Source organism: Perognathus longimembris, chromosome 26 (assembly GCF_023159225.1).
Source record: "Perognathus longimembris pacificus isolate PPM17 chromosome 26, ASM2315922v1, whole genome shotgun sequence".
Classification (NCBI taxonomy): Eukaryota; Metazoa; Chordata; class Mammalia; order Rodentia; family Heteromyidae; genus Perognathus; species Perognathus longimembris.
In genome coordinates, this window is record NC_063186.1 from 11,927,854 (window position 1) to 11,999,942 (window position 72,089).

Sequence of the window (72,089 nt, forward strand, 5' to 3'; positions counted from 1 at the left end):
TTGTATGTATTTAGCATCTACATTTAGACTTATTAAAATAGCTGTGGCAGCAATCATGCTTCTTTATACATTGAGGAGAGCTTCAATCAAAGGGCTGAGTTTCAGAGAAAAAGAATTCAGAGTGCACTGTTTTTCACTTTGACTACTGTGAACATGATTTAGCTTTGACTACTATAACTATACTTTTGTATGTTTGGCAAATACAAGCTATGACTCAGAATCTTACATTTGTATATCATATGTTTTCACTCTCTCTCTCTCTCTCTCTCTCTGTGTGTGTGTGTGTGTGTGTGTGTGTGTGTGTGTGTGTATGCTGGAATGGTGCTTGAACTCAGAGCCTCAAGATTTTGCTCAGTTTTTGTTCTCATAGCTTTTACTTTACCACTTGATCCATGCATCCGATTCTGCCTTTTTGCTGGTTAATTGGAGATAAGACTCTGTCTGGTTTGTCTGACCTGACTGTCTTTCAACCGTGGTCCTCAGATCTCAGCCTCCTGCGTAGCTAGGATAACAGGCGTGAGCTACCAGCAGCTGGCTTCATCTCAATGTTTCAATGCTTTCATATATTTTGCAATACTGTCTTTTCATAGTTGTTACCAACCTGTCTAGTTTTACACATGGATCCTCTAGATCTCAGAAACTAGAGGTACAGATAGGAGACAGCAGCGCCCAATTATGTTAAATGCACTCTTATTTACAAATAAATACTCAAGCAAAAACCATGCCTCATTTCAACAGCTGGATGTTAGAAGAGGTCTAAATGGTGGTCAGTAAATTTGGAGATTTGTTAATTAATTTGGACCAAAGCTACCTTTTCATACTATTAACGTGTATCTTGTTTCTGCAGCTGAAGTAAACATTACACTTGTACCTTAAGGAGTGATCCACAGTGGATTGGGCCACCTGAGGCTCTCCCATCCACCCTTGCCTCCCCAGGCCTCCCCAGGCCCACACAACTGGCCAAGCCTGCTCTCCTCTACCCCCCACAATCCCAGCCCCAGGACAGTGCTCGACCACTATGCCTCACTCTTTGAAGGTGGCCCTGCTCTTTGCCTCCTTCACCACTCTCAGGAAGGCCCACCTCATCAGCCTTTCTACATTACCACTTTCTAGCCTGCATGGGGAAAGTCTCTCCCACTTCACAGAACACCTTCCCATTGTCAAATCAGAGCAAACCTAAAGCTCCCACGGAAAAGCCAATTCACACCATTTCATTCTTCTTCATCATAAGTTCCTCTTGTTTTTATTTTTGGACTGCAAGGAAAGTTTTCTTTCTTGCTCATTCCTTGCTTCTTTCCTTACCTTCCTTACCTTCCTTCCTCTCCTTCCTTCCTTCCAAACTCTAGGCTCTTTAATCACTCAATTTCAGTTTTTACACATAGTCCTAGGACACACAATTCAGGTGACAAAGGTTTTGTTGGGGGCACTGCATGCTACTGGAATTGCTCACTGATGACTTGTAGCTCCTGGATAGCTTCAGGGTAGGGACCAAACATGGGGGAGACTAAGGCCATGAAAGGAGGGGAGAAGGATTGAAGATGAAGCTAACCAATCTATGTAATGGAGGCTTCTGTACAAACCCCAAAGGACTGGCTTTGGAGCACAGACAGCTGGCCATGGATGTGGAAGGCCCTGGAGGGAGGCATGCCAGGAGGAGGTAGACCAGTTCTCCTTCCACACCACTCCCCAAGCACCTCAGCAGAACTATTTGCAAGCATGCTATTTTCCTGGGATCTAGTTGCTCCTCTAGGTCATATACTGCATCATGAGAAACATAGTCTGCTGCAGACCTGGCTGCCATGCAGAAAACCAAACATCTGGCAAAAGAGCCATATATACGTGTGTGTGTGTGTGTGTGTGTGTGTGTGTGTGTGTGTGTGTGTGTGCATGTGCGTACATGCATGTGTTATTATGTATTTGTAGCCAGGAAGTTAAGAGAAAATGTATGCACCATCACTGATCACCAAGAAGGTATGAATGAAAGCCATAGAAATATCACACTCCAGTTACAACAGGTATTATAAAACATGGCACAAATACCCAGGCACTAATGGCACCCACCTGTAATCCAAGCTACTCAGGTGGCTGAGTCCTGAGAATGAGGACTTGAAATCAGCCAGGGAAGGAAAGTCCTTGAGACCCTCATCTCCAGTTACGTATTCAAACAGCCAGATGTGGACCTGTGGCTCAATTGGTAGAGCACTACCTTGAGTAAGAAAGCTCAAGACCAGTGCCCAGGCCCTGAGCTCAAGGTGAATATCGACACATACTGCTTTACATATATGGGAATTCTGCTTCATTGTTGGTGCACACACCACTGGAGACAAAATTGGAGATTCCCTAACACATAAAATCAGAGCAACTACAGGAATCCAGAAAGTGCTCTTGGAGAAAGCTTAGTGTCATAAATTGATTAACCTTTTTTGCAGCCTAGATAATAACAGTTGCACCATGATACCATATTTTTCACATGACTTTGGCCAAAGTGGAAAGATAATATTCCTCTATAACTTCTGCAACTGTAAGTGCTTGCCATTTAACTGTTATATTTTAAATTTCTTTTGGAAGCAAAACCACAGAATTGTTTCAGCAGTGATAAATGCTCCATCTAGTGGCATAATTGAGCCCAGGCACAATTTCCCATACTTGAAACTCAGTAAAATTCTTCACCTTTCCTACTCAGAAGTCTTGTGTACTGATAGAGATGTTCAAAATCAGAATACCAGCATGCCTGCAACTCAGGAGGCTGAGGTCTGGGGATAGGGGTTCAAAGCCAGCCTGAACAGGAAACGTCTTTGAGACTCTTATCTCCTATGAACCAATAAGAAAGCCCTAAGTGGAGCTATTGGTCAAGTGGTAGAGCACCCGCCTTGAGTTCGAAAGTAACTCACAGTGCCTGGGTCCAGAGTTTAAGCCCCTGTACTATCACACACACACACACAAATGAGCACTGTCTTAAAATATATGAAATTTGTGTGTCCTTACTAATATGTGGTTGTTTTTCTAACAGTTTGCACTCAAAACTTATTCTAAAAATGTGTGTACTTCTTTCGCATACTGTCATCAGATATTTCTATCATAAACTTGAAATAATTCACGCAAAGAACTGGCTATTTATGTAGATGACATTTTATGTAATTAAAGCCAAAGGAGGAATTAAACCAAATATTTTAAGGATGACAGATAGTTCTAAGAGATTATTTGCCGGGCATCACTAGTCTTTTCTTAATCTGAACATATTGGTAAAATATAGCAACAATTTCAAATTAATTATCCACTGGCTTAAGCTTGTTTATAATTCTTACATGAAATTATTTAACACTGAGATCAGCAAAACTTTTCTGTGAAGTAGTAAAAAGTAAATATTTTTGACTCTGCACATTGCATTTATATAACATATATCCTTCTTTAATTGTCTTTTCTCTGTGAATTATTCTGTGTAGCTTAAAAATTTTAAACTTAAAGTTTCCAATATACAAAAACAATTTGGCATATAAAAGTTACACAAACCATAGCTTGCCACTTGCCACACTATGTCACTATATTTGTTTTTTGGTGTTTTTTTTTTTGCCAGTCCTGGGGCTTGAACTCAGAGCCCGAGCACTGTCCCTGGCTTCTTTTTGCTCAAGGCTAGCACTGTGCCACTTGAGCCACAGTGCCACTTCTGGCTGTTTTCTATATATGTGGTGCTGGGGAATCGATCCCAGGGCCTCATCTATATGAGACAAACACTCTTGCCACTAGGCCATATTCCCAACCTACGTCACTATATTTGGAGAACAGTTTATTCTAAAAGTCTTCTTCAAAAGGAATATTAATAAGTTAATACCCTCTTAGCTTTAGTTTCTGTTTAGAAAGATCATTATCCAAATATTTAATTGCATTTAAAAATTACATTCAATGGAACAGCTAAACTTTCACACGTGAATAACCATAAAGGAATGCTTAAAATAATGTCATGTCATTAGAAGATAAAACCCACAATCCAAAAGCAAGTCAAAAGTTGGGGGTAGAATTTTATTGCATATTTATGGAAGTCAGAATAAGAGGTGATTTCATGTCTTAAATGAAGAACTGGTTCATATATTTTGATGGGAATTACAGAAAGACATAATCATGAGGCTTTAGGATAGCAGAGCCACGTGAATTGCTTAGCCCAGAGAAATAGAAGTGGAGTGAAAAGATGGTCATTTTTAAGAGCATCTGTCAAGGAAAAAAATAGTTCAAAATTATTATGGCAAGGAGTACAAGTAGATAGGACTGTTTCAACACAGGCAGAGGAATCATTGTAACACAAATAATATGTGTATCATTCCAGTGAAAGAAAAGATGGCAAGGCAAGTGTGAAAGTGCTTTTCTTTTTTTCCTTTTCCTTTTCTTCCACCCTTCTCTTTCCTTCCTTCCTTCCTTCCTTCCTTCCTTCCTTCCTTCCTTCCTTCCTTCCTTCCTTCCTGCCTTCCTTCCATCCCATCCTCTGTAGCCACATTTATTTCAGGAGCTTGTCCAACTGGGCACGGTGGCCCAAGTCTGACTGTAAGCACTTGGGCGGATGATGGATTGAGGGCAGCTCTGAGGAAACATCATGGTTCTATCTGAAGAATAAACAAAAAGGGAATCAGGTACATGGTTCATTTGGAAGAGCAACTCCCTAATAATTTCAACCTCCAATACCAACAAATGAAAAACAAAAGAAACAAAATCTGTGATCATGACCCCTCAACAGTTATAAACTCAGTATTACTGAAGTAATGAAGAAGATAAAGATGAAAGGGCTGGGGATATGGCCTAGTGGCAAGAGTGCCTGCCTCGTATACATGAGGCCCTGGGTTCGATTCCCCAGCACCACATATACAGAAAATGGCCAGAAGTGGTGCTGCGGCTCAAGTGGCAGAGTGCTAGCCTTGAGCAAAAAGAAGCCAGGGACAGTATTCAGGCCCTGAGTCCAAGCCCCAGGACTGGCCAAAAAAAAAAAAAAAAAAAAGATAAAGATGAAAGAAAAAATATTACCTCTAAACTCTTATCTAAATTAATATGGAATACCTCATTCACACACACACACACAATGAGGGTTGGATGAAGATATATGGTTATCTCTAGAAATAGAGTTTGTGACATTGTCTGATGTAATAGAAGTGGGTTAAATACAAGGTAGCCTTAATTATATTAAAAATAGTGATATAAATGTTGTTTTACATCTCTCACTACCAAAGGAAAATGAACCAGATGAAAGATCCTGCCGGGCCAGCTGGCAGGGGAACAGAAATCCTGACTGAGGGGCGGCAGGGATACGGAAAAGGAAAAATAAGGCAAGAGAAAAAAGACAAGAGACAAAGATGGGGTACGGGAGGTCTGCAGCCGTGAGGTTGAACCTCAAGACTGCAGCAACAGTTTATTCTTAACTTCCAGCTTATATGCAGTTTTGGAACCAGGGAATAGCATAGGGTTGTTAAAATTCCAGAACATAAGGAGTCTTTGAAGTTTGCAACATTTGATTACAGTAAACACAGGACAAGGTTGATTAACATAGGAATCTACTCCAGCGGACATAGCAAGGTGGGGACATAGCAAAGCAATTCCGGATAGTGGCTGTGAACAAATGTCCTTGCCTTTAGCATATCCTGGCGGTAACAGCACAGCCAGAGGTGATAGTGAACCTAGCTGCAGGTTTGGCTCCCGACATCTTGGCGACATCGGCACAGCCAGAGGTCAGGATGAGCTTAGCTGCTAGCTTGGCTCCCGACAATTCCCCCGTCTTTTTATTAAAAGAAGCGAACCCGCCTGTCTTAGGTGGGGTGAGTACCTCAGCCTGCCTTACCCGTCTTAGGGAACAACTTCAGAGCAGTGCTGAAGGCCCTGTCTTAGGTCGGTCTAGGCTGGCACTGCCTCATACCCGTCTCTGGCTGCGGTTCCTCTCGGGGGAAATTCATTTACTTGGAGCTTGACCTTATGCAGCTGGCTGGCTAAACTCATGAAAGAGTTTTGCAATATGCGTACAATGCAAGGAAGGCATAGGCAAGCCATCAGCAAAAGTATCCCTGGGCTGAGCAATGTCATTAGCAGCCCCTTAACGTTAGTTAAGGAAGGGACATACTGTTGAAGTTGTTCAAACAGTTCTTTTGCTGTTTCTGCCACTTTAAAGTCCAAAGGCGGAGCCTGTTCTAGTCCGGCTATTTGTCTATGGAGTTGAAAGAGATCTAAGGACAAGTTATTATGGTGCCAAATACCATTTAGATGTGCTACAACTTGTTCCCAAGGATAGCTTGACCCATTATACTTATGGGGGGTCACACAAATAAAGTCAAACCCAGCATGACAGCGTACCCGTTGCAAAGTTTGTAAGGCACGAATTTGTTCTCCCAGAGACAATACAGATTCATATAATGCTTCTAACTTTTGTTCTACCTTATCATCAATCCTGCCTTGAAAGTGCAGGGCTTGCGTGGTATTATGAGCAAGCTGATTAACATGGTGAGCTGTCTGCACATTTTGTGTTAAAGCCACAGTAGCCGCTGCAGCAGAGGCAGCTAAAGCAATAAAGGCTAAAATTCCTGCTATTAATAGCCCTACAAATCGTCTAGGGCGCATAAGTTCTTTTAAATGTTTTAACACTTGAATACCTGTTTCTTTATACCAAGCTTCAGATAAGTTTACAGGAAGCATAACAAATGGTGGTTGCTTAATAATAATTACAGAATCAGTAAGACCACTATACAAGCAATTTGTAAAAGAACAGTTAGTGCAGGTAACTGAGGTGCCAGACTTTGAAGTCAGGCCCCACCACGTGAACCCCATTTTAGAATCGAACCCTGAGCCAATCAGATTTGTACCTGTGTTCTAATCTCGCTTGCACAGCTGATTGTTGTAACCTTGTTCTTTGCCTTTATAAGCCCTGTGTAATCACAGCTCAGGGCTTCCTCCTAACCTCCGCTGTGTCGGTGGGTAGGACAAGGCCCGAGTTGGCAGCTCGTTAAATAAAGCCTTGCCTTGCTTTTGCATTTCGGAGTGTCTGAATCTCGGTGGTCTTCTTGGGGGTGGTCTTGCAACTTGGCACAACATTTGGGGTTTCGTCCGGGATAGCCCCAGAGACCCCGAGATCCCAGACTCCGAAGGTAAGAAAACAGCACTGTTCATTTGTCTTGTCCTGTAATTTGTCTGTTTTGCTTTTGCTTGTAGGGCGCGAGTCAGTTTGGTTTTTGGCCGGAACTGACCAGGAGGACCTCCTAAACGAGACTCAACCCGCCCACCTTGTACTTGGGTCTGCTCCTTCTGCTTATCTGGCAGGAGGTTGTGGGCCAACTTGGGTCCACTCCTCCCGTACCCTGGCAGGAGGTTGTGGGCCAACTTGGGAGATCTCCAACTCGTAACTCAGGTCCACTCCTTCTGCACCCTTGCAGGAGGTTGTGGGCCAACTCGGGTCCACTCCTTCTTACAGGAGGTTGTGGGCCAACTCGGGTCCATTCCTTCTGCACCCTTGTAGGAGGTTGTGGGCCAGCTTGGGAGATCTCCAACTCGTAACTTTTCTTAGGCCTGTGTGTTTTCCTCCTTTTGTATTATTGTTTTGTTTTTGTAGCCTTTTGGAAGAAATTTGGAAGTAAAATTGTCCTAAATAATTATTGCAAAGTGAGAAAAGGAGAATTATGGCTACCAAAATGTTTAATTGCCATTCCAGCTTCTTTGTAGGTTTTTTTGTAACAGTTTCCAGCAGGCCCACAGAGAAGCACAGGTGATTCCTACAAGTTTGTCAAGATCTAATACTGACCCTTAATAAGTTCCAGGTAAGAGAGCATGCTTAAAAACTACTTCTGTGTGGACCACCTTGTTGCTTATAATTGGAGTAAAGTGGCCCCTTATAAGACTCATTGATCTGAATCTGCGGTTCGAAGCCAGCCCGGGCAAAGAAAGGTCCCTGTGAGAGACTTGTCTGTAATCAGCCAGCAGAGTGCTGGGAACGGAGTGGTGTGGAGCTCAAAAGTGGTAGGGTGCTAGTCTTGAGCTGGAGAGCTGAGGGACAGCACTCAGGCCCTGAGTCCAAGTCGAAAGTCACTCCTCCTGGGACAAAAGTGATGGAGCATCCAGAGGCAGTAAGCCACTGCTTGGATGGCAGAGATGGTGTCAGATCCTAGAGTCACTACTGTTGGCCTTTCAAAAGTTAAAGCCGGGAAGTCCTAGAAGCATAGTTCATAAGCATGCCTTTCCAATGCCCATGTCTGTCTACTGGGCAGGAATTTGCCAGTCATCTGTGATAATGGTTAGTAAGGGTAAGTTTGTCAAATGAGAGGATAGCACTGGGGACAGATTGGAAATTGCATTGTGCTTATAGACCCCAGAGTTCAGGACATGTAAAGAATGAATCGGACTCTAAAAGAGACCTTAACTAAACTGGCCTTAGAGACTGGCGCAGACTGGGTGTCACTCCTTCCTTTTGCTCTGCTTAGAGTAAGAAATTCTCCCTATCAGCTTGGCTTTACTCCTTTTGAAATAATGTATATAATTCTGCTTCTGTCCCTACCCCCCCCATTTATTCAGACCAGGGGACTGAAATCCTAAGAACCACGGTGGAAGGGACCCTAGACGGCATCGCCACTTGGGTTCATTGCTTCCACGCCAGGCCAGCTGACCCCTTTGCCCTGGATGACAACTACCGTGATGGAACATGGGAGGTCTCCAAGCACCCAACTCAGCCGCTTTGCCTTCGTCTCAAGACTGAGACTAAGGTTATAGGTTCCTGGCTAGGTAAGGTCTACGCCCCTGAGTCAGCCTGAAGAAGTTACAGAAGATGGATGATCTTCACCCATCAGCCCCCCTTTAAAATCAAGGGACCAGAGTTGTTTTGGGGAAGATGAGGCAGGATAAACTAGAGGCATGCAAAACAGAAGTACAGAGACTATTCTTGTAAGAAATGGTGACAGGCCCTTTGGTTACTACATTGGGCCCTACTGGCCCATGCCTTACCTCTATATCATCCCCTAGACATGCAAGCCATTGAAATGGACAGAATGGAGCCATGATTGGCTCCCAAGGTACCAAAAAGAAAAAGGGGGAAATGATGTGCCAGACTTTGAAGTCAGGCCCCACCACGTGAACCCCATTTTAGAATCGAACCCTGAGCCAATCAGATTTGTACCTGTGTTCTAATCTCGCTTGCACAGCTGATTGTTGTAACCTTGTTCTTTGCCTTTATAAGCCCTGTGTAATCACAGCTCAGGGCTTCCTCCTAACCTCCGCTGTGTCGGTGGGTAGGACGAGGCCCGAGTTGGCAGCTCGTTAAATAAAGCCTTGCCTTGCTTTTGCATTTCGGAGTGTCTGAATCTCGGTGGTCTTCTTGGGGGTGGTCTTCCAACTTGCCACAACAGTAACATCGAAGTACATGGCTCCTATAGAAATATTAAAAGGTCCATACATAATAGCATAAGGGGGTGTTACACAACTCATAATATTTTTTAAAGAAGTAGAAGTGGGCCAGGAGATATTATTCAGAGCAGCCACTAACATCCAGACATGGCGTTGAGGGCGTCCATTCATCCACCACAGACCTGGGTTGAACTTGTTGGTGAGATTAGCTCCAGACCAGTCCATCAGCTGAGAATTAGTTCCTGAAATATTGGTTATAAAAGGGTGATCATGTCTACACTTTACAGGGTGCAGTTTTTCCGTGGATTCTACAATTTGAGAGGAGTTGATGCAGCGAGGTATCATGAAGGATGAGGTAGAATTGGCATGTACAGGAAACCCAGTAGGCAATGAAGTCATTTGTATATTATATACTTGACTATTATCAGGAATCCAAATTCTATAGTTTATGGATTGCATTACAGTACAGCCTGGAATATAACTGTTGGAGTCAGTTGTAAAGCATAAAGGGGTTCCAATGCCAGAAGCTGCAAAATCTCCCATCTTAACGTGCTGGACAAAAGGGTCTGGAGCTGTACCGTACGCTGATCTGTTGACATGGACAAACACCTCCGCTCCCTCCCAGGTCGCGGGGTGCACAATCGGTGGATCTGGCACGTAAGCCCAGTGGGTCAGCGCTTGTACCATTCTGATGAGTTTCCACAATGCGAACACAACGCTCAGGTAGCCAGCGGGCATCATTTTCATTCTGTGAAAAAACACAGACATGTCCTCGACCCCATGTCAATACCGGATCGGGCCCGTGCCAAGCACTTGTTAAAGGATCTTTCCACTTAACTTGAGCAAAAGCTCTTTGCTCTCTCTTTTCCCAGAACCGCTGTGCTGCGGAGTGGCCATTGCAATCCAAATTTAAAAAATTTAGTATGAATAAAGTATAAGAAAGTATATTAACAGGAGAGAAGGGGTATAGTTTCCCCCCCTTTTAATTTAGAAATTTGGTGTTTTAACAAACCGTTGGCCCGTTCGACAATTCCTTGACCATGAGGGTTATAGGGAATTCTTGTAGAGTGAACAATTTGGTAAGATTTGCAAAAAGTTTGAAAAGCTCGTCCAACATATCCCGGACCATTATCAGTTTTAATTTGTTTAGGAAGTCCCATAGTAGCAAAGCAGCGTAAGGCATGGGAGATACAATGTTTGCCAGCTTCCCCGCTAAGAGGAGTAGCCATAATAAAATTAGAGTAAGTATCTATTGTAACATGGACAAAGCGGAGCTGTCTAAAAGAGAGGATGTGGGTAACATCCATTTGCCACACATGGTTAGCCACTAAGCCTCGGGGATTAATCCCATTGGAGGGCACAGGCAGGAAGGTAGCACAGTTGGGACAAGTTTTTACAATTTGACGAGCTGCCTCACGAGTAATATGAAATTGCTGACGTAAGGCACGACTGTTTTGATGGTGGGCAGCATGTGATTGCTTTGCCAAGTCAATTTGAGAAAGAAAAATTTGGGTAGCCTCATCCGTAATAGCATTGCCCTCGCTTAATGGTCCAGGAAGCTTAGTATGAGCACGTATAAATCCAAAAAAACATGGACAGGTGCGAGAGCGAAGAAGAAGTTGTATCTGGCGAAAAAGAGTTTGGATAGTGGAATTAGCTGTACCAAGAAAAGGGACAGTTTCAATGACCTGAAGGGCTCGAATAACATAATGACTATCTGAATACAAATTAAAGGCTTTAGTAGGTAAAAGAGTAAGGGCCTCTAAAACTGCTTGAAGTTCAACTTCCTGGGCAGAAGAAAGCCCAGTGTCCCAAGATCTAGTTTCACCATCAATAGTAAGAGCTGCTTTTCCATTAGAGGATCCGTCTGTAAACACCAAGGCAGCCATAGAAAGAGGAGATAGAGATACAATCTGAGGAAATATAAAGGTGTAAGAAGAGGCAAAGTGAAGTAACTTGTTGGAGGGATAATGATGTGAAATTGTGCCCACAAAATTGGCCCAAGCAATGGCCCAGGAATCACAATGAATATAAAGCCATTCTTGCTGCTGCAAAGTATAGGGTATATAAATGACCTGTGGATCTTGCCCAAGATACTTACAAGATTCCACACGGCACATATGGACTAAGGTGGCTACCAATTCATAATAAGGAGTTAACACTTTTGAAGGAGTAGCACGCAAGGAAAGCCACAAAAGGGGTCCCTTCTGCCAGAGGACCGCTGTTGGAGAATGAGGTGTAGTTAAAATATAAGCTTCCCAAGGGGCTGAGTAATCTATATAATTTATATGTTGGGAAGAAATGGCAGAAATTACTATGCTCAAGGCTTCTGCTGCTTCAGTTGTCATTTCTCTGGGAGACGTAGGGTCAGGGTCCCCCTTTAGCATATCAAACAAACGTTTTAATTCAGCTGTGGACAATTTAAGATAAGGGCGAAGCCAATTAATATCTCCCAGGAATTTTTGAAAATCATACAAAGTACGTAAATAAGAAGTCTTAACCTGTAATTTCTGACTAGTAAAATAATAAGGACCCAAAATATGACCAAGAGGGATTTTTATTTTTCTCTGCCTGGGCTGGCTTTGAACTATCCAAAGAGTCTTAGTCATAAAAGCCCTTTTTATTTCCAATTAAACCAATAGGAGAACAAAAGGAGTAGAGTTTACCTGTAAGTTGCTAAGAATTGACCACCAAGTAGTTGCCAGAGTTTTGCTGTAACACTTAAAGAACGGCTGACTGAATGGGATCCAAGTGTCATTAAATCTAGTCATATTATTTAACCTTACCTTGCTGGCACGTGAAAGAGAAATCAAATGAATAACAGTAAAAGTCTCAGCTTCAGTGGATCTGAAGTGGCTGTGTCTTCCATCCCAAATTAGCAGGCCAGCAGGAGAGATGGTTTGCATCTGGATAATTCTGTAGTAGAGTTCCCTGGATAGGCTGTCACATTTCCTGCTTGTTGCCTATAAATTTCTACACAGACTGGTTAAGGGCATTTTTAAACAGATTTTAGAAGGCTTGGGCCTTTAACTATCTTTCTAGTCACAAAATCCACACAGATTGAAGGCCAACCAAGTCTGCTCTCTGTAGCAGTTTCTGAATCACAAACAACTCCCAGTTTGGAAGCCGACTGTGGAGGCAGCTTTCTGTAGCCATAGACTGCCACGGTCCACTCAGCTAGCACACATGTCAACCTGTATCCTATAAAGCAAAATGTTAATTTGGGGTCCGGAAAATTTAGGTTAATAGTCACATCTGTGCAGTTATTTCAAAATGACTCTGGTCCCTTGATCTTAAAGAGTTTGAGAGCACCGCGAAAAAAGAGAAGAAAAAAAATATGGAGAAGCAAAATCTTAATCTATACCAAATAATTGTCAGGATTAGATGTACACTTGACTCTTAGCATAGATAGACATAAAGAGTAACATACTGGTTGTACATCATTGCACTTATATCACGTGCTGTATATTAAAACCTTTTGGAGTTTTTCTTAGACACATTTGTTTGCTCCCAAACATATCAGTTTAGGCTTAAAACCTGTTTTTTGTTTTGTTTTTAAGTTTTACCAACACATAGACATAGACATAGACATACATACACATACAGACAATGTGCACACGTTTTGGGGCACGCTTAGAATTGTTCTTTAATTGGCCATGTAAGTTTTTCTGGAATTCCAGTGGCAAATGATATTATTTTGCCTATATTCTAGAGCCACGTGGTTAGATAGTAAACAAAAAAAATCTTTTCAGCAAACCAAAATTTTCAGATCATCTGAGAAGCCAAATTTTGAGAAACCAGTTTAGCTCACAAAGGGAGCATATGGGAGAAAGGACATGAACACAGACAGTGAGCTCACAGTAAGACACCTTCATCTTCTAGCATTTGAATTGTAAGGCACCTTTGAAATGCAAGGCCACAGGACTCTGCCCAGCCTCCAGGAATTTGGCATGCTTGTTACCTGGGGGATGGGCAGGCTTTCACTCCATCCAATCCTATTGTCTACCATGTGCTCAATGCTAGAGAAACTTATGATTTAGCCAAACAAGCAGAATTTAACTGAATCTCCAAAACTTAAACATCAATAACAAGAATAGAAAACATTTCTTTGAGTCTTTTAAAGCAGATGTTAAACAAATATCAATACCCATCCTATGTCACAGGCAGGCAGGCAGAGTTTAGAGGGAGACAGAAAAAGAGACAGAGAGAACTTCATCTGCCTGAGCGCTCATAGAAGTTAGGTAAGTCCTGCAAAATATTCCAAATATATATGATTGGGCTCAAACTTGAGCAGCTTTCCTGAAACAATTTAGACTTGATGAGCAACCAGCTGAGCTGAACTAGAGATCAGTTGTCTCCAAACACCCACAATTGCTGATCTCCTTGACCTAGCCCAGTGGATTTATGGAAAATGTAAGCTCCAGGCTAATGGTCACTCACCCTGGTTGGGGTTTCAAATCTGTCCTGGTGGATGGAAATAGAGCGCTCGGTCAGGAGAAGTTACCTCGGTGGTGTTAGCATTTCCCTAGCCTCAGGTCCCTTCCCCCTGCTAGCAGCCTGCACCTAGGAGAGCTGTAAGTCTGCCAGGACTCCCTTTAAAGGAGTTTGTTGTTCTGGATGAAGCTGTGACAATAGAGCTATAACTGATTTTAACATAGTCTCAACATAGGTCAATCTATCTTTAATAGGCTCATTGCATAATTTCTCCTCAGAGTCTGAGCCATCTGAGTCTTCCTTAATGTCTAGCTCAGTGGGTTCAGGTCTTGTTAATTTTCTCAGCTCTTCCCAGGCAGCAGCATACGCTCCCGGAGCTGGGCAACACTGATCAGGTCCCTGTTCAGTTTCTCCAATCGACTGATCGAATTTAATCTGTTCATGTCTAAGATCTAAGCAATCTCAGACCAGATACCAAAGAATAATAGCATCCACTGAGGTTTTCTCAGGGCCAGTTGCATCATAATGTTCCCTTTTTATTTATTTATTTATTTTATTTATTTATTTTTCAATTTTTCTAGCAAGTTTCTAAGTTATTGGTTCCTTCCTCCAGGAACTGGGGGCATGCTTCCTCAATAAAGTAAAAGAAACGTTCTAAGTCACTTTGGCCAACTTTCACTGCCCGGGCATTAAGCATGCCTTTGGGGGCCTGCATGTATAGCATGCATGTATAGCATGTATAGCATGTATTACCTTGTCCCATAATTTATTACTCCCGACAATACACTCTCCTCCCGCTCTCCTTCCCAAATATTCGGACGTCCTTACCTGAGCGGGGGTCACCCGCCGTCGATCCCAGGCATTCAAGTCCCTGTTCCAGGCGCCAAACCTGCCGGGCCAGCTGGCAGGGGAACAGAAATCCTGACTGAGGGGCGGCAGGGATATGGAAAAGGAAAAATAAGGCAAGAGAAAAAAGACAAGAGACAAAGATGGGGTACGGGAGGTCTGCAGCCGTGAGGTTGAACCTCAAGACTGCAGCAACAGTTTATTCTTAACTTCCAGCTTATATGCAGTTTTGGAACCAGGGAATAGCATAGGGTTGTTAAAATTCCAGAACATAAGGAGTCTTTGAAGTTTGCAACATTTGATTACAGTAAACACAGGACAAGGTTGATTAACATAGGAATCTACTCCAGCGGACATAGCAAGTGGGGACATAGCAAAGCAATTCCGGATAGTGGCTGTGAACAAATGTCCTTGCCTTTAGCATATCCTGGCGGTAACAGCACAGCCAGAGGTGATAATGAACCTAGCTGCAGGTTTGACTCCCGACATCTTGGCGACATCGGCAGAGCCAGAGGTCAGGATGAGCTTAGCTGCTAGCTTGGCTCCCGACAAAAGATGAAAATGAGAGAGGATCTTTGGCTGTTAGCATTCTGAATTTCCTTGCTTTGAAGAGAGGTCCATGCAGAATCAGTACATTCGGTGACTGCAGGTGTGAAGGGCAATTCTGTAAATAGGGATCAAGCATCTTCTGATGATAGAAGTGCCACACATTCAAAGACAATAACACCCTACCCTGATAATAATGGTTATTCTTTAATGTTTTTCTCACTTATTTTGTGATAAAAAGAAAATAATAAGGATGACAAGGATTTTTATTGCAGCATAATAATCTCATGGTCCTTTCAAAACATTCTAATGGAAAGTGCCTTCCTGAGTGATAGGGTCCTTGTATAAAGCACATCCAGTTAAAAACTTAATAGTCTACACACTATGGAAAAATACCAGGGTTGTCACAACAACAGGTGGAAAATTATTCAGTGTAATTCATTTCATATAATGCAGTATTCTCTTCTTTCCTGTTTGTATAAAAACTATCTCCATTAAAAAAAAAAAATATATATATATGCATTTAAAGAGCCTGCAGTATGTCTGAAAAAGTATACTGTGCAGTGAAATAAAACCCTAAGGGTAATTTCACCTATCCTCCAAGAGTCTGGCCATTTTGTCCAAGTCTATCCATCTGTCCTCAAAGGCAATTCAGTGCCCCAGCCTTCGGAGCACCGGCCCTTGTGAATGCATTATATATAATCATGGCCTTCATTTACACTCTGGGTGAATTCCTTCTTGACTTAGAGTTTGCTGAGCATAAAAATTAGGTTCATTCTATAGATATGGTTCTAAAGAAAAGTTTGAACATCAAAGGGAAGATCATAATGCACCTTGTAATGCACACAGAGGACAGAGGAAGCTAGCAGGAAATGGGGTGAAAGCCTTGGGTGTTAGACCACAGCAGGGAGGGTGGCAGGGAGAAGGCAGGCAGAGAATCACCTCACAGAACAAGCAACTGGGGAGTCCGTCCATCCCAATCCATCGCTACTCTGTGTGCCTAGGGGAGAGAAATGGGCCAAATAAAACAATGCATCCGTAACCCATTGCCGTATATAAATGGCAGTGACTTTCATGATGAAAGCCACATGACTTTGTACATTTTCTGACACTTTAATATTTCTAAAAGAGGAAACAACAGGAACTTTGAATATAATCAAATAGGGTTTATACTACATGCACTACTCTTTCCCATCTGCCAATAAATTGAATATACACATTCTGTCTTCCAGGAGATGCCCATATGCTCTCCTATGCTTCAGGGTTTCCATAGAGAGGAAGCTCGAATCTGGACTATTTCCCTCAGAAGAAAATGCATTCTATTATGCCTAAAAATTAAGAAGTATGTTGTCCTATGTAACCTATATTATTCCTGTGTAGCCTATTTGGGATGAAAGAAAAAGAAATATAATGTAAAGAACTGATGTGTGACAAAGCAAAAAATGGATTTTATGCACTCTGAAATAACAAATGTGTGTGATTATTAGATGGTAAACAATTACTAAAATTGAGCTTTGTGTAGTTTTTCTGTGGTGTTCATAATAAATTGACTGAGTTACATTGGAAACAAAATATTTAAGGAAATAGTGTTTGTTTTCATGCATGTTTTTGCTTTAGTTTTCTCATCTCCAGTTCCTGAACCCAAATAGATGGGCTGAACTGTTATTTCACTCAGACCTGTATATTTGGTTTTTGCTGAATGGTAAATATTTGTATTTCTGTTTTATTTTAATGTCTAATCACAATAATGTTTTGGACTCTAAATATGCCAATATTAAAAGAGTTTAGAAATCCTAATAAGGAGGTTTGAAAATTGTGGCTCAAAGCCAGCTTGAACAGATAAATACATTAGACCCTTATCTTGAATTAAGAAATAAAAAGCTGGAATGTATATATGACTAAAATGGTAAAGTACATATAGTTGAACAGAAGTGCCAAGCAAGAGTTCTGAGATCTGAGTTCAAGTCCTAACAGCTAGGGATTCCAGATAACACTCAAATAAATGGAAACATAAAATATGTTCCTAAATAAAAAGGTCAATAAATAAATTTAAAGAGAAATTCATCTTGTGACAATAAATCAATAAATTGATCATATCCAATCTTATGAGATGTAGAAAAGAAATTCCTAAGAGGGAATTTTAGCATAATAAATATCCACATCAAAAATTGGAAATATCTGAAAAATCTTTAAAAAAAAAATAAACAAGAAAGGGATCACATTCCAAATTTGTTAGAAGAAAAGAAATGGTAAAGATTAGAACAGAAATAAATAAGTTGGAGTCAAGACAAATAACAGAAAGCATAAATATAACAAGTAGCTGGCATTTTGAAAAAGAAATATCAAGAAAAACAGCTAGACTGAGAAATAAAGAGTAAATTCAAGTACAAACATAATTTTTAAAAAAGACATTGCAATGAAATAAAAGGAACCCTAAGAAAACACTCACTTAAATGATAACATATTAGATAACTAAAAAGAAATGAATAAATTGCAAGATCTACACAAACAACTGAGATTGAATTATAAAGAAATCAAAAATCTGAACAAATAATGACATTAAATCAGCAATAAAATTCATAGCATCAATAAATAAAATCAACTCACCTCCTAAGACCTGACAGGACAGCCTTTCTTGTTTGTTTTTTTTGTTTTTGTTTTTGTTGCCAGTCCTGGGGCGTGGACTCAGGGCCTGAGCACTGTCCCTGGCTTCTTTTTGCTCAAGGCTAGCACTCTACCTCTTGAGTCACAGCGCCACTTCCAGCTTTTTTCTATATATGTGGTGCTGAGGAATCGAACCCAGGGCTTCATGTATATGAGGCAAGCACTTTACCACTAGGCCATATTCCCAGCCCCAGGACAGCCTTTCTTCTGAATTCTAAACAATTAAGTAACAAAAACAAATTTCTCTGAGGATCCTAAAATAATGAAGAATAGAGAACACTTTCACACTTATTTTCCTGAGCCCAAATTTCCTGACATCAAAGACAGTAATATTACAGCCTGATATCCACGCTGGCCATAAATCCAGAAATCTTCAGCAAAATACTAGCAAGCTGAATTCAACTGCACATTCCAAGTGCCCTACATTGGAATCCAGTGGCATTAATCCCAGGATTGTAAAAATGATTTCTATGTGAAAAATTGCAACAACCATGTTCATTACAGAATTATTTGCCATCGCTCAAATATGGAACCAACCCAGATGCCCCTCAGTAGATGAATGGATCAAGAAAATGTGGTATATATACTCAATGAAATTCTATTCTTCCATCAGAAAGAATGACATCACCCCATTCATAAGAAAATGGAAAGATTTGGAGAAAATCATACTAAGTGACATGACCCAGACCAAAGAAACATAGGCTCCATGGTTTCCCTCACTGGTAGTAATTAATATTTGTCTAGTATAGTCCAAGCAGAGGATTGCAATAGCTCAATAGCTATGTACATATGATCATATAAGATGCAGCCAAGTGAAATGAACTCCAATATATGGAAACAAGAGGTTTGTCATTGTTGTTATTTTTAATGTACTATGTGAGACTATTTTTTTTCCTTCCTATCGTTTATCTCCTGTTAACACTATACTTGATTCTGGTACCTGGGTATTATATATGTACTTATCTGAATTAGGGAAGGGAAGGGGAACATCTAAATGTTGAGACAAAGGATAAAGGGTGAACCAATGCAACCGATGATACTCAAAGACAATATGTTGGAAATTAACCATTCAACTTGGGGAGGATTGTGAGGGAGGGAAGATGAGAGAAAAATGGGGAGGGAATAACAAGTATGAGAAGAAATGTACACACTACCTTACATATGTAACTTTAACTCCTCTGCACATCACCTTGACAATAAAACTAAACATCAAAATTGCATCTGATATACTACATTAAAAGAATGAGGGACATTAGTTATGTGTTAAGTTCCATAGTTGTAGAAAAGCAGTTGTGATCAGATTTTACACTTAATTAAAATATTGTACAGGGGCTTCAACTCAGGGCCTCACACTCTCATTTTTCCCTCAAATCTGATGCTCTACCACCTAAGCGAGGTGTTCAGTTCGGGCTTTGTGCTGGTAACTTGAAGATAACAGACTTATGGACTTTCCTTGTAACTGACTTAGAACTGCAATCCTCACATCTCAACCTCCTGAGTAGCTAGAATTATAGAAAAGAGTCACTGGAGAGTGGCTACCATAATATATTCATGCTTATTTAAGTGGGTGTATTTGGGGCACTCACATCACTGACTCAAAAGTGACAAAACTGTGACCAGGGGGGTGGGGATATGGCCTAGTGGCAAGAGTGCCTGCCTCATATACATGAGGCCCTGGGTTCGATTCCCCAGCACCACATATACAGAAAATGGCCAGAAGTGGCGCTGTGGCTCAAGTGGCAGAGTGATAGCCTTGAGCAAAATGAAGCCAGGGACAGTGCTCAGGCCCAGAGTCCAAGCCCCAGGACTGGCCAAAACAAAACAAAACAAAACAAACAAACAAACAAAAAACCTGTGACCAGTACACATGCTTTTTGCTTGATTTTTTTTTGTGTGTGTGAGTGAGTGTGTATATTGACTACAAGAGAGTATGTGGTAAAATCTAAAGCTTTAGTAAGGTCATCTCTCAGTTCACTTACTGTCCCACCCAGTTCTGGGGTATTGGTCATCACCCCACCAGTGTCGGCAGCCGGTGGTAATACACCCAGGGCTGGGGTTCATTTCTTCGGTACACAGTGTTAGCTGTGACAAATTGTGCTGCGATGAACATTGTTGTGCTGGTGGCTTTAGTGTGTTCTTGTTTGTGGTCATTGGGGTACATGCCCAAAAGTGGTGCTGCTGGGTCATAAGGGAGTTCTATATTAGCCTTCTGAGGAATCTCCATACTGCTTGCCAGAGTGGCTGAACCACTTTACATTCTCACCAACAATGAAGTAGGGTTCCCTTTGTCCACATCCCCTACCAACATTTGTTATTGTTATTTTTCTTGATAAAGGACATTCTTAATGGGGTGAGGTGGAATCTCAATGCTGTTTTGATTTGCACTTCTTTTTATGGCCAGTGATGTAGAGCACTTTTTCGTATGTCTCTTAGCCATTTTCATTTCCTTATCAGAGAAGTCTCCTTTTTTTAGGTCTTTACTTTACAATTGAAAGACACAAGCTGACTGTTAGGGTTAAAATAATGATGAGTTAAATTGTTTCTTGTCAGAAAGAAACACACTGACTCAAAGTGAGAGGATAAAAAATGATACAGTGTAGTAGGAGCTAGAGGCAAGCCCTATATTCGTATCTGAGAAGTCTTTTAAGCCAAAAGTTAATCAGGAGAGATTGAGAAAATCACCACATAGCAATAAAACAACCAGTCAATCAAGAGTATAAATGTGCACACATTGAACATTTATTGTTCCATCTAGCTTCATAAAATAGACATGACTGGCCATGAAAGTCAAAATAGATCAAATAAATAATAGTAAGTAATTTTCTTTTCTTCCTTGCTTTGTTTTTACTTTCTGTGCCAGGCCTGGGACTTGAATTCTGGGCCTGGGCACTGTCCTTGAACATTTTTGCACAAGGTTGGTGATCTATTACTTAAGCAGCAGTTCCCTTTCTACCATTATGGTGTTTAACTATGATCAGAGTTTCAGAGTTTAGCATTAATTCCCAAATAATGCCATCCAATAGCTTCGGGATAAACATTCTTTCTGGTCATTTTGTGGGTCAAGCCTATAATCCTAGCCACTCAGAAGTCTGAGATTGAGGATTATGGTTAGAAGCGAGCCCAGGCAGTCAGAGACTATTAATATCCATTTGATGAGCCAAACTTTGGGTGGGGAGCTGTGGCACAAATGATAGAGCACCAGCATTGAGCAAAAAAGCTAATGGCAGTGCTCAGACCTAGTTCAAGACCCACCGACAAACAAAAACAAATGACAAAGCCATTCTCAGCACCTCATGGAATTCTCTGCAAAACAGATCCCATGTTTTATCTCATAAAGTAAGTCTCCACAAATAAATAAAATCAAAATAATTTCTTGTATTAAAGAAATCATGATAGAGAAAAATAAATCACAATCAAAGAAAATATTATATAGCATTTTCTAAATTTGTCTTAGCTTTATAATATATTACTATTACTTGGCCAAAACTTATGATTGAATTAAGAAATTTAAATGTTTACATTTTAATAGTAAGTGCTACTATGAAACAAACACGACTCCCACAGTTTTACTATTTGGCTTTGAGCTTCATAGTGTGTGTTCATGCATGATGTTACTTTCTTTCTATACCTTTGTGTGGCAGGCAGAACAGTCTTTCACCCTTGTCATCTACTTAAACATCCCCCACCCTTGTGAATACATGTCCTTAGATGGTAAAAGGGTCTTTGCTGGTTGATGAAATAAGATATTATGAAATGGGCAGATGACCCGGATTACTGGGGCTTATTCTGTACTACTATTAGGGTGGTGACAACTGGGTGCTTAGACCTCATGGATCGCAGAGGAACGGAGAGCGAGGCTGAAGGCTGATGGTTGCAGAGGTGCTGGCACTGTCCAGAGAAGATGGAGAACATCTAGGTGAAGGAGATGGCAGCAGTCCTGGGGTGTTAAAGTCCTGTCTGAGGCGCAGCTGGCCATCACAAGAGCCAACACCAAACCCGGGCTTCTCAGAACACTTGAGTTGTGTTGTGGTATTGGAGCGATAGAAAATTCATACACTTAATGCATCAAGATTTAGGTATTTAATTTATTTATTAGACATCATTATTGCTCTGCAAATTAATTTAGTAGATGAGACTCTCTGGAAAGTTCAGGTGTGTTTTGTATTCACATGTATTTTCAGATGTGTAAGTACTCACACTTGATAGTTCCTATGAAAATGAATATACCAGACATAAATGTCTACACTGCTATCAGCACCCCATTCTTTGTTTTTCCTTTTTATTTTAATTTCCAGAGACCCAAAGAGCTCAAAAGATTTTTGAGGGTTTGTTCAGAAGTATAATAGTTAACCGAAAGCTCTAGAAACAAACGAGACAAATGTTTTAGTGTCTTGTCCAAACAAATTCCATCTGCGACACAAGTTACACCATACAGAAACAATCAGAAATGCATTTTGAAATTCAGAATAATTCTTCAGCCTGAATTGACAATATTATTTTGATATCATTAATGTGAAGTTCAACAGAGTTTGTATGGAAGGACTTCAATTTGCAACAACTTTCTTCTAACATGTAACAAACCTTGCTGGTACTTTCTAATTTTTGCTTTTGAAATTTGTATTTGTTTGTAAAAAAGCTTTCCTGAAAGATTGTAGGTGCTTCATGTTATAATCTTTCTTGATTACATTTTCCACATTAAATTGTATGATTGAATGTACATTTCTTTGCATCTGTATAAATGTGTCAATAATTTTCAAATTTTATAACATTAATTATCTCTCCAAGTATAGTGAGCATTAGCAACAAGATGCCATTGACTTATATTGAAATAGTTGTGTTCGTTGAAATCTTATTTCTCTTCCTCTCTGCTTTGTCAACGTATCCTTTACCCAATTCTGAGTCTGTACAGTATTAAGAGAAAGTCAAAGTTCATCTTCACTCTCTCCATTACTAAGATTTATGTTTGTGATATTTAAACTCCTGCAATGTAGGAAAGAAACTTGTTCATTTTAGATACATGTTTTTCAATCTATAGTTTCATTTCTATCATGAATTTTTGAATATCTTTACTAATATTATCTTTGTATTTGTAATCTATCACCAACAAAAATAAGTAAAATTGAACTAGTTGAGGGAAACAGCATTCGTGATGGAAGATCATGTTGTTGATTTACATAGGCCAGAAGTGGCACTGTGGCTTCAGTGGTAGAGTGCTAACCTTGAGCAGAAAAGATAAGCCAGAGACAGTGCTCAGGGCTTGAGTTCAAGCCCCACGACAGGCAAAAATAAATAAATAAATAAGAAAGGAAGGTCAAAACATGAAGGCAGGTGCTACACTACACAGACCTAACTGTAAAGAAAATGGGAATAACATTATCATTGAGGTCAAGGCAATAACAGGTCTTAGATGACACTGTAAGGTTTAATTTAGGAAGGTAGACAGGCCAAATTCAATTTGCCTTTTACTTTCATTCATGTGTTATTATTTATATACTAGTAGTCCTGTCTTTGCCATGTGTCAATCTTCTTGTTTTATAAATTCTCCATGGACAATATATGTGTCCTTAACTTAATGAAATAAGTGCGTTTTTACAACACATAATACATAGAAAATAAGAGGGGAAATGAAAAGAAGGAAAGAATGGAGAGAAGAGGATAAAGCTAAAGATGGAGTGGGTTGGGAGGGGTAGGGAGAAGGTGGAAGGGTTACCGTGATCAAGACACACTGTACTCATAAACTGCTTTGATGAATGGCAACTCCTTTGTGTAACTGCTTAAAGATAATGAAGGTATTTGGAAAAAAAATGAAAAGAAATCTGAAGAGAACAGGAGGCAGAAAGCTCACTGACCATCTCAGAAATTGATTCTTACACAAACACCTTTCCTGACAAGAAGAGATCAGCAGAGGGGAGCAATTTAATTTTCCTGTTTTTTTTTTAATTGATGAGCTTCCGAGATCACACAGCCGAGCAGGACACATGACTCGCTCATCCTGACCCATGATGACAAAAGAGCAACATCTCCAGAATTCTCCAGAAATAAGGTCAGAGGTGCGGTCAGCCTTGTCCATTGAAACCGAGTCCAAACGTCATCCCTGTCACTCTCTCTGTTGTCTAGAATAAAATCATCTTTGGCTGTGTAAGCTGGGTGCAGTCTTTCTATGTAAGAACAACGACACGTTTGAGTTGCTTCCCATTTTTTATCCTTTATATATTTTGGTGACATTTTTATTGTTTGGATACTGAATTAACTTACTATTTTCCTCATAAAGAAAGAAAGTGCTTCAAAGCATAGTATAAAAATGCAAATGAGTTATATAAATTATTGTTTATAAATTCACGTTCTTTTGCAGACTTATTTTTTAACAGAATGCCACACAGATTATGCAGTATGATATCTTTGGATAAAGTGTGCTGTTATTAATAGATCTCTGAAGCAGAAATGAGTTTTGACATCTGGCTAGGATGTTGATCATGAGATCTATGAGTCATCAATTCTCTTCATAGAATAAAATCAGATGTTCAATAAAAGATCAATACTCATCCTTAGGCACATTCTCCTGGAACAGGAAAAGAGACGTATCAATGAATCAGAGATTCTTATTTCACAGTAAAAAAAAAAAATACTGAGCTAGCTTTGCCAAATGAATATGCATTTTTTCTAAATATTTTATCTAAAGAATCTTGAAATGTTTACTAAGGATAGGATTGAAAGAGCTCAGATTGTGTTACCATAGTTCATAAAGCATTTGGGCACGGAATGGTCCTTCCTAGGACATATTTATGGGACTCTCATTGTCTCCACGATTATAACCTGTTGACAGAGAGAGCTTGGAAGAACATTCACCGGGAGTTGCCTTTGCAGATGTTTTCAATTTTTTTTTTCAAATTTTTACTATCAAACTGATGTACAGAGAGGTTACAGTTTCATATGTTAGGCATTGGATACATTTCTTGTACTATTTGTTACCTTGTCCCTCATTCTCCTTTCCCCCCTCCCACTTTCCCTTTCCCCCCATGAGTTGTTCAGTTAATTTACACCAAACAGTTTTGCAAGTATTGCTTTTTTAGTTGTTTGTATTTTTTACCCTATATACCACTGTTTACCAATATACATGGTTTCCAATATACTCAGAAAAGATACAGAGCTAATGTAGGTACAACCACAGGAAGGGGATACAAGAGGATCATCAATAATAGAAGCTACAGTTACACATAGTACGTTGACAGTAGTTACACCAGTGATATAACAATCGTTTCCATAAAAAGAGACTTCTCTGAGGAGGAAATGAGAATAACCAACAGACATATGAAAAAGTGCTCTACATCACTGGCCATAAAAGAAATGCAAATCAAAACAACATTGAGATCCCATCTCACCACAGTAAGAATGTGCTATATCAAGAAAACCAACAATAACAAATGTTGGAGGGGATGTGGCCAAAAGGGAACCCTACTTCATTGTTGGTGGGAATGTAAAGTGGTTCAGCCACTCTGGCAAGCGGTATGGAAATTCCACAGAAGGCTAAACATAGAGCTCCCCTATGACCCAGCAGCACCACTTTTGGGTATCTATCCAAAAGATCATAAACAAAATCACACTAAAGCCACCAGCACAACAATGTTCATCGCAGCACAATTTGTCATAGCTAGAATATGGAACCAACCTGGATGCCCTCAGTAGACGAATGGATCAGGAAAATGTGGTACATATACACAATGGAATTTTATGCCTCTATCAGAAAGAATGACATTGCCCCATTTGTTAGGAAATGGAAGGACTTGGAAAAAATTATACTAAGTGAAGTGAGCCAGACCCAAAGAAACATGGATGCTATGGTCTCCCTTATAGGGAATAATTAGCATAGGTTTAGGTAAGTCACAGCAGAGGATCACAAGAGCCCAATAGCTATACCCTTATGAACACATAAGATGATGCTGAGTGAAATGTTTTCAATTTTTTCTTATTTGCAAAAGGAATAGATTCATTGCAATGAGGCTTGGTTCCTACAATCCTGTTTAACTTTTTATATTAAAACTATTACAGGTAAGAATTCAAGAATGACAGAGAGTTGCATGCTGAGTGAGCACCCCGGTGCAGCAGATTCTTTGTCTTGAGATGGGTGTATTTAGGCAGAGCCTTGAACTTTTCCCTCAAGAGATAGTTGCATCTCTGCTTATCAAACGCAAACACTCCCACATCACTGGACCACAGGGGCCTGCTCTGGTCCCCATTTAAGGCTGAAATACAGAAGGTAGGAATTGTAAAAGGTTTCTCTTATTATTTGCTTTGCCACTACTTTTAATATACTTGAATACTAACATACTGAAGTTTAAAAATCCAGTTAAGTGATACAAAAGGCAAAATATACAGTTGATTATCATTGTGTTGGCTCATCTCATAAAACATTGAAGTAATGCTTCTGTCTAGTTCAAATGTTGCTGAATTTAATAAATTTATGTGACTTAATAGGTATAAAACCATCTTTATTTAACAAATGAGATCCATTGTTGAACCTGGGTAACTGCAGTCGAAATCAGGACACGGGGGATGCAAGGCGAGTGAACCAATGCATACTTTATTCCAAGAGGGCCAGGGTTTATATAGGGTTAGAAACCAATTTTACAATTACAGGGTAAAAGATCAATACAGCATGACATTTGTCTCAAATACAGAAGTGGAGGAAATTTCCTACTGTGAGGGCAGGAACTTGATACAAATGCCTTTCTAATAACAGGAGGTAGTGACTACAAAGATTATTGATATCAAAACAAGGAACTGTATACAACCGAGGTAGAACTAATTATCTCCTAGCTACTATCTCCTTAAGGCTAGATACCATCAATCTTGACTTCTCCAAATACTTGTGATATAACAGTGAGGAGACTTTCCTGTTTACAGTGAGAATCTAGTGAGGAGACTTTCCTGTTTACAGTGAGAATCTAGTGAGGAGACTTTCCTGTTTACAGAGAGAATCTAACACTAAAGGCAGCTGGTCTAGCAAGTCTCCTAAGGGAGACTTGCTAAGTATGGGGAAAAAGGAGATTCTCACAACAACTGGTGGCTTCCTTTGGCCCACAAACACCAGAAACTCCTTTCTGGGAATGTGTTCCCAAGGGCCTATTAGTGTGCTAATGAGGCATCAGAGTAACTGTGCCGGGGCTAAATTTTTCCACTGGTTGGAGACTTTAATTCTCCAACAATTCCCCCTTTTTTATTAATTTTATTAATTTTATTAATTTTCCACAGCCGCTTCTCTAGAAAGTTTAAGGGCCGTTAGTAAAACATCAGAGGAATTATTCCTAGTGAAATGCTTCATTATAGCTATGATGGAACAATATCCTAAGAAAAAGACACATAACATAAGTATCAAGGCAATAGAGGCACTTCCAACACTATGGGTAATACTTTGCCACCACCCCCTAGGGTCTAGTCCTTCTAAGGTCTGAGCTAGTCCTTGGGCTATGTCATCAATAGAGGAGGCATCTGGCAATTCCTTTTGAAAAGCTTCAAAAACCTCCCTGTACAAGCTTTGTTCACTTAACGTACCATTTAGTAGGGCTCCATCTATAAGCATTTGTATATCATTCCATTCACATTCAGAGGCATTATATTTATAAGGTGTTACACAGACATGACTAGAATTCCAATCACAAGTCAAAAACAATCTTGCTGTAAAGCCAAATATTTCTGTCCAAGCCAAAACACTCCTCCTTTAACAGCTTCTATCTCATCTTGAAGGTGGGCATTTACTTCCAGCTGGTGTTGTCACAGATTGTGGGAGTCCTGGTGCCACTGCACCATAAAGTCATGAGTTTGTACGGATTGTCGCAATGTGGCTCCGGATACTGCTGCAGTTGTAGCAATGGCAATCAGTCCAACAAGTCCTGCAATAATCAGTTCAATGGCACGACGACTCCTCCTCAGAAGCCGCTTGAAAAACTGCATTACCAATCCTTGTACAGGTCCTCCAGCCCAGGGACGATGCATGCGAACAGGAACCCAAAGGGAGTTGCGCTGGGTTAAAATCATGATCCTATCTTGACTAAAATTAAAGGTGACATTGTTATTCAAACAGGTATACAATTTACAATTTATGCAGGTAATGGCATTCTTAGTTATGTTTATGGGGCCGACCATCAGTACATGTGGAAAATGAACACAAGCAGAGATATTATAGGTCTTTACAACTGTGAAGTTGTAGGAGGCCGAGGATCTTTTAGTTCCTGAGTAAGTTCCATTGGCCAGCAATACAGAAGCCAGAGAAGCTGCTAATTTCCAGAGATGACGTTGTGGAGGAAATAGCCTGTCTCCATGGGCGAGAGCAGGCCGGGGGTCACTAAAGCCTGCTCCAAACCACCCTAAAAGCTGTTTAGCAGACATGGCATTGGACATGTTCATAGATAAAGTAGGTTCACAAGATGAGTTATATTCAGTGCAGTTTTTCAACCACACACCACAAGGTCCCCAATCATACCAAGTATGTTGGGATGTATTCCAAATAGTTGGAAAAATTCCTCGACAACTTTCCCAATGTCTTTCAGTAAAGTTCAGGTTCAGATAAGTAAAATTGTCACATTTAGGCAGGCCAGCAGGAATAGGATAATTATCTAATTTATAGGTATGAGATCCCACAGACCAGGAAGACAGTCTAATCAGCCGAGTTCTACTGGAGTTATATGAACCTCCATGCTGAATCCAATATTGATATCTAAAAGGGTAACATGGGGAACGGCCTTGACAGATAGCTTTAGAGAACTGAGAATAAGAGAAGTTAAATGATCTTTCCTCTTCCATAGGAAAGACTGGAATGCCAGACCCATAGGGGGAGAGAGTAAATTAGTAATAGATGTAAAAGAGACAGGGGCTTTTGTCCATAAATATGGACATAATAAAGGAGGGTTAGAAATATAGGCCAAATACATTACCTCTGATGTAGCCCCTACAGGTTACCAGTGCACACCTGTCCATTTGAATGGCCTTATCACTTGAATGAGAATGTCTCACCCCCTTGATGCACAGAGGGGTGTTTGTTGCTGGATCCACTGGAGCAGGTGCTAGAAAGATGGGCTGTCTTCTGTAGAAACATAAGCATACCCTCGCCCCTGGGTTAACAACTCCCCGGGGACCCAATCTAGCCCAACCCCCAATCTATTCCAAACTGGCTGTGGTTTGTTTTGCATAGGCGGAGCTAGGAAGTGTTGCTCAGCTCTTGCTAAAACATCTCCTTGAGGCAAATTTAAAAAGTTAAGGACAAATAATGCTTCTGAAATAACAGCTCGGGCTGTTTTATAAATACTTTTCATAGAAGTTGCATATCCCTCAGTACTATCCATACTCCCCCTCTTTAGTTTTTTAATTTGTGTTTTTAATGTATAATGAGCTCTTTCTACTATACCTTGACCTTGAGGATTGTATTCAATTCCTGTAACATGAAAAATGTTATGAAATTCTAAAAATTTTCGTACTTGTTTACTGGAATAAGCTGGTGCATTGTCAGTTTTTATTTGAGAAGGAATCCCCATGACTGCGAACGTTTCTAGTAAATGTTGAATGACATGAGTCCCTTTTTCCCCTGGTAGAGGTGTTGCCCAAATAAAAGAAGAATATGTATCAATGGATACGTGCACATATTGTAAGCGGCCAAATTCAGGGATGTGTGTTACATCCAGTTGCCAAATTTTATTAGGAGCAGTTCCTGACGTGTCAATTAATTTTTGAGGGCTACATAAATCCGAATCTCCTTGAAGAATGGAAAATAGATTAGGAATTCTGGGAATTCCTAAGGAAGGGCGAAGCCAATTGCTGTCCCTAGTAACTTTTGAAAATTATTAAGAGTTTTAAACTCTTCAGTACGAATTTTTATTAATTGGGGGGTAATTACTTGTCTTCTAACTAAATATCCCAGATACTTGAATGGTTCTTCTGTTTAAATGAATTTTATCAGGGGCAATTATTAAATTATACTGTTGAAAGTCTAAAGGCAAAATTTGTAACAATTTTGATACAATATTTTTATCAGGTGCAGCAAATAATAAATCATTTTATTGAAAACCTGTAAAACAAACTGGAGTAGTAATTAAACAATCATCTTGATAGCCATCGTTTTCCTATATCCAACTTAAAACAAACATTTTAAATTTCATATCTCAGAATACATTTTTGATCTCAAGTCTTTTACCAAGCCTGGTTGTATTAAAAGAAATCTGGAGCCTAGGTATCACCCATTGCTTCATGCTGCTTGTTTTTCACTTCCAAATTTCTTATCTAGAAAGGCATTCTAAAACCTTTTAAAGTAGAGGCTTTCACACCTTTACTTCAGCCTGTATTTGCATAGAAAAACTGAAGCCCAGGGGGCACATTGCCTCCTGGTTGTCTGCTTTAAAAGAGCCATTTTCCTATATACAGAGAGTTAATGAAAGTTGTGTACTTCTATCCCCCATTAGTTTATATACTTTAAAATATTTACCTGATTATATGTGATTTAAGATTTAGTTAATCTTACTGTTACAGTACAGTTTACACTTAAAAAATTTAGTACCTGATTCATTAAAGTGATACCCAAAACAATTGTAACAAGAGTACACTTAGCAGTGTGCCCCAGAATTATAACCATGAGATTTCAGAGTTAGCATATTTGCCTTTTTGATACATCCAAATTGCAAACCTGTACAGAAATCGAGTTATATCAGGTAAATAAACTTTTAACTCTCCTTTAAGATATTCCAATTTTAATCCATCCTAAGGGGCAGTTTTAGAAGTATCAGTCAAATCATACATTTTACCCTGAGGTTTCCAATGTTTATACCTGAAAACAAAAGAAATAAAAGAAAGGCCTCCATTGGCCTGTCCTATAGAATGGGCCTATCTCCATCCTACTCCTTACAGCTTGATGAACTGTCTTGGGGCCAGCTTGCCCTCTCCCACTATGAATGGACGCCACCCTACGGCTGTCCCATCACATGGATCGGCTAAACTGCACTTTTGTCAGTTTACCCCTCACTACTGAGGATAAGTTCAAGGGCCCATGCTAAGTTCTTATTTATTTATTTATTTATTTATTTTTAACCATGAATTAAAGAATTTTTAACTATACTTCCTTTCAAAATAAATAATCCTTTAAAGCTTTTGGTAATGCCCAAATTCGATGATCTTTTGAAGTTTAAAGTTAAACTAACCTATTTTTACATCATACATTTTTAATCTTGAACACATTCACACCCACATACATTTGTGCGCGTGCACACACACATACATACATTCACATATGTAGGTATTAATGTAAACAGAACTTAAAAACAGTCCAAACAACTATCAGCCGTACATTTTTTAGTGGCAAAAGGTATATTTTCCAATCTTATTCTTGTAATGACCAAAACTTAAAACAAAACCTTTAATGAATGATTTTAGCATCGTTTAGTCTTATTTGCTAGGGCCTATTAGTTTTAGCAAAGTATCTTAGCATGCTAAACACTGAAGATAACTGGGTTGGGGTCCCCTGGAGTATTACTGAGTCCACCTAGCACTTGACTCTTAGTGTTTACTCTCAGGCTAAGATTAGCCTAGCCAGCTGTTTGAACTCAGCTCTTAGCAGCCTGCACTTTTTCTGCCTTCTTGCAGAAGGAGACACAGTACCTAGTAAATGTTTTGCCCATAGACATGTAAATGGACAACAGAAATAAGGGAAACAAAAGTTTATGTTTAAAACTGGTACCAATCTCAAAGACAAAACTAGTCAAGACAAAACAGAACATAGAAACAGAGGCTTTTACGCCTTGGATGGCATGTCCAGCGTCCACAAGCTGCCAGCCAGAGTGATGGAAAGTCCATAGGGCCCTGAAAATTCTCAGGGGGATCCTCCCCAGTGGAGATTTCCATCCCCTGGCAATCAACCTGCCGAGGCCGCCCACCAGAGGACTTCTTTCCCAATTTAGCACTCCACACGAAACACAACTAATCAAACAAGGACAAAGACACATGAAACATGCAGCGCAGGCGCAAATTAAAAGTGCAATTGCAGTAAAAATTCTCTTAAGAAGTAAAAGAAAAATCACTAGTTCTTCCCCAATTCCAGGCTGATGGACTAAAACAGGGAGTGTCAGCTCCCCTGCTAGTGCCTGGTTGTAAAGAAAAGATGATGGGGAAGCCTCCTTCACTGGAAGGGAGCCATGAGACGGCCCTGTATTACAGCTGTCCTAAATTGAGTGAATCTGGTCAATATCTTGATAATGACGGGGCTGTGCCACACCTCTGGTTGGAGGGGGTTCAATGACAGGAAAAGTTTGATAGCAAGAGAGAGAAGCAGAACCATAGGACTTAGATTAATTAAAGTAAAAGTGGGCTCCGCGGCCGCAATTATTTGTTCTTTACTTTCACCTTCCTGACTGCCCCTGGCAGATCGAAAGAGCATCTGTAGCACTTTGACTGCACTGCTGAGCTGCCTAAATTAGCATCATTCTCTGAAGGAGCATAGGTAGAGGCTGAAGGCTTATTTGATGTTAATTTTTCTTTAACAAAACTGACAGGAGATAGTTCAGGTGTTGCCATGTCTTTTAGCTCCTGCCCAATTTGAGTTTTTACCTCCCCGGACAAATTATAAGCCTTCATAGCTTTTTCCGCGTCAGCCTCTGGCTCAGCAGCTGATGTTATGATAGCATCAGGAGACATCATGCTCACGGCTGTATGTATTAATGCCCAAACAGACCAAAATGTAACTGGAACCTTGTCTCCACACCGATATTCATTTTCCATATTATTCTCTACTCGTTCCCAGACTTCTAAATCTAAAGTGTCTCCCTCTGGGAACCATAGATTATACTCCACTACCTGTATACACTCATCTCTTTGTGAACACGAGACCATAGCTCCGTCCCGTTTCAATACATGGTGGATAAAATTAGAAAATGGAGTTGGTTTAGCTTGTCCCATAACCCCGTAATTTTTTAAGAATAGGAGCTCACCACACAGATCCCTTGTCTCCTGTGAATTACACACAGATCCCTTGTCTCCTGTGAATTAAAAATATCTCTTACCTCACTCGAGAGCTCGGCAGTTCCGCAATCTCCTGTGGATCAATTGTCAGGTCCCTGGGTCCGGACGCCAGATGTTGAACCTGGGTAACTGCAGTCGAAATCAGGACACGGGGGATGCAAGGCGAGTGAACCAATGCATACTTTATTCCAAGAGGGCCAGGGTTTATATAGGGTTAGAAACCAATTTTACAATTACAGGGTAAAAGATCAATACAGCATGACATTTGTCTCAAATACAGAAGTGGAGGAAATTTCCTACTGTGAGGGCAGGAACTTGATACAAATGCCTTTCTAATAACAGGAGGTAGTGACTACAAAGATTATTGATATCAAAACAAGGAACTGTATACAACCGAGGTAGAACTAATTATCTCCTAGCTACTATCTCCTTAAGGCTAGATACCATCAATCTTGACTTCTCCAAATACTTGTGATATAACAGTGAGGAGACTTTCCTGTTTACAGTGAGAATCTAGTGAGGAGACTTTCCTGTTTACAGTGAGAATCTAGTGAGGAGACTTTCCTGTTTACAGAGAGAATCTAACACTAAAGGCAGCTGGTCTAGCAAGTCTCCTAAGGGAGACTTGCTAAGTATGGGGAAAAAGGAGATTCTCACAACAACTGGTGGCTTCCTTTGGCCCACAAACACCAGAAACTCCTTTCTGGGAATGTGTTCCCAAGGGCCTATTAGTGTGCTAATGAGGCATCAGAGTAACTGTGCCGGGGCTAAATTTTTCCACTGGTTGGAGACTTTAATTCTCCAACAATCCATGCATTTGATATTTATGCAATCTCTTGGTTATAATGCATGTGCGTCTCCTTATAAAACAGAAATGAAATGCAGCAGTGGTGCTCACTAGACACTATGTTGAAAATGATGTGATATAAATCATTCTAATCATACAAAGTCTTGGGGTACATTGCGATAACACATATATTCAGGTGTTAAATGATCATTGCAGCATAATATTTGATACACTCCCATCTTTTTAAATATTAAAAAGGTGACCTAGCACATAGTAACTATAGAAATCTATGAAGTACACTTTGTCATTCAAATATGTAAATTTATATAATATACATTAGCAAAAATACTCCGTGATAATTTCACTTGCTTCAAATGAGTGATTGCATGTTCAATTTTTTTTCCATTTGGTAAAGAATAGTATTTTATTTTTATTTTATTGTCAGATTGATGTACAGAGAAGTTACAGTTTGATACGTTAGTCCTTGGGTACATTTCTTGTGCTGTTTGTTACCTCCTCCCTCATTCCCCCTCCCCCTCCCCCTTTTCCTCTTCTCCCATGAGTTGTTCAGTTGGTTTACACCAAAGGGTTTTGCAAGTATTGCTTTTGGAGTCGTTTGTCTTTTTATCCTTTGTCTCTCGATTTTGATATTCCCTTTCCCTTCCCTATTTCTAATACCAGTATATACAGTATCCAGCGTACTCACATGAGATACATGCAGCGTACTCACATGTGATAGTGCAGGTACAACCACAGGAAGGGGATACAAGAGAATCATCAACAATAGAAGCTACGGTTTCACATGGCATGTTGAAAGTGATTACAACAGTGATATAACAGTCGTTTCCATAACATGGAGTTCATTTCACTTAGCATCATCTTATGTGTTCATAGGGGTATATCTATTGGGCTCTTGTGATCCTCTGCTGTGACTAGCCTAAACCTGTGCTAATTATTCCCTATGAGGGAGACCATAGAGTCCATGTTTTTTGGGTCTGGCTCATTAGTATAATTTTTCCAAGTCCTTCCATTTTCTTATGAATGGGGCAATGTCATTCTTTCTGATAGAGGCATAAAATTCCATTGTGTATATGTACCACATGTTCAGTTTTCATACTGAGGTCTTCTTTTCCTTTGCAGCTCTCATCTCGAAGGTTGTCTTCCTGAAAAGATTCTTCCAATCACTTCTAGTTTCTGTTAATCAAAATAAAATCATTGCATAATTTAAAAATGATAACCATTCTAAGACTCAGCATGGACAGGAGACTCAGCTGCTTCCCTCTCCCCATCTCCCTCATGATGTCCACTGTTCGTGTCTTACTGACACGATTCCAAGACCTTGTTTATTCTGCTGGTTCCAGTGCCTCATTCTGTGATCTCAGCTATTCCAAAGCCTGAGACCTAGAGGGCTATAGACCCACGCAAACCTCAGGGAAAAAAGTTCACTGGAAATATCTCCAAATAACTAGCAACAAGCAGGGCTAAAAGTGTGGTTCAAGTGAAAGAACACCGGCTAAGCAAGCTCTGAATTCAAATCCCCACAGTGCCACATGCAATTACTGTTGTTCTGCTAGATCCTTATTTTCTGAATTCACCCATCATGGGGAGTAAGCACTTAACACATTTTAAACTCATTTTCTCCCTAAGTTTCTAAAGTGCTGCCTCAACATTTCTCACTATTAGGAAAGGACAACACACTTATAACTAAATAAGTAGTATTAATCATTGAAGTATCTAATGTGTGTTTTTCTGAGTGTGCTCAGGTTCTGGGGCTTGAAGTCAGAACCTGAGCACTGTGTCTTAGGCTCTCCCCCTTGAGTCACAACTCGATCTCTGGCTTTGTGCTGGCTAATTGGAAATACAATTCTGTGGACTTTCAAGAATACCTTGTAAAATGTCAATTATATTCCAATGCATTAGTTTTGTTCCTACCCATTCCTCTCTTTGTTCTTAGTTTTGCTGAGTTGTTTTATTTTTTACTGTCCTGGATATTTAACAATCCATGTGGTTTATTTATTATTACACACTCATATATATGTATTGTATGTAAACACGACTGTCTCATGGACTAAAGAGTCCAGGGCTCAAGTCCGCCGTAGGGAAGGTGATGGAGGCGACATCTAACGACTGGGCCTCTCTGCGGTCCCGCTGCCGACGTTGACCACTTGTACGGCCGATGAAGAGGCTGGGCACTGCCCGTGGCCATTGGCCGGTTAGAAAAAGGGGCTGTAAGCAAGCAAGCTCCCATTTTCAAGTGTGAGTTAAAGCCCATGTGTGACAGCCTTGCCCATCTTTGCGCATTCTCAAAGACTTTACTTCCCCTGTTCCACTGGGTGACTTGGATATCTCAACACCATTCTCATTTATCCAGTGGAAGCAAATGTGATTTAAGAGTGAACTTCCTGGGGGGCTGCAGTCTGGCCTGAGGATGGACATCAGACTGACTGAGCACCAGATGGACAGGGAAGCTGGACTGCACACACACCTGCAGTGACCACAGCACAGCAGAGGGGCCCAGGCTGCAAGCAGAAGTGGGCTCTCCGGAAACCCTTCCCCTGGTCAAGAGTGATGGAGTGGTTACCAAACACGCAACTCATCCAACAGTAGAGTTCTTTTACTTATTGGATAGAAGACAAGCATGCCTGCTTGACTTCTGGCCTCATGTCCTGTCTCTCCTAGAGGCATGGGGGGGGTCATAATTTCATTAATCTACTATCTTAACAAATAAGCCAAACATGATGTTGAAACACACGTAATCGCAGTTATGTGGGGGCAGTGATAGATCCTTCCCCAGAAATAAGTACAGCAGAAAAACTGGGGGGTGGGGGAGTGGTGGCTGGTCTGGCACAAGAGGTAGAGATCCCACCTAGCAAGGGTTAGGCTCTGATCTGAATCCTAGTCATTGTAAAAAGAAACTTAATGAAAAGATGATTATTGAACTATATGAATTGAGGAAGTAAAAAATTTACAAAGGGTACAATATAATCTAAACTGACAGTCTGAAGACTAAAGTATCATAGAAGGGTTTGTAATACACTGGAAGAAATTATTTTAATGAATAAGTAACTTCAAACATGCTTCTCAAATTATGTTAAATATTTTATAATAAAGACATTTCTTTGGGGATTTCTCTTCCTGTCTGCATAATAATGAACACAAAAATACTTGTAAATGCAGGGCCTGTGAATGGCAAATTAGATGTATGGTTTTATTTATTGTTTATACTTATACACTTCACTTGAAAGCTGTTTCTAAATTCTACCTTCCTCACATGAGGTGTCGTAAATATTTTTCTAGTGGCACCTTCCTGTAATCCTAGCATACAGGTGGCAGAAGCAAGATCACCCTGAGTTCATAGTTAGCCTGGGCTGTGGAATGAGACTCTGTCTTAAAACAAAACCAAAATCATAAGCATGAACAAAACACATACAATGAATTTTTACTTGCCCATTAGAAAGAATGATATTGTACCACGTGTAAAGAAATGGAAAGACCTGGAAAAGTTATGTTAAATGAAGTAAGTCAGGCCCAGAGATACAAAGGATGCTTGTTTTCCCTTATATGTGGAAGGTAGAATTAGCTTGCAAACTTCTGAGTAAATACATTGGGTGGGGTAATTGGATACAAATGTATTATTAACTGAAATAGGGTAGATTCAAGGGAGATTTCAAATAGTATGATTCCTTAGAAAGGCAAGTCAGTTTTAAAAAAAACCAAAACACCAGGAATCAGGTACTTGAGAGGGGTGGGGAAAGGGATAGAGGAAGGAAGAGAAGACGGGAGAATGAATGCAGTCAACAATCCAATGTATACACTGCAAAGTTAACAAGAGTGAGGAAAGGGGGAGGTGGGGAGGGCTGAGTGAGAATATTCAGAGTGGTGACATTGATACATTGATACACTGTATTCATAAACTGCTTTTTAAATGGAAATTACTTTGTACAACTACTTAAAGATAATAATGGAAATACAAAGAAATATATATAATATAGCAAATATATTACTTGAAATCTGTCTCTGTCTCTCTGTCTGTCTCTCTGTCTGTCTTTCTCTCTCTCTCTCTCTCTCTCTCTCTCTCTCTCTCGGCAGTACTGGGATGTGAGCCCAAATATTCACACTTCTTAGTGGTGCTATACCATGTGAGCCGTGCTTCCAACTCCTTTGAATGTTATAATTTTCCATTTCGAGTCTCTGTTTATTCCCAGGATGGCCTAGAAGACATTCCTCCTCTTTGTGCTTGCCTCTGTCTCCTTCACATCAGGAGATCCCTGTGTTTTCCCAATGGCTGGGAGGATAGGCACACATCACCACACCCATCCTTGGTTGAAATGGAGTCTGGTGAACATTTATAGGATCCTCTAATCTCCACTAGGATTACAGGCTCATCGACACGAAATGGGATCCCCTCTGCACATCAAAAGTGGAATTTAACTCTCCTTGTTTATGTCACAAGCCATGGTTCATTCAGATTGATAATTTGCACACAGCTATAGGAATATGTTTTATGTTTGGGTGTCATCATGCTTGAGTATTGTAAGTACCTTACACAGTTATTGTGACCATTTCCCTTATGCTTCCAGAATGATCACAATGTAGCTGGAGGCAGGACATACAGCCTCAGGGATCTAACCGTGTTCTCAGACTCACTAACGGGTGGCCCATCCCTATCCCAGTCAGTGTCCAACCCCAGGATGACAAGAAAGGAGAGCAGCAATGTCACATGCTCACACAGCTCAACTTCCCGTGCGGTCATAGAAGAACAAGGGGTACAATCAGCTTAGTTCCTGTCAGGAATAACCCTAATGATGAGATGATTAAGATAATAATAACAGCAATGATGATGTCACACAAATCCTGGTGATCTCGAGCAGGTGTGTGGCTTCGGGACTAGCATGACCTCTGCTCAGCGCTCCTGTGCTCAGCAGTCTGGGTTAGGAAACATCTGGAATCATTCCTCCACCTGCCCCACCGGAACAGGATGGGAGGACAGGCTGGAACAGTGCCCCCTAATCCAGATCGGAGGAGCAGCTTTTCTTTGAGATTTCATGTTTCCTTTAAGATTTTTGTTAAACTTCTGGACTCACTATGTCATGAAGAAGTCTTAGCTACATGGTACTGTTGTCATTTTTCCAAAACACGACACCATTTTAGTCAATCTTGTCACTCTGGAGACCAGTCAAAAGTGGAAGTTTCGGGCTGGGGATATGGCCTAGTGGCAAGAGAGCCTGCCTCGTATACATGAGGCCCTGGGTTTGATTCCCCAGCACCACATATATAGAAAACAGCCAGAAGTGGTGCTGTGGCTCAAATGGCAGAGTGCTAGCCTTGAGCAAAAGGAAGCCAGGGACAATGCTCAGGCCCCGAGTCCAAGGCCTAGGACTGGCAAAAAAAAAAAAAAAAAAAAAAAAAGTGGACTGACTCTGGAGCTGGACGTCAGGGCCCTGTGCTCTGTTACTGTGTCACTTGGGCCCACAATGCTTTCAGCTTTGTGTTGATGTTTCAGAGGCAAGAGTGGCTCAGCTTTCTCTGCCCAGGCTATTTTCAATCCACAGCCCTCACAACTCAGTATCCTGATTGGCTGGAATTGTAGGTTTGAGCCCCCACAGCCTGGGTTGAAGTTCAGTGTTTGTGACTGAGCTATAGAGAAAATAGTTCACTTATATTCCCCGCATCACTCTCGTTCTTTACCCCTTGAAAATATGGGTGGTCTTAACTCCAATTCACCCTCAAAAGTTGAAAGTACCTAGTACTTAGTGGATCCCCAGCCATGCGTGTTTACTGTTACTGTTCTGTGGCACTCAAAGGTCCTGCGTGACACTGACATGGGAAAGGTCACTGTCCTCATCCGTCATCCAGCGGCACAGGTTCCTTCCCACAAAAGGTCCTCAGCAAGAATAAGGATGTCATCACGATCAGGGCCTCTACCACAGCAAATCAGAGCCCACCTCCACGTCCTTTGAGTCTAATAGAACGTCCTGGATTGAATTTATTTATTTATTTATTTATTTTTTTCTCAAATTTTTTTTAAAATTTTTTTTATCAAACTGACGTACAGAGAGGTTACAGTATCATACGTTGGGCATTGGATACATTTCTTGTACTGTTTGTTGCCTTGTCCTGGATTGAATTTATGACTTGCTTTACCAAATCATTAATTCACTCCTAGCAAAGTGAAGAAATTTAATCTAGAATCTGCAGAGTAAGTGCCAATTAGTTAATTTAATCTCTATCATAAATCTGGAGACATTTCCCCGATAGAATGCCGATCGTCACTGCGTGGGTTACTGTCACCACGACTGTATCTGGTGCCTGGAGCTCCAACCGCGAGTCTGATCCAGCAGTACTTATGGAGGAGCAAGGCACAGGCAGAGCTCAGGGCAGCAGAGGGGAGAAGGGAGTTGGCTTAATGTGGGGAGAGCAAAAAAGTAGTGCTTAATAAATAATTGATTTTGTTGCTGATCTGACAACTTGTGGAGATGGGAATGCTCAGAGGGGAGTGGAAAGTTCTGCTTTCTGCTGATGAAGAGCAAAAGCATCTGTGTTCCCTTTGCTCTTTTTTTTTTTTTTGGCCAGTCCTGGGCCTTGGACTCAGGGCCTGAGCACTGTCCTTGGCTTCTTTTTGCTCAAGGCTAGCACTCTGCCACTTGAGCCACAGCGCCACTTCTGGCCATTCTCTGTATATGTGGTGCTGGGGAATCAAACCCAGGGCCTCATGTATATGAGGCAGGCACTCTTGCCACTAGGCCAGATCCCCAGCCCTCCCTTTGCTCTTTCTCTCGGTTTTCCTCTGAGATTTGGAGAATCAAAGGTTTTATCCTAACTTGTGGGACTGAAGTTAATCCTTCCTGGGGATAAGGCCGGTGCCCTACTTTGGCAATGAACAGATCTTTCCATGGTTCTAGCCAAACTGAATCAGGCTAGATCCAGAAATATGAACTATGGGAAACAGAAGGCCAGGAAGTCACAAATAAGCATTGCATTCACTAGCAGCTTGTGTTAAGGCCCACGTACACTCTTTCTATTACTACATCTATTACTATACTTTCTCATAAGTTGCAATATTTAATAATATAACAAGGCAAAGGTGTGGGGGAAGCGAACCTCTCTCCTTCTGATCTTGCCTACTTGGGAACTGAGTGAGCACATCTTAAAGATGCCCACCCTGGGATAAAATATCAAACTTTTCTAGCATAAAAAATATTTATAAGGAAATAGCTCAAAGATAAACATTTGTGCTTTGTTGTTTTTGTCTTATTTCGTGTGTATGTGTGTGTGTGTGTGTGTGTGTGTGTGTGCATAGGCGTGGGCATGCTCATGTTAACACTGGGGCTTGAACTCAGGGTCTTGTGCTTTGACTTGACCTTGCACTCAAGGCTAGTGCTCAGTCACTTGAGGTACAGCTCCAATCCAGCTCTTTGGTGGTTAATTAGAGATAAGAGCCTCACAGGTTTTCCCACCTTGCTTTGAGCCTTGATTCTCAGATCTCAGCTCCTGAACAGGTAGGATTACAGGTGTGAGCCACCAGCGTCCATCTGAACCTTCTTTTTGCACATAAAAGCCCATTTCCTTTCTGATAGATCCTTATCTCTGAAGTATATGGAGCTTGTTTAAATAAATAAAGGAGGAAAGATGGCTTCTGGGTAGCAGGGAAGAATGGAAAGGTAAGATGATGTGTGATGACATACAAGGGGCTTTTGGCACACTATAGTGTGCTACACATATATACAGTGCACAAACCATAGTGTACAATGCACAACACCCTTGAAGACATCAGGAACTGTTGACGGGATAGCCGTGGGCACGTGTCCTGGACATGAAGAAGAACTTACCCATCTTCCATGCGATCAGATTAAGGGATTAGAAAGTGAACAGACAGGAACTGGGAATCTCAAGTGATGAAATGGAGACATAAAACAATTGTAGAACAAAAGGTCCAAATTTATCATTGCACCAGTGACATACATGGAAAAATATTGAGGCTAGATGACATTTCTCTCTAATCAGCCTTCCTGACAAATCCAAGACTGGTACTTTGTTTTGCATTCATAGTATACTTAAACGTAATGATTTAGCCAAATGGTAATGTAAGGGACCATGGTTTAAGGACCTAATGTGTAAGGAAAGGTACATTTATGAAGACAGGCTCTCTGTGGAGTCCTTGGTTTGTTTTCATGGCCTAAGTTAGGGAGAAGGGAGTTGCAGTGCATAGCTATCAAGAGCAGAACAGCTGTCACCGCGGAGTGGCCAGGATACAATCTCTACTCCTTGGGTTTGAATGTTTGCTGTTGTTTCTTTTGCTGTCCAACTCCAGATGTGATCAGATAGCACAGAAGAAGTGAGTGTAAGTTTCCTACTCTTTGCTGAGGCTTGCTTTCTGTCCTGAAATTGAGGTGTTTTTGAGAAGGTTCCCTGGTTTGTGGGTGGGAGGTGAGTTTCCCTAGTGTTTCATGAAGTCCCCTGCTCAAGTATGCTGTCCCATGAGCTGCAGTACCATAAGCTTCTCAGGCTTCTGTGTGGATGCATTCCACAGGAGGTTTGTGAGAGTCGGGTAGGGGGTGGCCGACTGCTGCATTGCAGTCTATCTGTGTTTTTAGGTCCATATTGTATTGGAATCAACATGTGTTTCTAAGTCTAGTAGTGTTTGTTTCATGAAGTTGGGTGTAACAACTTCCACTGCATAGATGGCAGCAGTGACCGTTTCCTCTCATTAAGAAGAAGTGGCTTTCTTTCACCCCTCTAACTACTTTTTGTTTGAAGTATTCTTTGTGAGATAGGAGTATAATTTTTCCTGACTGAGATAATGATTTCAGAGTCAGTTTCCATGAAGAACGTTGGTGGTCTCTTCTCTCTTGGCCAGTGCTTTCATCAGTGAGACTCAGTTATTGTTACTGACAGATGTTTGGGTCCTGTGTTTTTAATCCAACTCAATATTTTATGTCTTTTGAGTTAGAGGATTGAGATTATGCACACTGTGCTATTATTAACTTGACTTCCTTGGACTTGATTCATATTCTTCATTCGCTTATTTAATGTCCTGGTGAGATGTTTCCCTAATATTTTCATATTTCAGGTTTATCTTCCATTTCTGTGTATAGGATTGTTTTGAGCATCTTTTTATTAAATATTTTACTTTTTTACTAAATAGAGGGGTTGATGGTGTGGCTTAGTTCGTAGAGTGCAAGCCAATGTGAGAAAGAAGCAGGTACTGAGTTCTAGCTCTCATCTCAGACCTAAAAATTTTGAAATAGAACATCTGCCTATTTGTTGATGTCACAGGTGAAATTATCAGGGCAAATGGGCATAAAGGTAAAATCAAGGATATCCATAGTAGAGAATCACAGACAAATTCCAGGGATCCCTCTATCTTTCCAGTTCCTATTAGATTACTGGATTAGAATGCCATCAAGTATCCCAAAATATATCAGTGAGTATCAGAGATTAGTGGAAAAACAAGAAAATCATATTCCAGTCCACCACTTTTCAGTGATCTGGTTCCCAGGCTGGAGTTTGGACAGTTGCTACCCAAGACACTTTCCTTTCGCCGTGGCCATGCACATGGCCTCCGTTGTTTCCCCTGAACATCTCTGATTAGAATGACTCCATGGGCTAAACAATGAATAGGTACTCACACTTAGTGAGCCACAGCCTCTAAAACAAACAAGCGAGGCACGAGTGTGCCTGCTCGTGATACAGGAACAGTGCAGCGTCGTGTTGAATGAAGTTCTGGCTAGTGAGGATGGGGACAGGAAGAGCCCTCAAGAAGAACATTGTGACAGGTGCCCCAAAGGCTCAGCCACTTCTGACCCACAGCTAAGATGTAGAGGCTTAATTCGCAATCTAACTTCTTCCTCATGTATGTGTTCACAGACCCATCCCAGTAATAGTCAAAAGGAGGCAACTGTGGATCTGATTCAGATAGACTCATTAAATACTCGAAATTCATGTGCAATTTTTTTTGTTTTATTGACCAGTTAAATCATAATGACTAAAGAACAGGTGAAACTTCATTGAATGAATTAACACTTTTAGGATGAAAATGGTCATTTGTGTGGTACTAAATTTTAAAGACCACCTTCATGGTTCTGGAAGGATGCCTCACTTTTTAGATGCTTAACTTTATTCCAAAATTTGCATGAAAAATAGAAGATTGATCTTTGAAATTTGCTTCTTGTTTTTCTTATAGTCTCATATGTAAAGAAGTACATTACTTATCCAACTTGTTACCTCCTCCCTCATTCCCCCCTGCCTCCCTCCTTCCCCTATCCCTCCCCCCACATAAGTTATCCAGTTGGTTTACACCAATTGGTTTTATAAGTATCGCTTTTGCAATGATTTGTCTTTTTGTCCTTTGTCTCTCACTTTTGTTGTTCCCTTTCCCTTCCCTAGTTCCAATACATGTCTATACATTATCTGGGGCACTAAGATCAGTTACAGTAATGGCAGGAGTAAAGCCACAGGAAGAGAATACAAAAGAAAGAAAGCTATGGTTTCACATGGCATGTTGAAATTAAGTACAGCAATGATATACCACTTATTTTCATAACATGGAGTTCATTTCACTAAGCATCATCTTATGTGTTCATATGGACCTTGCTATTGAGCTGTTGTGCTCTTCTTCTATGGTTTGCTTCTTAAATATAGTCATTGCTATAAGAGACATCTACTTTTATTGCAGAACACAGTTTAGTAGAAAATTTGATCTGAAGAGATTTTCTTTCAGTGTTAAATCAAGGTGATTTATTTATTGGTTATAGATTTTCTCAAGAATTAACTGGGTTAATGTTCTGACCTCACATATAAACCCTAGATTTGAATCATAGCATATTAAAAGCAGAGAAAGTTAAGTATTTTGGCCTTTGATTTCCAGAATTACACGATCACATTTAGTATTGGTAAGGCAATGCATCAAATTAATGACAACCTAAAAAAATACATATTGAAGGAACGCAAGCAAGGGGTTCCATCTTTCCTCACCCTTCAGGGGTGTTACAGTTAACATCTCCACAACCAAGACAGATCCACAAGAGGAAACATTGCAAGGGCATCGAATCCAAGTTTATGTGACTTGAAAGTCTTCAGAATGCAGAACTGAAGGCCCCAGGCAGCTTTGTCATTTTTATGCCTGGGGTCAGCCACAAAGCCATGGTGGAGCTAAGCAGTCAGGAAATCAGCCATTGACAGGAGAAACCCAGAAAGGCCTTCTTGCTGGGATTGATTCACCTGTCCTTGTGCTGTAGCATCTCACCCTCCAGGCCATTGCGCAGAGCTTCGTGGACTGGAGAGCTTTTCCATCTTAGTGTTTACCACGGCCAGATGCTGCACAGGAAGTCGGGAGCAAGTTCAAACAATAAATCTTGCTCCATTGCTGTGTTTGGGAAAATTGGTTGTTGCTCTAATATTCCCCCATGAAGAGCAGAATCCTGGGCTCTATGACTTGCTATGGCAAAATGTCCACTGAGAGATGGCAGAAGCCCACAGGGGAGTGTGGCCTCTGCCCCAGGAATCGCCTTCCCAGGTCTGTCCTGTCTGCCTCGAGCAGCTCCTCTGTCTGTCCTATGATAACTCTGATTCTACCCAACAACACAAGGATGGATTAATCACATCTACTAAAAATGCAGTTTGCAGAAGCACACATGATTTTTTCCTACTTCTGTAAAGAAATCGTGTTCTGATACTGAAAATACATTTACAAATTTTGATGGTTACCATTTTCTTTTTCTTTAGCAGAGCTGGGCTTCGAACTCAGGGCCTTCTGCCACTAAAACCACACATTTGGTTCTCAATTTTTGAAAACTCTTCAAGAAACATTATTTTAATGGAAAAGATTTAATTATTTTATTATGTGACATTGATTTATTTATTTATTTGGGGGACACGGTCTAACTTAGTAGCCTAGCCTGACCTTAACTCGCCCCCCCTCAGTTTCCTGAAAAGTTGGGCTGAGACACACGCATTATCACACCTACCCATACATTTTCCAAATTTGAGAACTCCTAGAAGATGTAGTTGAGTTCATACTGAGATGATATCACTTGCTACTTATTCCCATTATATGAGTATGATTTATAGCCTATGCTTTCATTAAATGAGTGTTAATTAAGTGAAAGAACTCAGAAAGTACAGTGTTTAATCGCTGTACATGCACACGCCCACATGAGTAACTGCCTCCACAGTATTTATTGGTTCTAATTCTTTTATAAATTTTTTTTTTGGCCAGTCCTGGGCCTTGGACTCAGGGCCTGAGCACTGTCCCTGGCTTCTCTTTGCTCAAGGCTAGCACTCTGCCACTTGAGCCACAGCACCGCTTCTGGCTGTTTTCTGTATATGTGGTGCTGGGGAATCGAACCCAGGGCCTCATGTATCTGAGGCAGGCACTCTTGCCACTAGGCCATATCCCCAGCCCAATATAAAATTATTTGTAAATGTTCTTGATCACTAATCTCACTGTTATTTCTAAATGACCTCTATGGCTTTATGTTTTTGAACATATAACTAGCATAAAGTCGGGTAAATATGAATGAATAACAATATTGCACGTGCAGTTAGAAGCAATGGTAAACGCAGTCCACGTCTGGCATGTATATAATGCACTGTGGGGTTAGGTTTGAGGCCAGAAAAATGGAAGCCCTGGGCCCTTTCTCACGGATTAAGCCTATCAGGAAGCGAAAACTCTTTGCAACCATTCTCCCGCGCTGGAGTTGAGGATCCGATGTGGTTGGGGAGGCAGGAGCCAGCCGTCCACATTGCTGGGTACCGTGTGGCCAGTGAGTCCACAGGCAGGTACGGGAATGGAGACTGGGCCTGTGGAAGAGCAGGAGCTTTGTCATAGCTCTCCAGACTCTGAGAGCCAATCAGAGGGTGGTCACTCGCCTTCAGGTGGCACACTACGCACTGCAAGTTTGAAAGACAGCAGACTGTTAGGTTGGGATGTGTGGGAGTTCCTGTAAGATTTAGTCAGAATGTTCATCTGATAGTGTGCTTTCCTAAGTGGCCAGGCATCCTCCTCTTGGCTTTGAGTTTGGAGCTGTTGCTACATGGAGCAGATGGGCGAATGCTCCCTGCCCCTTCACTCAATCAAGTCTTGGTCTGTTCGATCATGCCCAGATGTTCCTGTCTGTGAGAGATGGCGCTTGGTTTTCTGGTGATCAACAGCAGCTGGAATTGGTCATTGCTTCAGGAAAGCCATGGGAAGTAGATTGTAATGTTCACACAGATTATCATAAGTCAAGACTAGACAACACACACACACACACACACACACACACACACACACTCCTCCACACTTCGTCACCAAGGGCCCCAGGCTCACCACCAATTGCTGGCCACGCAGATGGCAGTGAACCGCCATACTCTGATGTAGATCATCCCAGGCACCTGCCGTGTTGATTGTCATGACAGATGGACATTTTATATGTTTGTGGACATATATATGTACATGTCACACAAGATATATATATTTCATTTGTACATGTTCTCCAGGTATTCAGGTACACACAAAGGCATTGCATGCATTTCTTTTTTTTTCTTTTTTTTTTGACCAGAGAATCAAGATTTTATATCTTTTCCAGCATGCATTTCTTTACTTGAACTTAGAAAATCTTTTCCTCTGCATTTATGTATTAATCAGGTTTGATACTGATACACAGAAAAATCTAATTGTGTGGTCAGTTTCACATTTTGCATACTAAAACCGGTTAGATACAATCCTGGATAGGCATTTTTTAAAGAAAAGCAATTGGTTTAGGTTGTATTTGATCTCCAGTCAAAACACCTCCCTTTCCTTCTAAATACGTCAGTGACAAGTTTCTTTCTTTTGATCAGGCTCACTCTCAGCTAAGCTGAGCTCCCTGCCGCAGCCGCTGAATGCAGACAGACCATAAAGACTCTGCCATGTCCCAGTAATGATCTGCTGTCCAGGTTGTCTGGAGGGAAGTGTCGTTCTCAGGAAAGAATTCTGAAAGGACCATATCACCAAAATGCATCTTGCAATTCAAATATGATTTTAATTTATGTGTGCACAATTACAGGACAAGATAGCCCATTGTGAATTAAAGTAAGGTCTACTGATGAAAACGGCAAGAGTGGCTCAAATTCATCTTTTTGAACCACACATGTAAATGTGTACATGGACTTATAGATTAAAGTAAAGGCAGTCACTGAGGCATGTTCTTAATCACCCAGACTCTATCTCTATCCTAGTGTGCTCTGAGTAGTTCAGACCCATGGAAATCAATTTTACCAAGCCTTGATTTTCTCTTTGTTGACAATAAGGCAGTCTTTGCCAAGTGTCAGGGTTATGCAATTCCCTAAACTGTCACGAAGTGTTTCATTCCCAGCTCCACCTCCCCTGAGAGTCTCAAGCAATGGAAATTACAGGGTTTGTCGTATTTGCCGTTGTTCTGGCTGTGTTTAGAGATTCATCATGGGCCAATCCACGCTGTACACAGGACCCCCGGCACCCCAGGTCTAGCCCTGGTGGGGGGGAGGGGGAAGGAGTTTTTCCCTCATCTCCATACTTTCTTAATTCACGTACTGAAAGAGGCTCAACCCCTATGGACCGAACCTCTGCCCTTTCTGCCATGAACATGCTTATCTAAATTCACCCCCATCACTAAATCCTTATAAATCCACATACCAAAAAACAGGACCTCTCCTATTGATGCCTATATTCTGATATGATTTCTCCAATCCTCCAGCATTACATTACTTCAAATGTTAAATAAAGGCCACGTTATGTCAATTCATTATCATTTATATTCAGTTATGTTATTAGTTATAATTTATATATATATGCAAACAAGTACTGAGGATGCTGGATGAATTATTCTTATTTAGAAAATGTTTTGTATTGTAATATATCATGCTTATGCAACCCTCTATCTGATGTGAACTGAAAGTAATAGGGCCAGTATTTAGGATGCACTATTCAAAGTACACATAGTAACCAGAGTACAAGCCAAAGTATCCATAATTCTAATGGAATATCAATAAAAATAATACGTGCTTCTGATAATGAAAGCTAACTTAAGTGTGATCATTTCCTTTTTAAAATGTAAAGGTACATTTTTTAAATATACCCTCAGGATCTAGAGGCTTAGGCTTATAGTTTAGCTACTCCATAGGCTGAGATATGAGGATTATGGTTCAACCTGGCCTAGGCAGATATATTCAAGTTACTCTTATCTCTAGTTAATCAACACAAAAAGCCAGAACTGGAGGTGAGGCTTGAGGAATAGAAAACCATCTCTGGGGAAAAGACTGAGCCAGAGTAGAAGGCCCTCAACTGAACCTCCACATCCCTTACTGGCATTCACGTATACATGCAAGCACACATGCACACACACTTCCATGCACACACACAGTATATAGATAGAAATGCTCAACTAGGTCAATTTTCTGAGTGATGAAGCCAATAGAAAATGCAACAAGCTGTTATTACACCTTACTCAGACTAATGCCCGAGCCCAGTGACCCAGGCCGAGACCAGCTGTTAGGTGTGGGTGTTCTGCCCTGGGGTAATCTCACTCGGTCACCAGTACCTTGCAGAGCCAACAGGACTCCTGTGTTTAGGGGCCTACATAGCCTGTTGTTCATTTAAACCTAACGGAGCTGTTCTGCCCACTCAGCAGACCCCACGTCCATCTGTGTACCTCTTCCCCTCCTTCAGACAGAAGCCCCATGATGGCAGGGATGGGATGGTCACACAGGAGTCATCAGCCATGGATTTGCCTTCATATATGGCTGTACTGTTGGAACAGTACTAAGGATAGTCTCTCTTCAGAAAGACATTAACACCAGTGCCAGCGGTGTGTTCAAACTGAGCGATGAGTAATGAGTGTGAACAAGAAGGCAGAAGCTCCATGTCTGCCATTTTTTAAATTATCTTTTAAGTAGTTTTACAAAGGAGTCGCCATTCAGCAAAGCAGTTTAGGAATATGGTGCATGTTGAACCTTTTCAGCATTCTCACCCACTCCTCCCACCCAACCCTTCCCCCACAGTTTTTTAATTTAAGGTTATACATTTATTTTTATGCCATTTAACAAAGCAGTTCACGTATGCAGTGCATCTTGATCTGTGTCATCCCTTCAACATCTTTATGGCCTCTCTTTCCACCCGCCCCTTCCCTTGTATTTCTCAACTCTGCAGTGTACAATTGGTTCCTGCCCACTTTCTCCCCATCCCTCCACTACATCTTTCTACTCTTCTCCCCTTGCCCCCACCTTCCTCTCTCAAAAATACGCATTTACTTTTTTTTTGATTATATGATTTGTGCTCTCTATAGAGTCTATTATGTTTTTAGCTATGTTTTTAGCTAATTGTTATAATGAAGTTTTTTTTAATGAAAAAGGTAATCCTAAGATTCCCAGGATGCTGAGATTTGTGGACTGTTGTGTAAAGCTAGCCTGGGCAGAAAAGTCTATGGGACGCTTCTCACCAATTTGTCAGTAAAAACTCTGGTAGCAGAGGCATGGCTCAAGAGATAGAGCAGTAACCGTCAGCAAAATGCCAAGCAAGAGTAAAGGCTCTAAATTTCAGTTCCAGTAACAGCCGCCAAAACAAAACTAAACAAAATAAATGTTTTAAAAAATGCAGTAATTTGAGGTGTAGAAGAAAGGATGTGATTTACTAAATTTAGTATAGGCTAAAGGAAATGGCTTTATTTAGTCTACTGATCACAGAGACCCCCCTGTTTGTTGGCTCTCATAGTCTTTGTGGCTTATAGTCTTAGTCTTTTGGCAAGAATATCCAAAACCCCAAAGCTTCATTCATGGTAAGTGCTCTAAACAATAAACCTTTAAAATTTCTTTTGTATGCAGTGTTACAGTATTGTTCTAAATTTATATATGTTTAGAAATACAAACGTGATTTTTCTATAACTGCTTTGAGTATCTGCACAGTGAGCTGCTATTCAGGATTCTAGCTAAAAGCAGGAGCCTCTGTTTAGCTAAGCATTAACAGGCACTTACAAACACACCTTACTGTCTGGGTTGTGTCTGAACTCTGATATGCTTGTGCGATGTAGCTTCATTATAATGTAATATATGACTTTATATCAATGTTTACTGTATCAAAGATGTCCTTTAGTTACTTTAAGCAATGAAAATTATAAGTACACACCCATAAATAGAAAATGTAATTTTTCAGATGCCATTCTAGCTAGTTTTAACCATGTAGAAAGATAAGCTTAGTATACTTAACAGTACTGGCTACTTTTCTTAGAAGAGAATGGTCCATTTGTGTGTGTGTGTGTGTGTATGTTCTTTCAGAGAAAAATGTTCCCATTATTGCACTTAAATAATTTCAATATCTTTGTGTGTTTAGCTACAAGTGAATTATGTCTGTTTGATAACCTTGAAAATTATACTATTCTTATTTTTACATGATTTGTAAATGAGTTTCAAGAAACATGTCTCACCATGTCAACAGATCAGCGTACAGTACAGCTCCAAACCCTTTTGTCCAGCACGTTAAGATGGGAGATTTTGCAGCTTCTGGCATTGGAACCCCTTTATGCTTTACAACTGACTCCAACAGTTATATTCCAGGCTGTATTGTAATGCAATCCATAAAATATAGAATTTGGATTCCTGATAATAGTCAAGTATATAATATACGAATGACTTCATTGCCTACTGGGTTTCCTGTACATGCCATTTCTACCTCGCCCTTCATGATACCTCGCTGCATCAACTCCTCTCAAATTGTAGAATCCACGGGAGAACTGCACCCCGTAAAGTGTAGACATGATCACCCTTTTATAACCAATATTTCAGGAACTAATTCTCAGCTGATGGACTGGTCCGGAGTGAATCTCAACAAGTACAACCCAGGTCTGTGGTGGATGAATGGACACCCTCACCGTCATGTCTGGATGTTAGTGGCTGCCCTAAACAATATCTCCTGGCCCACTTCTACTTCTTTAAAAAATATTATGAGTTGTGTAACACCCCCTTATGCTATCATGTATGGACCTTTTAATATTTCTATACGAGCCATGTATTTCAATGTCACCTGCACTAACTGTTCTTTTACAAATTGCTTGTATAGTGGTCTTACTGATTCTGTAATTATTATTAAGCAACCACCATTTGTTATGCTTCCTGTAAACTTATCTGAAGCTTGGTATGAAGAAACAGGTATTCAAGTGTTAAAACATTTAAAAGAGCTTATGCGCCCTAGACGATTTGTAGGGCGATTAATAGCAGGCATTGTAGCCTTTATTTCTTTAGCTGCCTCTGCTGCAGTGGCCACTGTGGCTCTGACACAAAATGTGCAAACAGCTCACTATGCTAATCAGCTTGCTCATAATACCACGCAAGCCCTGCACTTTCAAGGCAGGATTGATGATAAGGTAGAACAAAAATTAGAAGCATTGTATGAATCTGTGTTGTCTCTGGGAGCACAAATTCGTGCCTTACAAACTTTGCAACGGGTGTGCTGTCATGCTGGGTTTGACTTTATTTGTGTGACCCTCCATAAGTATAATGGGTCAAGCTATCCTTGGGAACAAGTTGTAGCACATCTAAATGGTATTTGGCACCATAATAACTTGTCCTTCGATCTCTTTCAACTCCATAGACAAATGGCCGGACTAGAACAAGCTCCGCCTTTGGAAAGTGGCAGAAACAGCAAAAGAACTGTTTGAACAACTTCAACAGTATGTCCCTTCCTTAACTAACGTTAAGGGGCTGCTCATGACATTGCTCGGCCCAGGGATACTTTTGCTGATGGCTCTCCTATGCCTTCCTTGCATTGTACGCATATTGCAAAACTCTTTCATGAGTTTAGCCAGCCAGCTGCATAAGGTCAAGCTCCAAATAAATGAATTTCCCCTGAGAGGAACCGCAGCCAGTGATGGGTATGAGGTGGTACCAGCCTTAACCGACCTAAGACATGGGGCTTCAGCAATGCTCTGAAGTTGTTCCCTGAGATGGGTAAGGCAGGCTGGGGTACCCACCCCACCTAAGACAGGCGGGTTCACTTCTTTTAATAAAAAGACGGGGGAATTGTTCGGAGCAGAGCTAGCAGCTAAGCTCATCCTGACCTCTGGCAGTGCCGATGTCGCGAGCCAAACTTGCAGCTAGGTTCATTATCACCTCTGGCTGTGCTATTATCACCAGGATATGCTAGATGCAAGATATTTGTCCACAGCCACTATCCGGAATTGCTTTGTTACCTTGTGTTTACTGTAATCAAATGTTGCAAACTTCTAAGCCTCTTTGTGTTCTGGAATTTTAACAACCCTATGCTATTCCCTGGTTCCAAAACTGCATATAAGCTGGGAGTTGAAAATAAACTGTTGCTGCAGTCTTGAGTCTCAATCTTGAGATGCAGACCTCCGGTATCCCATCTTTGCCTCTTGTCTTTTTTCTCTTGTCTTGTATTTTTCCTTTTCCTTAATCCTCGCTGCCCTCAGTCAGGATTCCCGTTCACTGCCGGCTGGCTCGGCAGGCTGAGGTACTGGCAGGTGCCGGGGCTGGAGTACTGGCAGGGGCCGGGACTGGGGTACTGGCGGGTGCCGGGGCTGGGGTACTGGTGGGTGTCAGGGCTGGGGTACTGGCAGGGGCTGGGCCTGGGGTACTGGTGGGTGCCTTGGCTGGAGTACTGGCAGGGGCAGGGGCTGGGGTTTGGGCGAGGGCTGGGGCTCAGGCGGGGATGGGAGCGGGGGCGGGGATGGGGACTGGGGCTGGGGCTGGGGGTCCACGCGCGCCCTGCAGTGCTGCAGGACGTGGACCAATCTCCTGCCCCAGGTCTTACGGTGGCTGGAGGCCTGGGACGATGGCTGACGGCTGGGTCTCATGTTGCTGACTCCACAGTCATCTCTCGAGTGAGGCCACGGCTGCCTGTGCTCGCAAAGCTGCTGGGCCCTGGGTTCCAGGTTCTGTGGCCCATTGTGATCCCTGTGAGGTCACCGCCTGGCCGCGTCCTGCCCCCTGCGGGGCGGCCCTATCCCCCCACACCCTCACCCCTGACTCCACACCCCCCTTCCTTCCCCCCCACCGCAGCCGCCCTGGCCATCCCCACTGTGGGTGGGGATTCCCCGTGGGGATTGCGCAGACACGCGGGGCAGGGGACCCCACACGAGGTACACATGCATACACACTCAGACACAGATCCACATGGCTCTGCCTGAATGACTGACAAAGTCCACCTTCTGTTAGCCACCCACGTGCACACGTCGATGGGTGGGGGAGGCTCAAGTAATAGAGCCCAGCCCTGAGTTACATAAGGTCAGAAACAGCACCCAGACCCGTCCAAGTATCACATGCACACACACGCACTCATTATGCATACATACGTGTGTGCATATACATATGCATACCTGGATACATACACGTATGTATGCAGGTATTTGTATATACACATATATAGTCACATCAAATGTGCACTTATATATGTGTATAAACGTATTTTTGTGATATACACACATTTTCATGCCCTTGTAATATACAAACATGCATACATACAGTTTCATGGCCTTGTCACTGTCTCTCTCTCTCTCTCTCTCTCTCTCACACACACACACACACATACACACATACACAGTTCCATGGCCTTCTGATATATGCACACATGAAAACACATAACGTCATGGCTTTGGGATGTATGAGCACATGTATACACACACAGTTTCATGGTCTCGTGATGGCACACCAACCTGGCACATAGCTAAATCTTGACTTTGGACCTCTCCCCTGAACTCAGCCGCTGGCTTCTGCACTGAAAAGTTGTCTGCTAAGCATTTCTCATCCTTTGTGTCTGAGAACAATCTCAAGCTTCCTTCACAAATCACCTCTACGTACAACTTCTCACCTATCTCCAGGAACACTTGGGTCCAATGGCTTAAGGAAATTTCTTCTTCAGTCACTTACCACTCATGTCTACACTTATTTACTTATTTATATGTATTCTTTATTTTAAAATATTTATGGGTTTTTTTTTGCCAGTTCTGGAGCTTGAACTCAGGGCCTGAGCACTGTCCCTGGCTTCTTTTTGCTCAAGGCTAGCACTCTGCCACTTGAGCCACAGCAAGCTCTCAGCTTTTTCTGTATATGTGGTGCTGAGGAATCAAACCCAGGGCTTCATGCATGCTAGGCGAGCACTCTACCACTAGGCCACATTCCCAGCTCTTTATTATTTTCAAGTACTGTGGCTTCCACTTAGGATTTTGCTCTCTTTCAGCCTTTTGCTCATGGCTGGTGTTCTGCCACTTGAGTTATGCCTCTAGCTTAGCTTTTCATTGACTATTTTGAAGATGGCGTCTCATGAAGTTCGTGGTCCATGCAGCCTAACATCTCTGTGTTCCCTGTCTCCACTGACACTGACATCTCTCATGCTACGGCTTCCTAGAGCTATGCTCCAAAACAACTTTTTCTGTTTGTTTCCTTATCTTATGATTCAGAAAACACACAAATGCATGGTGTTCCTTCTTACATTTGACTTTTGTTTTTAACCATCAAAAAAGCCAAAGTGAAGATGTGGCTCAAATGGAAGCATGCTGGATTTAAGCCAAAAAGCTCAGGGACAGCACCCAGGTCTCCAGTTCTAGCCCTAGGATAGGCGAGAGAGAGACAGAGAGAGAGAGAGAGAGAGAGAGAGAGAGAGAGAGAGAGAGAGAGAGAAAGAGAGAGAGAGAGAGAGGAAAAGAATGTTTGTACTATCCCATTTGACTTGTACCTAAGTATGCTTTTTCCTTTCTACTTCATTTATGTCACACAAGATTTCTATAAGACTTAACACATTATTCTTTTTCTAATGCTCACAACACAAATGCACAACAATTATTTACTCTCTCTGTGTGTTGGGGATTCAGTTTCGGCCTTGAAGGGGGAAGGGCACAGAGCTCCCAAGATGCTGCCCTTCCCCCCAGCTCTGGGGTAGTGTGGGAGGAAGTCCCTCCCACCTTCTGGCCTCAACCAGAAAAGAAAGCCTCCATCCCTGGGAGGCAAACACGTGCGTGGCACCATGATGGGGTTGTTCTGCCCACGAAGGAAGTTTCATGATATCACTTGATGGACATGGTCTTTAGCCTATGACTCGCCTTTTGGCCAGCCCCCTTTCTTTTCCACCATTACCTCTATATAAGTCCCTTTCCCTATTAAATATTTTGAGACGCATCCCACCATAGCAGTGTGTCCCTGATGCCTTCTTTTTCGCCCCTGCTCCTGGTAACGTGTGAGGGGACTGGGGGGAGGGGAGCCTTCAGCAACCTTTCCTCAACTTAGCTCAATTCCATGAGAGTATGCCTTTGGCCTCCTGCTGGCGGAAGGCAAGGCCGAGTGCTCTTTCATAGATTTTGGGGTTCAAGCATTCTCCCCGGGAGTTTGGGGAGAAAGGGATTGTTCAGATCCTGACATCTGGTGCCCAATCGCGGGGCGAATCACACGGCCGGGAATTTTGGGGTACAATATCCCCACAGATTGTGCTAAGTAGGTTTTTAGAGGAGGGTCCTGCCCATCCAGATGGGGCAGAAGCATGGAGAGAAGGCAGGCCTGGCATGGGCTCGCGGATGCGGCACCAGAGAGAGTTGCCCTGCCATAGCGATTTGGCGCCAGGAGAGGGAGGGAGCAGGGCGCGCCTCCCGCGGAAACATATCAGTGGAGCAGCAGGGCCAGAGCAAGAGGGCAGCGACCTCGGGCAGGGGTCGGTCCTGCTCTGTGTGCCCCGGGCCAGACGGCTTAGCCCCGCAGTGGTGCTTGAGAAACAGCGGGCAGCTGAGCGCCGGAGCGGTTTGGTGTTCTCGCCAGCTGCGGGCAGCACTGAGCGGGGCTTCACAAGTCCCGGGAGCCAGCACTGGCGGGAGTCATGTGGCGGGCTGAGTGCGGAGTATAATCTGGGCTCTGCGCGGCCCCGGGTTTACGAGCTGTGTGCGCTGGGGCCCGCGTGGCCTCGGACAGCACTGGACATCTAGTGCGGAAGTATTTGGGCAGCCAAGCGTGGTGGGCCAAGCACGGCGCGGCGGAAGCGCGGTTCCGCCACATGGGAAGCCTCGGCATGGCGGCGGCAGAGCTTTCGGGAGAGGGCTGCTTTTGGGCCAGGCTGAGGCGCTTGCAGTGGCTGGGCGGAGCCAGCAGCCTGCCTGGGGCCCCAGCCTGCTACGTCTGCCTGTTGTTTGCAGGCTTGTGGCTGCAGATGGAGTTAAAACCAACCAACCAAACAAACAAAAAGAGGAGTTAATGTTAAAGGAGTTAATGTTAAGTTTTCTCTAGCTGGTCAATGGACACAGTGGACAGCGTTGAGCGGGGCTTCGCCCCTGGGAAGCAGCGCTGGGAAGTCATGTTGCGGGCCGGGTGCGGAGTGCAGTTTAGGCTCTGTGGGGCCATGGGCCGGCGCCCCCGTTGGGGTGCGTGGGCAGCAGCAGCGGCGGCAACAGCCCGGAGTGGCTCGACCTGCTGCAGCCTGGTGACCGTGGATTTGGGCAGAAACTGCTTTGTGCCTGGCTCCCTCCCCCCGCCTCTAAGGGAACAAAAGATTTGATGGTGGTTAAGCTCAGAAATTCGGGTGAGTTCTGCCTGTAGTTGGTTGAATCCTGATTTCTCCTCCATATTGAAGGCGGGGTCCCACCCATTCCCCCCAGGTGAGGGGCGTACCAGACTCCCCTGGGCTGGGCGGGGACTTGGACTTAACAAGCCTCCAGCGATTGTGCTACCAATGGGAGGGGCTAGCAGCCCGCCGTGCTTGCCTGCACGTTTTCTCTCTGTGTCAGACTTATGGCTGCAGGAGGTGTTAAAGCCAGGGAAAGCTTCAAATTGGGAACCAAAACAAAATATTAAAGGGAAAAACAAAGTTTTGATACGGCAATAGGTAATTTGATTGAACTTCCATGTTTACCAGTTCAAAGATACAAAAACAACTGGAGTTTTTCTGATTTCTTGGTTCAATTAATTGTTAATGTAATGATTTTGCTCCTTGTAATACTTTATACTAAAACTTACTAACTTAAATAGTGCAGGATTGAAAACAAAAGAAATACAGAGACGTGTGAGGCTGTTCACTCTTGTAAGCTCAGTACTCGGGAGGCTGAGAGCTGAGGGTTGTCATTCAAGCCAGCCTTGGCAGGAAGTCAGTGAAACTCTCATCTCAATAGACCACCTTACAGCCAGAAGTGGAGGTGTGGCTCAAGTGCTGGAGCATCAGCCTCAAGCAGAAATGTTCAGGGACAGTACCCAGGGCCTGAGTCCAAGCTCTGGTATTGACACACACACAGAGGTATGCACACACACACACACATTTGTATTTTTCTTAATTCAGATTCCCCTGCATATAGTCACTCCAACCTTGTCCTTGGGTCACAACAAAAGCAGACTTTAAAAACTGCTCTAAATGCTCACAATTTTCTAAAAAGGAAAACTATTCTAAATATAACACAATGGACAAAAGTTGTGACAGTTGTTTAGAAATGACTTTGTCATAAAAACTTTTATAGATAATTAAAAATGCTGTCTCTCAATTCCTGAAAACTGTCACCAGCCTTCAGAAGAAGGTGAGTCTCATGGAGGAGAGGGGGTAAAATGTAGCAAAGACAGGGGTTCGTCAAGCTACACCTGAATGTGGGAGGCCCTCCCAATGGCCCCCCTCTAACTCAGGGTCACATGGGCTGCCACAACTGTGCCCATGCCATTTGCACACTTTTATCTGGGCATGGATTCCAGCACTCTATATGGCTGGACAGGAACAGATGACCAAATTCTGACATTTAAAAAGTGCTTCGGAACTTTGTCTTCTTTTTACCCTTGATTAGCTCTTACTATTATTATGCTCTTTACATAGTTTGTTTGTACAACTTGATCAATGTCACCCCCTCTATCATTCTCCCCCATCTCTTCCAACCCCACCTGACCCCTTCAGTCATGTGCACATGGAGTATTAGAACTCCATTTGTCCTTCTGCCCTCCTCTCCCCTTCACCCCTCCCCCTCCCAACAGACATCACTCATTTCCACTTCCTGGTGCTCATTTTGTCAAACTGTAAGTTAGCTCATCAAAGGACAACTGGAATTCTCCCCTGTATATACCACATTTTAGTGAGTTTCTTTGTGCATATATTTGTGTGGCCCTATGTTTGTTTATATATCATCTATAATTATTATTAACTTCCATATATGAAACAAAATATGCATCCTTCCTCACTTTGATTTACTTCACTTAACATAACGTTTTCTGAGTCCATCCATTTTCTGAAAGTGATGTAATGTCATTCTCCTTGAGGAGTGTGTTTGTGTGTGTGTGTGTGTGTGTGTGTGTGTGTTTCATCCTTGGTAGAATGACAGGACTGGGATGTGTGGAAACACAGCCTCCCAGCACTTTACGGTGGTGAATATCGCCCTGTGGTCTGTGTGGTAAACCTTCAGAGACTTACAGGGAAAAGCCAGTGCCTAGGGGACTACAAGAACATGTAGTCAAGGTGAAGAGGTAGTTCATCTATAAGGGTGTGTTTAATTGTAGATGGACTCTGTAGCCTATGCAGGAAGGAGCTGTATGTGTGCTTCAAATACAACTAATGATTTGGGGCTGGGTGCTACAGGTTTGTATTTATTGGTTTGTTTATTTATGTGATTTTTCTGGGGCTTGAACTCAGGGCTGTGGTGCTGTCCTTTAGGTTTTCTGCTCAAGATTGGCACTCCACCACTTAAGCCACAGCTCCACTTCCAAATTTTGCTGGTTAATTGGAGTGAAAAGTCTTGTGGCATTTTCTAAGTGAGGCTGGCTTTGGACCTCTGTCCTCGTACCCCAGCCTTCTAAATAGCTAAGATTACAGGCGTGAGCCCCCAGCCCCCAGCTCTTTGTTATTTTTTACAGGTGAGATGATGCACTCATCAATTCTTGATTTACTAATAAATATTGGTAAGCGGTAGGAGCCAGTAGTTCTTATATCTTAACTATTCCTTGTTTTTGTCTTTTCTATTTTGGTACTGAGGATGGAACCTAGGACGTTGCACTTGCTAGGCAAGTGCTTTGCCACTGAGCTATGTCCCAGCCCCGTCTTTACTATTCCACAGGCATTGGTCTACCATTCTGTCTATTTCCGACACAGCCTTATGAGATCCTGAGCTGGCTGGTGGTTGCCAGATGGGGAGGTGGGTAGGTGCGCGCTGTGGGGGGATGGGGAGGCAGGCAGGTGTGCGCTGTGGGGGAGGGAGATGGGGAGGTGGGCAGGTGGACAGGTGTGCGCTGTGGGGGGATGGGGATGGGCAGGTAAGCAGGTGTGCACTGTGGGGGGATGGGGATGGGGAGGCGGGCAGGTGTGCACTGTGGGAGGATGGGGATGGGCAGGTTGGCAGTTGTGCTCTGTGGGGGGATGGGGATGGGCAGGTGGGCAGGTGTGCAGGTGTGCACTGTGGGGGGATGGGAAGGCAGGCAGGTAAGCAGTTGTGCTCTGTGGGGGGATGGGGATGGGCAGGTGGGCAGGTGTGCACTGTGGGGGGATGGGAAGGCAGGCAGGTGGGCAGGTGTGTGCTGTGGGGGGATGGGGATGGGGAGGTGGGCAGGTGTGCACTGTGGGGGATGGGGATGGGGAGGCGGGCAGGTGGGCAGGTGTGCCCTGTGGGGGGATGGGGATGGGGAGGCGGGCAGGTGTGCGCTGTGGGGGGATGGGGATGGGCAGGTGGGCAGGTGTGTGCTGTGGGGGGATGGGGATGGGGAGGTGGGCAAGTGTGCGCTGTGGGGGATGGGGATGGGCAGGTGGGTAGGTGTGCGCTGTGGGGGGATGGGGATGGGGAGGTGGGCAGGTGTGTGCTGTGGGGGGATGGGGATGGGGAGGTGGGCAGGTGTGTGCTGTGGGGGGATGGGGTTGGGGAGGTGGGCAGGTGTGCGCTGTGGGGGGGATTGGCAGGTGGGCAGCTGTGCTGTTTGAGCGCAGCTTCTTGCAGATTCCCTGCTCACGCATGGGGTGCTCAGAGGGCCCACTATTTGGTGAGGTCACCACGATCTTTGTGTGCAAACAGACTCGGTGCCCTCTGGGGAAAATGCACCATGGCTCCCAGCGAGGACTCGTTTCTGGGGTGTCACCAATCCTGACCGCATCCACCACTGTGCGTGTACTGTCCAGCCATGCAGAGCTGTGGGTATCCTTCCCCATGTTGGGGTTGAACTCGGAGCTCTGCACTTGCATGGAAAGCACTGTACCAATGGCTGCCCTCTCCTCGTCGGTTCACTGATCCATCTGTCAGAGACAGGCTTCCTCCACCGCCCTCACTGTGCGTGATTCCACTCGCAGGGTGGACTCCTGTTTCCCGCATCACCGCTCATTGCTCTGGCTTGCAGTGCTGACTGTGGGGTGGGCGTCTCAGGTCTCGGCACCCTCTCCTCACGAGTGGGCCGCATCACAGACTTAGGGTACGAAACCGCCCTGCTTGTGAGGTGGAGACAAAATCCTCAGTGCTGAGTGTTGGGTGGGAGAATTTCCTGCATGTGTGCGGTACTGGGGCTGGGTTCCGCCCCGCAGGCTGGACGGGCTTCCTGGGGTGCTGGGGCTGGGTTCCACCTCGCAGGCTGGGTGGGCTTCCTGGGGTACTGAGGCTGGGTTCCTCCTGGAGGCTGGGTGGGCTTCCTGGAGTGCTGGGGCTGGGTTCCACCAGGCAAGGTGACTGCAAGGTGACTGAGGGAAGAAGGACTTAGAGACCCACAGCTGAAGCGGGGATCCCAGGCCTCTCTCCCCCCTGTGTTTCTTTAAGGTGTGGTGGAGACACTACTTTAAATCGGAATCAGAACTGAGCTTGTGTGGAGGGAGCGGGCCCACCGCCAGGGTGGCAGAGCAGTGTGCGTGCGGGCTTGAGAGTCACTGATTGCTGGGCCCCGCACAGGCCCAAGGCTTGTTAAAGCCCCTATTATAATTCCTATTTCCCACCCATCTTGCATCCTCTGTAACAATGAGAAAATTAATGAAAAGTGCAACCAAATGAAAAGTCAGCCAAAGAAAATATATGAACCAAGAGAGGAATATTGCAATCAAAGACAGGATGATTAAAACACTGATCACCAAAATATGTAAGGTAATAACATCTCCAAGGATGGATTCTGAGGTCTGACAGTGGACATGGAATACAATGCAGGTAACTGCACAGAGAACTGTGGTGACATGGCATTTCCCTGCTGCCATTGCATTTCTTACCTAATAAATAAGTGCAGAGTGATGGTTTTAACCTGCCTGTCCTAGCTTACTCCAGGCACCCAGTCCAGCCACAGGAAAAATTCCAAGATAAAGCAAAGCATGCGGCTGGAGAGCTTCATAACGCATGTAGATTGGCAAGTCTTAAATTTGCTGTAGCATTGCAGAAGACAAATTTAATGACTTTGATATGTATGATGGATGGAGATTTAAGTTTCTAAAAAAACACCCAATGAATACATAGTATTCATCTCCTCTTTTACTCAATAATGTATCTGACCCGATGAAATTTGAAAAAAAAATGTTTTTCTCATCTATCCTCAATTATTAGAAGTAACTGGAAATATTGGTAACATATTAAAGTTTCAGTCACATTCCCATTTAAAATTTTAGGAAACGTCGCAATCAAACCAACTTGATAGTATTTTTTTTTCTGCTGACATTTCTTAGGGTTATTGGCTAATCTGAAAATCATAACATATTGAATTAGACCAAAATTGCCTTTGAATAGCCTTGCATGGTGAAAACACATGAACACATGTGGCTATGGAAGAAAGAATGTAGGTCTACTAGAGCATAGAGAAGTGCTAAAAGCACTTTGTCTGAACAGAAGTAAGTGCACTTTAATTAGAATAAATGCAAGAATAACATATCAAACATATCCTATCATTTTTGTTACAAAGGGACTGTCGAGTTCTAAAAACTAAAATTTGGTTAATTAAGTTAAATAAGTCAAAGCTTCCGCAGATATAGAAAATGTTAGCAGAGAGAGAAAAATTTGTCATTATTTGGCCTGATTTATCAGGAAATGACAGTTTTGTTTAAAATATCTCCAAGTAACTAGTATTTTAATTGTTCTATACCACAGACCTCGCTTCACATCTCTGTGATTTATTTAATGAAGGAAGCCAAAGTTTCAAGGACTTAATTCATTCTCATTATTTTTATACAATGTAGCTTTTATCTATTAAAAATGATAAAAGTATTAAAGCAATAGCGTTAAGTATACATCTAAGAATGTCCATTAGGTTTTGAATACTATGGAAATGTGCTAATTAGTTTCTATTATTTTGTTAATTATATCTCAAGAGTTTAATAACTAAAATCCATTGCCGACTGTCAAGGGATAACATATCACACATGTTAATTTTTTATTTACTTTTTGATTTATTATAAAATATGACTTTACAAAACCACTGCAAAATATTTGTGTTTGTAAGAAAAGGTAAAAATTACATTTTTCAGACAAAATAATGTGAATACTTCAAATATTCAAGTAATTGAAACTTTGCTATTCAACCCCCATATTTCCATTTGTTTCTTCTTGCTTCAAATATCAAAATAAATGAGTGAGATATAAAAATAAGCACAAGGGCCAGTGGCTCACACCTGTAATCCTAGCTACTCAGGAGGCTGAGATAGGAGGATCGCAGTTTAAAGCCAGTCCCAGCAGGAAAGTCCAGGAGACCATCTCCAAGCATCAGAAAACTGGAAGTGGCTTGTCGCGTCCGCCTCGACCAGCAAGGAAGACACAACGCCGGATTCTTCTCTAAGCAGTTTATTCCAGAACCTTGAAACAGTCTTTTCTCCCTCTTCCTTTCCCGGGGGCTTCCCCCCCCCCTCGGGGAGCTTCCCGCTTGGCCTTAAGTGCAAACTGGGTAGCCAATCCCGGTAAGCTACGTGGGGATTACCGATAGGTCCAGGTACTCGGAAGCAAGCCAGAGTCCAAGCTTTAACCATATTAGGAGTTGTTTATCACAGAGAGCACTCGCCGTCGGGAGGGCGGAGGGCAGAAGCCGGCGCCATTTCAGGGCGCAGCTGCTCGCAGCTCTCTACAGTGGCTCTCTGTGGTTCTCATGGTAGAGGACTAGCCTTGAGCTGAAGAACTCAGGGACAGCACCCAGGCCCAGTGTTCAAGCCCCAGGACCGACTAATGAACTAACCACTAACCAACTAACTAACTAACTAAACAAATAAGCATGTACACAATGTACATATTTCCAAAATGACTTCATCGAACATACTAGTTGTAAGATCACTAGGGCATGATTTCATTCTGTGAAAGCTCATAGACATTTTCATCAATGGAGAGCTGTCTTTACTCTCCCCTGCCTAGCCATGTCAGGAGGGTGGCGACTCACTTGTCAATGGGAATAGTGAAACACATTTTTCATTGTAGGGCTTCTGTAAGAATAAAGTAGGGTGAGGCATGAAAGTGTTTTCTATATCTAGATTCCCACAGAAATTCCTCCTCTTCTTTCTTCTTCTTGCCTCCTGGATTTCCTCTTCAAGAAAATCAACATCCTTGAGTATTTAATCTATTTTTACAAGTAAATTCTAATTTAGCAGCATTATTGTCCATATGCTACATGGTGACAGATTCGTAAAGCTTTAACTGTATGTCACGGGGAACAGTTATTAGGCCATAAACTCCTTTTATTCTTTATCAATAGAAATTTCCCAGAACCTTAGCTTGGCCTGCTGTTATGATAGTGTGATATGAATTTAAGGTACTTGGGGCTTTCAGTTTTGCTATTTCTGCATAGAGACATTTTCAGAACTTGGATTTACTTCCTATGTTTGTTTTTGCAGTGCTGTGCATTGACTCCTGGGCCAGATCCTCTACTACCCAGCAGCCTCCCAAGCCTCGGAATTTGCTCTGATCCATCGTTCTTGGTAAGCTCTTCATTCTGATGATACTCTCGGTAGTTAGCATAGACCCCAGCTGCCGCCGATATCAAGTGTCTTGTACATATAAAGCGAAATTATTGTATGAATCCTCGTAGAATTTTGTAATTGAGAATGACCCCCGTGTTGAGGTTTCCTTGCCCGAAGCCTCATCCTTCCCTTGCTCTCTTCTGGCCCAAGCCTGACCTGGTCCTGCTGTGTCCTAGAAATTCCTCCTTGGGGATGTCAGGGGACATGGGGGAGTGGGGGGCATCAGGGAACATTGTGAGGGGGCATTGGGGAATGTCAGGTGACATCAGAGGACATCAGGGGATGCCAGGGGAGATCAGGGGACATCAGGGGACATTGAGGACATCAGGGGAGATCGGGGATGTAAGGGATGTCAGTGGATATCAGGTAACTCAGAGGGCATCAGGGGACATCAGGGGACACCAAGGAATGTCAGAGGGCAGAACACACAGCGAGGCTCTCCAGGCTGACAGGCTTGCCGCTCACCCCTTCGCCTCATCACCAGCCAGTGCGCCTGTGTGACAGGCCTGGAGCCAGGTTTAGATCAGACTGGGCACATCTTGCTGTGTTTTCCAGAACGTGTGATTATGCCACAAACCTCTCTCTGTGTCTCTGTCTCTGTCTCCATGTCTGTCTCTCTCTGTGTCTGTCTCTGCGTCGGCCTCTGCTTCTCCGTCTATGTATCTCATGTGTTGAGCTGTGTGGGTCCCTCTGTGGCACAATCGGCCACTATAGGTTAGTTCCGGCAGATCACACCTCTTCTCCTCTTGTTTCTGATGCAAATGCTTATGAAGTCTGGGGTCACACAGGTGAGGCCCAGGGCTCCACTTAGCACCAGTGACTATGGCGATGAACATAATAGTAACCTCTGCCATCCCAAGTCCACATTAGATATCCATATGGACCATATTTGCCACCTGCTGGGGTAGAGGATGCCGATACCCCCACACTGTGACACGGCAAGAGACATTTCCTGGCTCTCATCTTTATTCTCATTGCATATTTTTCTATCATAGTTATCTTTAGAATGTGCATTTCTATGCATAGTGTTCCTTTTCGTAGCCTCAAAATTTACCATTATTGTTTCTATTTATTTCTAACCTTGAATTAGCACAATACATTTTGTACATGTTTACGGTGTGTAATACGACAGTTTGATGCCTGCTGATTCTACATGTAGATCAGTTAAGGGAGTTCTCGCGTCTTTAGACCCTCATTTCTGGGCAATTGGAGGCAAAGAGCATGGACGAGGACTGGCCGTCCAGGAGGGCCAAGGGCCTCACAAGTCCCCACGAGTTGCCACAGGTGCATTTGCATAGTGGAAAGAAACACGGCACACACAGTGCTCTGAGGCCAGTCTTTGCATATACAACACTACCTTGCTTTTTTTCTTTTTTATTGATAGTTATTTAAAAATAAATGAATTTTACTCAAAAATGTTCAATTATTTCTTCATAAGTTACTTGAGCTCTCCCTTAAGACAATGCTCTTATGTTTATTTCACTTCAAAGATTGCGTCTTCCACTTATACCGACATTTTTCTTATATATAAAGCAGTACTACATCTTTAATGAAAATGTGTCAAACTAATTAGGAATCTTTTCACTATAAAGTCATAAAATGGTTGAAACTACTGAGGCATAATAAAATTATCTGGGGAACTTGTTAATTTTTAAAGTATTAATCTTTGTTTATTTTTTCCTAACTGATTCACTAATAAACAATGTGCCAATTAACTACATTGCTGTCACTCATTGACAATGCATTAATGAAATAATTATGGTGTTCAGAGTGATAGGAGATGATAACAAACGTAGATAACAAGTAAATGTAAGGCATGGCCGTCATGTGTCCTTCAGACATCACCTGGGGGTGATACAGGAATGACTGATCTCCACAAACTCTTGGTGAAAAGCCAGAGGAATAGAAGGTGGAGAAACAGCTTGGGATGGCTCACTTTGCTTGTTACTGCAAGGAGGAAAAGGCGGAGGGAGGGTCCACAGTAGACAGGTTACTTTTCCTACCTAAACCCATCTGCACTTTCTATAGCGAACTGCATTCGATTAAAGATTTGTTCACTTCAATGTCATCTTTGATACTCAGGATAATACTCTATAACTCGCTAGTGTAAAATTCTGAAATTCTTGTCAAAAATAATATATATATATTTTTTGGCCAGTCCTGGGGCTTGGACTCAGGGCCTGAGCACTGTCCCTGGCTTCCTTTTGCTCAAGGCTAACACTCTGCCACTTGAGCCACAGCGCCGCTTCTGGCCGTTTTCTGTATATGTGGTGCTGGGGAATCGAACCCAGGGCCTCATGTATATGAGGCAGGCACTCTTGCCACTAGGCCATATCCCCAGCTCCCAAAATAATATTTTGATGTCATTCAAGCCAAGATGACTAAATTTGAAGTGTGGTTACAAAAACATATTATTTCCAAAGAAGTTTTGCACAGCCTTACATTTTAAATGTCAAAGCTGCTATGTGGTGGGGGAGTCACCTAGGAGTGGAGGAATGGTAAGGCTATTTCAAAGTTTTAGTGGATTTTGTTTTATTTGTAGATATTTAGACTATATGTAATATTGCAAAGTCTGACTAGATTTTGCTTTATATACGGTGATATCTTAGTCGTGTTGCTTCTAAGGATCCAAGCCTGGGCACATTATTAAGTAAAAAGGATTATTTAGGTCTCCAGTACTTTCCTGCCCCATGTCTGTGGGATTCCTGGCTCTGGCTTACAGGGTAGGGACGGGAGAGATCAGCAGACAGATGTTGCATCAGTGGTGGGCAGGACCTGGTCACGCTTTCATAACACCCAGCTACCAGAGGAAGCCACTGCACACCAAGCAGGCCTGGATCCATCTTAGACGTGTGCCAGCATAGTACACAAGGGTGCGTGGGAGAGAAGGGGCCCGGGCAACCAACATCAGCCCAGCTGCAAACAGCTGCACTCTGGAGTCAGCAGGCTTCCACACTGCGCTGAATGGAAATATTCCTCCTGGGTCCAGAGAAAGTGTGTGTATGTGTGTGTGTGTGTGCACACACATGTGCGTGTGCTGGTCCTGGGGCCACGTGAGCCCCAGCCCCATGCTGCGGTTCTGTGGTTAAACGGAGATGAGAACCTCAGGACTTTGCTGCCTGGGCTGGCTTTGAACTCCAGATCTCAGATCTCAGCCTCCCGAGTAGCTAGCATTACAGGCATGAGCAACAAGACTTCCTGCACTTTCCAAGGCTTTTTTGGTTTTATTGTTTTTTTGTTTGTCAGCTCTGTGGATTGAAATCAGGGTCCTGTACTTGCGAGGTAGGCACTCTACACTCGACTCGTGCCGGAAGACACACTCTGTGCTTCACTTTCTTTCTTTCTTTCTTTCGTTTTACTTTTCAGGTAGAGTCTTATATTTTTGTCAAAGGTCAGCTTTTCCCCCCAAAGGCTGCAGTCATGGGCATGCACCATCACACCTGCCGTGTTCACTGAGATGGAGTCTCCCTCACTTTTGGCCTAGGATGGCCTCAAAACCCCATCTTTCCTATAGCTGCCTCCCAGGTAGCTGAGATGATAGAAATCAGCCATTGTGGGCTGGGGATACAGCCTAGCGGCAAGAGTGCCTGCCTCGGATACACGAGGCCCTAGGTTCGATTCCCCAGCACCACATATACAGAAAACGGCCAGAAGTGGCGCTGTGGCTCAAGAGGCAGAGTGCTAGCCTTGAGCGGGAAGAAGCCAGGGACAGTGCTCAGGCCCTGAGTCCAAGGCCCAGGACTGGCAAAAAAAAAAAAAAAAGAAATCAGCCATTGTGCCTGGTCAAAACAAGTCCTCCTGTTTAAAAAAGAAAATATGCATTTATGTTTATGGTTTATATTTACATTTATCAATATATGTTAAATACAAAATATAAACATAAATATAAATATAAGTATATTTTAAACATATGTATATTTGATAGTACATCCCTTACAGAACAGAATTAAAATAAGTAATTTTCACTCATATTAAAAAGCCTAAATAACATTAGTCACTTTAGTAATTTTACTAAACAGAAAACCAAGTTCTTTCTTTTTCCCATTGTATCCTTAGAAATTAAACATAATTTCTAGCAGAATGTCTATAGAGTCAGTTCAGCAAAAAAGTAAAGGTAGACGTGACTGTTACCTGGATGAGTCTTCCTAGTTGTGATACCTGATGACAGGGTAATATTTCATAACTTTTGCCTCATTTGAAACATGAAGATAAATGGTCTGCCTTGTCTCAAAGTTTGTTTGGTGTACTCAATAATTGAATGCACTGTATACCCAAGCCCTGTACACGTTAGATCATAATATTATCATAGGAACTCTTGTCAGATTGAGCATAATCGTTTACATAGACATAAAATATCAAGTCTGAGCCAAGAGATTCATGAGATTTTTGACCACTATGGAGTCACTTGAGTAGAAGGCATGTTCAACTACAGCTGCAGTGAAATCACACATTTCTGAGGACCCACCTTCATATGCAAGTTTGTACTTTTAGTGATTGTTGTATGTGTGCAGCAGATCAAACCAAGTATGGATGAAACTATATAAATGACATTTCATGAAATCACAAAATGTGCCTTTAAACTGGATAATGGCTTTATAGCATTTTAATTAGCTATCTGACAAATCAACAGATGTACCCCACCAAGCTTGCATGATTCATCTGCTCTCATTCACTGCAGCCCTTACCCAGACCTTGTAATGCTCCTGACAGGAACAGTGCTAACACATCATTCTGCTTTTTTTCTGGCTGATCATTTGCAATAGTTTTTCAAAAGAATGCAATTTTGAACCTGTCAGTAAAATGTATGTTTTCCTTAGTCAGTGCAGAAGGACAATAAGTACACACAAGAGGTTTGTCAGCACAGTGACCTGGCAAATGATATTTTGCTACTTCATTCCCACGTACACCCAAATCAAAATAGTCAGCAGACTCTCGATGGCCCAGCTTATTTTATGATTCCTCTTGTAAGCATTTTACTTTACAAGCCCTTGGAGCTATTGGCTTTACAGTCACATTCTGAAAGGGATTTCATGCTTTGTAATCTTGCTACTATGTGTCCCCTGATTGTATGACCTTGAATACCATGATCTCTGTATAGCATTTGATATTCATCCTTACTGCATTTTTAGTTTTATATTTCGACAGTACTAAGGTTGTGACTCCAGGCTTGGTCAGCAGGTTTACTGGATTGGTGCTCTACCACTAATGCCATGCCCCCAGCCTGGTTTTCTGTTGGTTAATTGGAAAGAGACCTTATGGACATTTCTGTCCAGGCTGGCTTTGAGCTGTGATTCTTTAGGTTTTAGAGGCCTGAGTAGCTAGGATTATAAGATGAGCCATGGGTACCTGTTGTATGTTTGGTTTGGTGTGTGTTCAATTTTATTTCACATCTTTTAGTCATGGTCTCACTGTATAGCCCAAAGTGTTCTTATTCTCAGAATCCTCTGCCTCAACCTCCAAGTGCTAGCACTACAAATATTTACCAACACTTTTGACCTAAAGCTGATCCAATGCTTTGATCCAAAGCATATCCAATGTTAGGTCACTAAGCCAATTTCCTCACTGCATTTTTTATAATCAATGCAGGTAAATATACTATTTAACCCTGTAAGCATTTTATTCATGAGACTATGTGGCATGTTGGCATGCTTGGTTTCTTCTATTTTCTCTCTGTCTTCGTCTCAGGTACAATAGAAACTTATGAATAAGATGTAATAGCAGGAGTTCTACCTTTGGCAAATACACTTGCTTTTAAGGCACCTCTCTTTCCCTTCTCTGAGAAAGTAGACTCCCCAAGGAAGTTTTCCTACATAGGATGCAAGCACAGAGGCGGGTAGAATTGTTCTTTCTGAACATGGAAAGTAAGGAGGAAGGGCATTTGTTCAAAGCTAAACCTCGGGTTCTCATAGCTCAGTAAGTTGGGGAGTTCTCAGGCAATCCTCTCTATTATATGAGAGAAGAACGGGTTGGGGTAGAAGAGCTTCCAATAGCCAGGACGATGTTTGCTCCCTGCAAGAACAGCAAGGACAGGCGCGTGCTGGTGATGGGCTTCCTGTGGTTTTGCTGGCCCAGTAGGAGGTGGGTGGTGGGCAGTACACAGGTGGTGGGCAGGACACGGCCCCCCTGGTTCCCCAGGCTCCTGCTGGCCCAAGTGACAGCCCGCAGTGCCACCCTGAGTGAGGCAGACCATGAATTCAGATTCAACAGAGTTTTGTAAAGCTACTTTTGAATTTCTTTGAAATTCAACCTCAACAAAAGTCAGCCTTCTTTGAATTTTGTCTTTATTATTTCCTCAGTTTCTGGGGCTTGGCCTGTCAAGAGATTTAATGTGGGGATTCTGTGTGCTTCTGGTAGATGCACACTGAATATGGTGTGTATATAGCAGGAGAGTACTGGGAACAAGTGTGTTTTCTGCACAGAGCTGGTGTACTAGTGGGGTAGATGGTCAGCACTTGATTCTTGTAGAGCAATACAACTGTGTTTGATCTCAATGTAGACCAGGAATGATTTTGATAGTGTTGGGTAGTACTTGTAGACACTTTTTGGAGACCAAAAGACTGAGTTATAAGGAATTTATAAGAAATTTGAGGTGATGCTGCACCACAGCTGAGAGTTAAATAGACACCCATTGATTCTCTCCCTAAGATCAGAAAAATCCAGGCAGGAAATGTGAGACAAGAAGTGGTTGTGAATTTGAGAACAGCTGCTGGGTACCAGGGCACCAGCTGGTAATCCCAGCTACTCGGCTGGCTGAGATTAAAAGTTTGAAGCCAGCCCAGGGAGAAATTCCATGAGATTTTCATCACCCAAATAATCAACAAAAGACTAGACTCAAGGAGTAGAGTGCCAATATGAGATCCTGAGTTTAAGTCTCTGTATCATCAAAGAAGAAAAAGAGAGAGAGAGAGAGAGAAAGAGAGAGAGAGAGAGTTGTTTTTCTTTATAGACCAGAGAAGTGACTACTTGTGGCTCTCTCCATCCTGACAACTTTCCTGTGGTGCAGAAAATAAAATAAAAATAATAATAAATAAGCATAAGCAAACAGAGAGCAAGCCTGGCAGATGGTTTGTGCAAAGAAATAGGCAGCGGTAGGCTGGCAGCTGGCCAGTAGCAGATAGTCTACATGTGTGCTTTTAAGAACAGGCTCTCTAACCAGGAAATGTTCCTGCGGGGACCTGCCCAGGTACCCGGATGCAGGCACGCTCTCCTGCCCCGTGAGGCATTTGCCTGTGATGGGGGGTGGTCAGTAGTGGTGTGGAATGTCACGGGTCCCCCATGGATGGAAGTGGCCCCAGACACCTGGTACACCACACTGTGACCCCCAACCCTGCTTTCCTGAGCCAGAAAACCTAGAAGGTTGTCCAAGGGTGTTTTTCCTTAAAACAATGAACTTCAAGTCTTCCTCTAGGTTTGCGAATTTCATGATAGCGATTTAAAATTGTCTGGAAGTCATGATTGTTGCTACCACTGTTGACTTATCTTGGTCTTTTAGAAAATAAGGACACTAGTGAAGAAATGTGTGGAAATCAGGCCATGAGGAATGGAAACAGTAAAGGGTATTTGGCATCGGTGGCTGTAACAAGACACCACAGAAACCACATGAAGAACTCCTGCGTTGTCTGGGGGGAAAGCACATATCTACCT